At 37.4% G+C, this 72,089-nt stretch overlaps 1 protein-coding gene across 1 annotated transcript; it reads right to left on the bottom strand.

Annotated features, from left to right (window-relative positions):
* Window positions 1-23,709: 23,709 nt before the first annotated feature.
* On the bottom strand, window positions 23,710-59,686 carry LOC139743728 (sodium- and chloride-dependent GABA transporter 2-like). Its single transcript, XM_071654179.1, has 14 exons — window positions 59,440-59,686; window positions 58,660-58,791; window positions 47,012-47,172; window positions 44,720-44,850; window positions 39,623-39,755; window positions 37,340-37,474; window positions 35,024-35,127; window positions 33,623-33,747; window positions 31,220-31,332; window positions 30,465-30,602; window positions 27,720-27,822; window positions 26,336-26,436; window positions 25,636-25,803; window positions 23,710-23,796 (listed from the first exon to the last, which is right to left on the bottom strand). Exons 1-14 carry the CDS (start codon window positions 59,684-59,686, stop codon window positions 23,710-23,712), a joined length of 1,878 nt encoding a protein of 625 aa, XP_071510280.1.
* Between the last annotated feature and the right edge of the window lie 12,403 nt (window positions 59,687-72,089).

The following is a 72,089-nucleotide window of genomic DNA, read 5'->3' as shown; positions in this document are numbered from 1 at the left end:
TTTATACTCTTTGCATTTCACATATAGTTTCACTTATACCCTATTCTCTATTACCAAAGAAAGTAATATTCTTGTCGAAAGATGAGAAAAATGAATTGAATTGAACTGAATTGAATTGATATACTAGGTAGTAAAATTGATTATTTTGCTGTCAACGCCGGGTGTCAACGCATCTAAGTTAAAGCTTTCGTCATCATTCACGACTTTTTCCAGCCTCGATCTAATTCCACCTGCCTCCCGCTTTCTCCATGCTTTGATCTCATCCTCCGCACAGAGCATCTTCATACCTGGAGGTCGACAAACATAAAACATCTCTCGTTCAGCAGTTTAACGTTTATTTCATTTTCTAACAGAATATCTTAGATTACAAGACGTAGCTGATAATCATTTTGGTCAGCACACTTTACGGAATATAGATATAATGTTCAAACATTTTTTTTCCTGTCTTAGGATATAAAAAGAATGAACATGTTGTTAAAAATAGAGACCCACTTAAAGTCAGTGCTTATACATTATGAACTATTGGTCCCTCATAATAGACCAGAACGCATTTAAATGGGTTTGTTGTGGTTGTTGTTGTTGTTGTTGTTGTTGTTGTTGTTGTTGTTGTTGTTGCTGCTGCTGCTGCTGCTGTTATCGTTGTTGTTTTTATTGATGTCTTTTTCAGTTCTTTCTGCTTTGGAGCATCTTTATCACAAGGTCTTGACGTTCAGTACTCGGTGCAGACCAATATCAGGCGAAAATAGTGAAAATAAATGAGCAGAGAAATGGCGTTGAGTCAGTCTGCTCGTCCTACCTGGTATATCAGCTGGAGACTTAAGTTACTATGTATCAGCGGAAATACGGCAGACTGTTTGGGATCAAGATTATATTCAACAGACCGTCTACCGGGACATGGCTGCTCAATTTTCGATGATAGGTATCAAAGTAGAGTTCTTTCGCATGTCTATATCGACGGATAAAATATGTGTCCTACACAAAATGCACTAGACTGCATTCTATTTCGACATGATTTCATTGAGAGATTTCAAGCGGTGATTATGTAGAAAACAGATCGGGGGGGGGGGCGTGTTTCATAAAGCTGTTCTTAAAGTTACGAACAAGTTACGAGCGACTGGTATAATCAGTTCTTGTGCATATGCTGAATCGTTGAAATTCTGATAAGTATATACTATATAGCACATCACAACTGATCACCAGTCGATCGTAAGTTGTTCGTATAAACACAACTTTATGAAACACCCCCTGCTCCGGTGACACTGTTCAAGGAAAGTGTATATATCCGATTCAGGAAAAGGAAGATGTCATGAACGTGGGCTAATCTTTTACAGAGCTGACCAGAATTGGACCACGACGAGACATGGAAACATTGTTTCGACCCTTTTTTTTTGTAATGTCAGTTTACAATAATAACAAATATGTCATCTCGTGGACAATTACCGTGGGATGGTCTTTGAGAGTCATGCGAACGTGATGTGAGTCATTACTTTCTTCACTTGTCTTGTGTGGTGGGATATAAGGTATAGACGTCTATTGCATCATTGTATACGTCTGATGAGAGTGGGATAAGTAACCCATAAGTTACTAACATTTGATTAATGTGACGTTCTATAAAACGGTACATTAATTCCCTATGTGTATGGGAGGCTGCTTTTTTAACTTGTTGGTGGGAATATGGATAGTTCCGTCGGTAAATACAGCAAACACACGCAATTGTCATGATGCGGTCATTGTTATCTCAGTGCACAAATGATATAATCAAAAGGTAGGGGATTAGGTATGATGGAATTATCTATTAAAGAATACGAATTTCGTTCGATGAATTTGAATTATTGATGTATGAGTTGTTGCTTTCTATCTAACGTTTGTATTTTGTGCGATTAACCAGCAGTAATCATTGATCCTGATCAGGTTGATAAAGTGATCTAAAAAGGCCTCTATGTATTCAACAGCTCTTTATACCTCTTTTTTTTTATAAACATGTATGTGTAGATTTTTTAATATACGTGTACGAATTTATGCCATCCAACTCACAAGTATTCGCTGCAGCATCATTTTCTTTCTTGGAGTTTGGGCTATTTTGCTTGACTTACGCTGATTTTATTAAAACTCTCTGTCTTTTAAGATTCGAAATTCGCCTTTGCATGTCAAAAAACAAACAAACAAACAGACAAAGGAATTCAGTCATAAAATCTTCCAGAACAACAAAAAAGTGAACACAGTCATATCAGATGCAATATCGAACCTATAACCACATATAATATTATATAGTTACATGTATCATGGCAATGTTAGGGCTCTCAAAATTGCTGTATTGGCAACAGGCATTATGGTAAGATATGGTATTGTGTCTCAAAACCACGCCTATAGGTACTTTTCTTTCTGATTTGTAACCTATAAGATACTCAGATATATACCTATGTACATGTTAGAAAGGAACTGTACGATCGTGTCATACTTATAGTGGAGCTCGAAATCTCGACCACGGTATAACATAAACAAGAAGTGTTAAATGGCTTGTTACACTTTCGTTTCTTCGAGGAGTCATTTAAAACAATGGTCTACGTGGTGAAAAGAGTAATGTAAATGAACGATGATTACAGACAATCGTCGTAATTTGCCATGTTATTTTCATCATCACAGTGTTTTGTTATAATCATTATTATTCTCAAGAAGAACTTAAATTGTCACAATGTGTTAAAACTGAATGAAAAGGTTTCATACAAGCACATAATTAAGCACAGGAATTAAAAAATGAAACGACATGTCTGGCTCAAATAATTATGTAGGCCTATGCATTGCAGTGCTGAGAGAACGATGCGTTAGATTATTCTTTATACAGACAGCATTATTATTTACGTGTGTTCATTTTTCTGACCCCTCTTGTGTGGTTTCACGAACCTTTGATGCATGTAGGGCTAATGCACTATGCTATAGCCGTATAGGCATTCCGTGATAAGGTTTCTTTTTTGTTCTCATTAATCTGTTTGTTTCATTTGTGTGTCTCTCTGCGGGTGATTATCCTTCTGGCATGAATTGGAAAATATGACAAACTTGAAAACAAAAAGGTTTCTTCTTTTCTTAATCAAGACTGAGTAATCCAAGTGGACGCTAATTTTGCACGCAAGCGAATGTCACGTCTATTCTGTCATTAGACAAGATCGAGGGATATAATTTTGGTAAGCTGTAGAAACTAGAAAGGCCACCATGCAGCTTTGCAAAATGTAAAGTCAAATAAATACATCGAAATCTACTGAAAACAGCCGATTTGAGGCGTCTGCTTAACGGTCGTATCTCCTTCAAAAACAACCCTGCACGAAAGCCGACTATAAAGACATAACACGACCAACCAGTCAAAGCAATAACACCGATCTCATCAGAACAATATCTACTAAAAATGTTACCGAGAAATTGGCAATTAGACACCACTAACAAAACAAGAAAAAAGAGAAAACAAAAAGAAACTCAGCATGACTGCAACCATGTTACATGTATATGAATAACAATAACACACTCGACCTAAAAGTTTGAAAAGGTTGCGTTTATATAAGGATTTATATCTAACCAGACCAAAGGAATGACAAAGGCTAAAGCAGCAAGCACGCGGTTCTGTAGTTAAAACCCCCAGTGACGCTCACCACTCTGACAAAAAGATTCAAAATATTGTACTAATCTCATACATTTGTTTTTCTTACAAATTTTTCGTTTTATAACACGTACAATTAAGATTCGTCTCTTCTTCTTCTTTTCTATAGAATATATTCACGAAATGTTCCTCTATAGAGACCATTGATTTAACCATGATTCAACATTGGTCGTTTGTTTGAGTATGTGTGTTTTTTGGTTTGTTTGCCTTTTGCTTGTCTGTTTAATCATATAGTTCAACGGAGGTGTCATTAGATTAAATGGAAGAAGACGCGCCATGAACTTGTGTTTGTTACATATTTCAAACTTCTTGCCTGTAATGAATGAATTTCGGTGGGCGGTCTGGTATAAAGCTCAGTCATGAGACCTTGTCCACAGACTGACTTTGACCCATTTATTATGGCGAGGCGTTGAAGCGGGATGAGGATATTATAAACCTATCTGGTGACGTCCGCCCCCCCCCCCCCCACACACACACACAACAGACACACTGCAGCGGACGTTGTCTGTGGTGTGTACGTATTAACTTTTCCCGCCACTAATTGGCACAAAAAAAAAGAAGAATGTATTTTGTTCTCGTCATAACAAATTCGGGACATATCCTTGTTCAGTCGGCTCACACGGTTTATACTGTAACCGGTGGTATTTTTTTACGATTATGTAAACAATCTAACGTCGGAAACTGCAATGCATGTCTAGTCACTAATATTGTGAAGGAGATATTTTGTACATAAAGAAAAAAAGAAAAACATTTCATGAATGCACGTATACGTTCTGACATGGCCAAAAGAAAATTTTCCCAAAGTATAGCATAGTTATTCATTTCATGACTTGTGTGTTAAAACTTATCCAAAAATTTCGCTAATGATTATAGAAATTCAGTTATGTTTGTCGTTATAATGTAATTATAATGAAATTATCTTCTTGCGTTTTCATTGGAAACATTGGAAAAATCATCGAACTGGTTAATTTAAATGCTTGCGAGAACTGTGTCGACACGTCATAACTGTATTAATGATGACATAGAGGTAAGGGATGAATATTAACGTGTTGAAAGAATAAAAATAGCTTCGAAATTACGTTTTGGTAAAAGTATATGGGAAAGTGTAATTGTATTGTGAGCAACATAATGACTGTTTTATAGCTTAGTCATGTTCATAGGATATGTAAGTTCAAGCCAAATTATTTCATCATTCGTAAATATCTAAATAGATATTTATTTAACTTCCACAGAATTACCTCGATTTTGCTTTTAAAAGAAGAAAAAATCACTGTTTTTCTTTCAAGTAATTCATTCAGCAGTGTCTTTACTTTATTCATGTTTTAGTTTTCTTAAATTCTATCTCAATTTATTTTGTTTGCTTTAATTTTGATGTGTCCGAACTGCAACATTTCTTGCTTTTTTGAATCATGCGATGGAGAAGAAACAAAATTAATGTGTATCATATTTTTTCAAAAATGATATAAGTGGACTTATGAGTTTAAAGTTTGCACTAAAACAAATCAATAATAACGTAACAACTTAAAGCAACTTACAGGTATCTGTAAATTTCACTTTGCCATGACGCGTCGTTTTTGCATTCAGAATCACTCTGTGCGTCGCGACGCAGAGAGTGATTCTGAATGCAAAAACGAAGCCAAAGTTTGCTTATTTCATTCAAAGTCTTACTGAAGCCAAGGATGCGCCAGGATATCAAAATGTTTATTTTAGTTTATTTTAGTTTGTTTATTTTAAGTAACTTCTGTCACGTAGTTTTCTTTCATTTTTATAATCATCTTCGTCAGTGAAGGCCGGCTTATTACAAGGTCTTGACCATGGAATGTAATCTGATGCGTATAATGCCAGGACACTGTTGCCTTAAAAAAATGGACATAGCGTAATCCAATGTCTCCCACAAGAGCTGGGTCGCAGCCCTCGTATTCTGCACGCACTGGGTAACCGCACCCGCCCCAAACTTTCCTGACTCTGTATGCGGATGCGTTCAAGCCCTTTTAAGAGTCTTCCTCTGAAACAACCACGATGTAAAATTGCGAAACGTCGCCTTTGTTTTAGTGCCATTATAAACGAAAATATGTGGCTGATCTTCCGAGACGATTTACACAAGAAACTCGCTATATATAAATTACAAAGCTCAGAAACGAAACTAAATTGTATGCTAATAACCTACCAGTGTTTATGACACATTTCACGCGTTGATACAGTCCATCATTATTGAATTTCAGAAAGTTATCATAGTTTATTTTTTGGTCCAATTACTCGTATCCTACACACTAAGTTCGTAGCGAAATCCCCTATATTATATTCAAACAATCCTTCCTGGAAACCCCGTGACATGGATGAGACGTTTCCTTGTTGGTTTGTTTTTACAAGATTTTAAAAAGCTAGACAGCAAGATCAATATAGGCCCGCCTGTTTGTTAATGGCCGTTGCTTTGACGTATACTCAAAGAAAGTTCGTACCATCAGGACCTTGCCTATGTTATTAATATAAAACAAAACAAAAAATGTGGCTTCATTTGCTGCATTTTCAAGATATTTCGCGGATTGATTTTTATATCTTCCGCGAAGGTTATATCACGGCAAATATGAATTGTGGTCACTCTGTTATCGATTCTTTTATCTGTGTGGGTAGAACGCATCCTACACAATTATCAGGTTGTAAGTTCGCTGTAACTTGGAAAATATCTATGCTAATAGGACTAGGTGGAGTTTGGGGGATTTTTCAATGCTCTGTTATTTCGATATTTCGTTTCATTTCTATATACATAAAAAATGAAGATATCTATATTGCTTTATATTACTTACATTTTGGATGTAATTAATTTGTGACAATTGATTTTGTTCAAGTGGGTGGCATAGCCGTGCGCATTTCTAGAGTTTTTTTATTGTGCTTTTGCTTTTGTAATTAATGTTTTTAGTGCAGCGAATGTGGTGAATATTCACAAGTAAACATATCGCAGCATTTTCGAGTCTTTATCTTAGCTTCAAACAGTCACTTTAATGATAAGTGGTTGGTAAGATGATATAAAAAGTATAATGAACATGTTGCTATTTATACTGATAATGGCAGAGTTAAAAAAAAACAAAGCAAAACGTAGTAATATGATTCTTCGTGCTTTCGCAAGAGCCAGAGCCGAAGGGTTTAAACGTGCTTTTCGGATCGATTCCAAAATCATGTTTTCAAGACTAAAGATTGATATAAACAAGAATTTCTCTATAAACATACAGCTATAGCTACAGCCAACTGTGTCAAATTGCAATGCCCAAAGAGTGTGAAAAAAAATATTTTCAGGTTGAAATCTGACATTTCTGAATAATCAATGAACGATATACTTCGCATTCTCTTCTCTGTATTGCATTATGCGTTTACGCTGATTTTGAATTCGCCATCATGTCACAATACTTCTTAAATTCCTTCCTCCAACCTCCCTCTTCCTACAGTACATCTAAAATAGCTAACTTGGGAGTTTTGACATTAAAATCCGAAAGCATCAACATTGCGTTTCGTCCCAGGTGAGAGTTCCGGAACCAAACCCCCTACACTTCTACCCCACCGGGATTTCTTCTCATCTCAATTTTTTTCTGAAGTACGTCCGGTCTCCTCCATAGCATCACTTTGTAGTCTTGTGGGTTCAGTCCTCTTTTCTTCTTCTTTTTTTCCTTCGAGGCTCGTTTGTCCACAGAGATGTTAAGTAATGGCAGTAGTCAAAACAAACACGCCTACGACAACTACCATAGGTTTACAATACGCCGTTCCTGTATCAGGACTGATGTTCACCTGATGCAACAAAACGCCGGAGCCATCCGGAGTGAGAAGAGAATGCGATGGACACTTGGCAATAGAGGGGGTAAATCAAGTTTTTAACCCGGACGCAACAGTGTATTACCAACTCGTACGCAAAGTCCCTGCGCGAAATGTCTTTCTCATGGCTACAAAAACATACTTTCTTTCTTACTTACTTTCTTTCTTTCTTTCTTTCTTTCTTTCTTTCTTTCTTTCTTTCTTTCTTTCTCTATTTCTCTATTTATCTATTTATTACTTATTTATCCATTCATTTATTCATTCATTCATTCATTTTTGTCTTTCTTTCTTCCTTTCTTTCTTCTCCTCTCTGTCAGTTCTTCCTCCTATCATACAGTGTATCTCTATGTGCACGTCAATTTGTGTGGGATATGATTGTGTAGGCCACTTGTTGTGTTTATTTTTTCCTTCTTTGACTCTCTGTTCGTAATCATGAAATACACTCAATCCCTGTTGCACTCAAATCTTCTCTTTGCTCTTTTTTGGGATTTTTGAAAAGACAGAGAAATAACAGGAAAAAATTGAACCGTACGACCCTTTTTCTTTAATCTCTCGTGAATTTTTCTGCATCGTTATCTGATCACGCACGGAATCATAATTAGCCGTTGATAAAGACCATGAACTAGATTACAATACGAGACTGAAAGATGTACTGAATGCTTTATTATACAGGCGTGTACAAGGCTCAACATTAGCGGTGGCCCATGGACCTCAGAGCTACCAAGTCTCACGCATTCTGCGTGAGACCCAAGCATTTAGGGTCCGTCTCACGATCTCATGCAAGGCACCCATTTTTCTCACGCATTGGGTGAAATCTGCAACTTGGGCCTATTAATAATGAGCATAGCTCAAAGGATTAAAGTGAGGGTTGCAATTGAAGGTATAATTCCTTTTTTCTTTCAAAATAAGTAAAAAATAGTCACCTAAGTACGCGCCTGATCGCACCGTTAAGAGCTAAAAATTGAATAAGCTCCTTACTATAACCCCTCCCACACCCTCGTTCGCGCGCACATGTGCGCGCTGAGACGTTGAGTCATGAAAATCTCACTCATAAAAATGTTTCGAACTTGGCATCCCTGGGACCTGCGCCACTAAAAATCGATGTCGAGCCACCAGACGGAAAAGTTAGTGTCGAGCCTCAATGATATACATTATGTACATGAATAATATATGTACATGAATATATATATATATATATATATATATATATATATATATATATATATATGATATCATTATTATCAGCAGCATTATTGTTATCATCATTATGATTTCTGGAGAGTCAAAAGAAGGAAAAGTTATTGTTTGTCTCAGATTAATTCTGAATGTACTTACATCAGTCGCGCCGAGTTGTGGGAGTAGATTGAGAAAAATACATTTAAAGGGTGTGTACAGTTCTGCTTGAGGTGAGGATTTAGCTGCCTTTCTGCCTTTTCCAAATCACACATAACAAAAGAATACACATATTTAGAAATTAACATTACACGACACACAAGCAAGCATACTGTCTTACAAATTAATTCAAAGTACATAATACACACACACACACACTATGAACATGACAGTATTCGATGTATAAGACGTGTAGCATATCATTCACACACACACACACACAAAATGTTCAGAGGCGAATCGTTGAATCAACAGTTGTAGATTATGTAAATAATAATTGATTATTCATTCAGAGTGTATCATGTCGTTCCAATAAACGAATTTCAGATAAAAACATAACAGAGGGGAATTTGAATAAATTGATTTTTTAAAATTAAGCATTTTTGGTTATTAAGCTTTTAACGTTTTGCGAGATATTCAGAAACCACTCTATGAGATGTCCAAAAACAAGGTGAAACAGAGAGATCCTAATAAAAGGCGTGGCCTGTAGTCTTTTATTGTTATCATTTTTTTTTTTGGATATGTCAGCCATTTGAAAACCAATTTTCATCAAATAAACGTTGAATCCTTCTTAGAATTACATGCTCTTTCATATTTCATAAGAGGTTTCTCATTATCTCACTTAGGAATGTTCAAAACATGAATCCCGACCTCAACCAGTACTGTGCAGACCCTTTAACAGGTTAAAGTTGCCATTCTTTGTCACATGATTAGGTAATTCTATGTCTCAAGCATACGGTTTCCGACTCGTTACTATCAAACCACCATGCGAGTAAGTTTGTTTGTTTTTGTTTGTTTTTTACTCATTCTGTGTCCTACGAGATGACTGTAAATTTATCATGTCAAGAAATAGTATCGTCCAGCAACAGTATTTCCATTATATTCCCGCTTGTAGAAGCAAGCACAAAATTATTGCAGTGGCTGAGAGGCGAAACTCAATTTCTGTCCATATAGCGAGTGTTAGATTATTGATGTAATATAGTTATGATATTCGTAAATTGCTTTAGGATACCAGCATCATGAAAGGGAAAGACTTAATTCAGTAACACTTAAAAAAAAAAATTAAATCTCAATGAATTCAATGTCATGATGTACATTTTCAGATAAGAATGACGATAGCTGATACCCTCCTCAGATGATCCCTTATACCTGCATTATTTTTGCTAAAGAAGTGGAGATTCCACAAACAAAGGTGTCATATTAAAGTCATAATATGATTTTGAATCATGCCCATGCAATACAACACCACGGCGGTCGTGAGCATTAAGTATGTCTTTGGTGTGCACGGTAAGGATGCTAATGATACGAAATGACAGGGTGATTAGGCTACACTCAAATAACGGGACCAGTTCGCTAATGATTCTTAATCCATTGAGGAATGGACGGTTGTAAGATAAGATATCCCGTCTTCGGTAAAAATAGAAAGACAGCAGAGAAGAATTACATAGTGAAGGTTTATTTTTGGAGCTATAGGGTGTATTTTAGGAACAGAAGCTGTATTCTATTCAGTGCGTTATCAGTTTAAAAGTCGGAACGAAAACATAGGCTCAAATGCAAGGTATGTATGTTTATCTCACGTTATATTACCTTCTGGTGTGTTTCTCGGATTACGATCTCGGTTTTTGTTTTTGTTTTTATGTAAATCAGAAAGTGATCGATCAAACTGACATTCCGGTTCCGATCAGTCACTATACAATTTTGTAAACACTGACAAAGTATATGTGGTTCCCATGGTAACCGTTCTTGTAACGTTATTGTTTTGCCATAGTTCTCTGTCGGTTTCAGGAAGTTATTCTCTCTCATTGCAGTGAGCCCTATACGATGCAATCTCCGCTGCGGGGGAAGTAGGCTACGAAGAAATAGAATTTCTAAACCTGATGCCGTGAATGTACTTGCTTGATTAGTGCGGCCAAGATGCCATCAGCGGATCGCCGGCTTCGTAATTCCTTGAAGACAGGAAGCAATGAGGGCGAGTATAATCACACTCAAGACGAAACAAGGCGCAAACACACCAAAATCCCAAAAGAGATGTGCAGAAATGGATTTGAGAAGCTTCTACATATGGAAAGAAACACTATTTATGAACAGACTACACACAGGAAATTGGCCCCTGAAATTAGCTGTAAATTATATTCTATTCTTTGATTGAATTTATGCTATCTGACTTCTTTTTTTTAAATACACTTGTTGCTTGACTGCTTTTAACTTTCATTATTGAAAATTTCAAATCGATATCCGTACTTTATTTAGAGACACAATTGATCTCACTTTTTCCTCCGAACAAAATTGGTACACTCACCTAATCATTTTCCTTCAGGTATTGTTTTGATTGAGCTTTTGCGAAGAATCAAAAGCCAAAACAGCACTGACCTCGCAACAGACCTCAGAATATACTTTCCTCTTGTTGCAGTCAACATATTTATGCAATAGGTTTGTTTACTCGTTAGTAAAACTTTGTCATAATGTTCCACAGCTGAAAAAAGGTCATCTTCCCTGACGTTCTTCCCTTAAAAAAAAAGAACCACAAAAAAGAGAGAAAAGACAAAACAAGTAATACTCCCACATATCTTTGACCTTATACTAGCGTCGATGAGCGCGATGGTATAACTTCCGGGTATAAAGAGCGTCACTACAGATGACCACTCTATGTTGTATACCCTCGTTATCAGAGTAACAAACAAACACACCCACACTCGCGTGACGGAAATACCGATTATTTACCTTCATTTGACTTTACGTAAAATGATTTTTACTTTTTCAAAAGGCGTAATGATGGCAAAGAGTAATGTCTAAGTATTCAGCAGATAATGAAGAATGGTTCACACGTGAAAAAGTTTGTTTGTGTTCCTTGCTTCAAGAACACAAATATCTAATATCTATTAAACTATCAAAATTAAATAATTAGCCTTATACACTTGTATATCATTTCACTCAGTTCTTAACTGTTACCTGCCTTTGCCTGCATCCCGGTAAGTAGAAGGCTGTATTCATTCTTTAGAGGACACGTTCACCTTTTTATAGGCCTACATGATTGTGAATTAGGAGAATGCAGCAATATTGATAGAACACATCAATGAAAGTTTGAGGAAAATCGGACAATCTGTTCGAAAGTTATGAATTTTTGAAGTTACAGTGCAGCGCCATCGGTGGATGCAAAGATTACTACAGCTTGTGATGCCACAATCATGTGTAGAACGATATAAAGAAAGTATAAAGAAAACTGAATGTATTTTCACTTTTCTTGCATAATAAAAGAGCACTTGACTTGCCTCTTTTCAGAAAGCAGGGGCAATAATATTACCCTTAAGTTACACCAGTCAGGTCGAGGAAATGTGTACTTTCTAAATTCCACGGATTTGGTCTCTCCAGGAATTAAGGGTACATCGTTGTTGTTGTTGTTTGTTTGTTTGTTGTTGTTGTTGTTTTTTTGTTTCTTTCTTTTAGAAGAACGAAAACGTCTGCTATTCATCAAAAGGCACACGGCCACCGCGTTGTGTTGGTATACAGCATGTCCCCCCCCCCCCCCAAAAAAAAAAAAAAAAAAATTAAAAAAAAAATAAAAAAAAAATAAAAAAATAAATAGATAAATTAAAATAAATAAAAAAATTACAACTGGATTTTTGCATTGCTAACACCCAATATGATTAAACCGTCTAAATGCCACTTCAGTGTCTTAAAATACAACATCCTGCTCTATTTTGCAGAAAATCTCATTCAGCTTGGTTAAGCGGTCACAGAGAAATGTGGATTGTTGTAAAGCATGTCATGAGTCTGATTCTTCTATGTTAAGTTCAGCACTTGGATGCTCTTGGAACTGCATATTAATGTGTAAACACAATAGACAGAACTTGGAGGGAAGGGATTCCTGACATGCGGAGGGTACCGTTGCATCTTTTTTTTTTTTTTTTTTTTTTTGGGGGGGGGGGGGGACATACCGTATACCTACGAAGTCGGTGTCACAACTAGAATAGGGCGCCTATAGTCATGCCATCCCGCTACTACAGAGGTCTATAACATTGGCGGGGTTATTCAAATTCATGAAATTCTTCCGTCGATATGTTTTCATTGCAACTGACTGACAAATTGCCCTACATCGACGTAAAATTATTTACGTCGATGTAGGGCAATTTGTCAATCAGTTGCAATAGCGGGGTTGTCTAAAAGGTGTTCGGGTCCTGGCATGACATGAGTATCGTCTTTGCGGATGAGTCTATAGAGAGCTATCAGCAGGACCACTGACAGACGATCAGAAAAGTTCTCCATACTCAAGTAATATTTGATGTTTTGTTTTGTTGTTTTGTTGGTTTGTTTAATGAGAAATACCTCATATTCAATGATTACCACTTACTTATCATAATTACTCTATAGTTCCGATCAAGGAATCACTAATACGTCCTTAAAGGGAAAAATCTATCCTGAAAAATAGTTTGTGTGAATAGATGCAGAAAATTAGGGGGAACAGATCAATGGCAGTTTCAGGAAATGATGATACACTCTGAGCAAGTTAGGATTTTATCGCCAATATGTGTTTGATATTGATCACAACTAAAAAATAAAACAAAACAAAACAAAGACATCAAATTATACCTATATGGAAGCAGCAGACCTGGGCCCCATTTTATAAAACATGTTAGGATAGCAACTCTTGCTGGAATGGCAACTTCCAATAGCAACAGCCAATCAGGAAGCTGGATTCTTGTCGTTACCATGACAATTGCCGTTCCAGCAAGAGTTGCTATATCATATCAACATTTTTGTGTGTAAAATAAGCCCTTGTTTTTATTAAAAACAAAACAAGACAAAACACGTTGTAACGTAGTTTACATTCTATAATCGTGATCAGTCGTGTTGTCTCAGGAGATTTTTATTTGGAATTTGGCTTAGGGAAAAGGATGCCGTTTTTACTCGAATTAAAGAGGAAATAAGGTTTACTCAGGGCATAACTGAACAGTACAAATATTTACGGAATCATACCTTAAGTACCCCCCTCCCGCCACCATCACCACCATCAACACCACAACTGCCACCATCAACGCAGTTATCTACTGTTTTTGTACTGGTGAAGCAAGGGTATAGTATGCAGACCGGGTATGCAGATCACAGCACATTCCTCTAGATATCGCTCCAATTTCTTGACTTAAACTTTAGGGCGCTGTATTCTTTTTTTTTTAAATCGTAACTCTGAGCCGTTGTTTAAGCGCAATCTGATAAACATTGTGTCATCATCAAGCACCACGTGACAGATTAGCGGAATCGTTCAGATCCACCACTTCGATAAAATCACGAGTTTTCGGTAAACAGTACTTCTTTGGAAGACAGCCTTACGAGCTCAAACCTAGAGAGGGCGTATTGGCAGAAAAATGCCAGTGTATAGTACCAGTTATTATTTCTTAGTGAATCACACACGTGTAATAAATCAGACCATGGACAGTGACCAGACATACCAAGGCTAGTTACGAATAAAGGTGTCGGGAAATCGCCATCAAACCGTGAAAAATGTGATTTAATGTGAAATCTTCAAAACCTATGTTACAATTGAGTATATGAATATAAGAACGACCCAAGTCCATGGAAGACCATTTCGAGTAAACTAAAAAAAACTTTGTATCTTTTTTATTTGTCCAATAATATTCTATTCAACTGTGATGGGTAGGCAACATTGTATATACAAATTAAAACATATATTATTATGACAATTAGAATTTACATCAATTGTGGAGAGGCCATTTTGTGTGGTGGACTTGGGTCGTTTTTTGATTCATATGGACTTGGGTCGTTCTTTGATTCATAGACATGATATTCTGCTATAGAGATGAGAGAAGGATGAGAGAGGGCGCTATTATATGAATGTAAGAATGACCCAAGTCCTTCATTCTTACATTAATATAAGATTTAACTCATTTATTTCAGGCACTTCCGGGGGTAATTAGGATTTATCATTTATACACAAGATGAGTCCATGCATAAGCTACAATTTCCCATGTCAAACTGAATTTGGCCAAAAATTGGACTTGGGTCGTTCTTATATTCAAGTCCACCTCCATTCATATACATTTATGTGGATTGAGTGAATGCAGCAATATTAGTAGAACACATCAGTGAAAGTGTGGGGAAAATCGGACAATCCGTTCGAAAGTTATGGATTTTTAAAGTTTCCGCGCACTCACGGCTGGATGAGAAGACTGTTACAGTGCATGCTGTCACGTGCGTAACATGATATAAGAAAATATGAAGAGAATTTCACATTTTTAAGCCAAAAAAGTGCACGTGTCCTCGACTTGTCACTGGCGTATGTTTGTTTGTTTGTTTGTTTGTTTGTTCGTTTCCATCTGAGAAGATGGCTGGATAACCCATGTTCAGCTATGCTAAGCTGGTCTTCCATGGAGTCCAGTTGGATGTGAGGTGGGACAACTTCACCGGGTTAAACACCCTGCTCTTTGCGATGAATGAATGAATGAATGAAGTGGGATCTTTTACGTGCATGAGTTGTGACTCTCTCATACACGGGACCTCCACTTTATGTCCTATATCCGAGGGACAGATGTTAAGGGTATATCATTTCCCCTGCCTTCTGAAAGAGGCAAGCGTTCTTTTATTATGCGAGAAAAGTGAAAATTTAGAATTTAAAATAGAATTTGCATTCACTCAATCCACATGTGTATGTCCTTTAATGTCCCAACGATGCCATCTGAGAATATAAAGTCTTCAGCAAGAGACACAAACGAGCACATGATGTTATTTTGAAAAGCCCCGGTCACACAGCGCTTTACGGCTTAATCGCGGCCAAAACCCGTCTAAAAGTGGTCTCCCGTGAAGCAGACGATGTTGTTCGCGTTGATGTCGAGTTTAAGACGAGCTACGGTCGATTTATAGACGTGGCAGGACGCGGGGAAAAATCGGAAAGGCGTCGGACGCGGTAAAAAGTTTTGAACTGCTCAAAATTTTATTCCGCGGACAACCACGGGCGGAACACGTGGTAAAGACGTGCAACACACTGGAAACACACGTGATAATCCGTGTTCCGGCAGTGATTAAAACTTGGGGAGACGCGGTAAGACGCGAAAGTTTAGCGGTCTGTCACGGGCAGAGCACGGTTATCTGACTCGTGTTACGCGTTGGTATCACGGGAAATATCGTTTGTTTAGCGGCTTATCACTGACAAATGGATTTTTCCGCTCACATACACGTGGCTGGACGTGGTTAGCCGTGCTTAGGCAGTGCTTCAGCAGTGGAACAGCCGCCAATGGCCATCCACCCCGTACAAAGCACGGCCAAACCAAAATTGACCAAAAAATTACCACTTACGACCACATCCACCAGATTTTCATAACTTTTTGTACGTGATTTAGACGTGGAGTGTTGTGTGACCGGAGCTTAAGATCATGATGTCATTGATAAAGATGTATACAATGATTGACTAAGAACATTAAATCGGTTGATAACAGATGAAGTAAATTTGTCATCCTCCCCCCCCCCCCCCAAAAAAAAAAGAAGAAGAAGAAGAAGAAGAAGAAGAAAAAGAATGAAATTCGCAGGGCTTGATTTATAATACTAATATGACCAAAAAGATGTTAATATCGTATCAATTTCCAACAAGTATGTCAATTATATACTTACAGAGATGAAAACAGGCAATCGTTTAGATCGGCGTGCTTTGTTTTTAGGTGATCCGAGCATCCTCTCGGATCACCTTCTGTATTTGTGCTGATTCTTTTATCTTCTTTCTTTCTTTCTTTAATCTCTATTTCGTTCTCCTCAAATCTTGTGCAGAGGTTAACTAAAAAATAATAATTCGACTATGAATTCCAAACTTATTATGTGTTATGTCGTAAGAACGACAGATCTAGGTGTTTGTTTGTATGTTTGCTTTTTTTCAAACCGATTTCCACTTTGGCTCATGTATATATCCATATTTCGAGGCCCAGCCCCCAGCCGTATCGAGAACAAACATTTCTTTTGGGATTTTTGGTCTACATCGTCTACATCTGACAGAGTCTAGCGGCCAAGCGGTTGAGAAGAAGGGTTATATTTTATGCATGCGCTTCTTCTTCTTACATTCTTATGGCATATTCGTATACATGTATAGTTAGAGCGATAAGTACAGGCTGCCGAGAAGGGCGTGGTCTATAAGTTATTATTTCCCTCGATGTCAACTAGAAAACATCTGGGCTGTCCAGATCATGCACCGGATCCATACAATTTAAACTTTACTTTAAAACTGAGTTGCGTGACAAGTGAGAGTTTATGAGAAGCTCCGACTAATGAACACCATCTGCACTAATTAATGATTTTACTAATAATAATCCCAAAACTCATGAAATCTTAGGATTGTGGATAAAATTAGACATCCTGTTGTCTGGAGTAGCAGTATTTAAAGGTCATTCCAGTAAGGAAGTGGAGCAGTACGCATTTTTATCATATCTTACTTTGGAGTTAACCTTTGAGTGTGCAAGAGTTCGTCTCACCTCCCTGGTCCCACGCAGTGTCGGGGAAAGGAGAGAACGTAGGGTGGACATCTAACATCATATCTATTTCAGTTTGGTAAAAAGGTGTGTATGTATCTCTTTGTCTCTGTGATGAGAAATCAGAGACAAAGAGACTCAGAAATAGGTTCGATTTGCTGTGGCGTTCCACAGGGCTCCCTCTTAGGTCCTCTTTTATTTATTCTTTATATTAATGACTTCCGCAACTCATCCTCTCTGCTGTCTTTTCTTCTGTTTGCAGATGACACAAGTCTTTTTTATTCTCACTCAGATCCTTATGTGTTGCTTGATTCTGTGAATAACGAACTGCAACTGGTATTTGAATGGATACAGGCGAATAAATTATCGCTCAATATAAAGAAGACTAATTATATGGTCTTTAGTAATACAATAAAGTTTCTTCCAGGTTCAGTATTAGTGAATGGTTTGCAGTTAAATCAAATAGATTCAACAAAATTTTTAGGTATTTATATTGATAGTAATCTTTCTTGGAAGGTTCATGTTGACTATTTATGTAAGTTGTTGTGTAAAAACGTTGGAGTTATTCACAAATTGAAGTACCTCTTCCCCAAGCCAATATTGCATTCCCTCTATTCAACTCTATTATTACCTTACCTGAAGGGATAGTACAGTATTGGTTGAGATGAGAATTTGGGCTTTTAAATTTTTGCAAGATACCAGAAAACACTTATGATATAGCACAGAGCAGACCATTTTAAGAGCATTTCAAAGTTTATTTGATGAAAATTGGGTTTGGAATAACTAAAACATCCAAAAACAAAGTAAAACAAAGCGATCGTTACAAAGTGTGGGTCCCACACTTTATTAGAATCGCTCTTTTTTGGATATCTCAGCCATTTCAAAACCAATTTTTATCAAATAAATGTTGAATTCCTCATAGAATTGCATGCTATTTCATATTTCGTATGATATTTCTTAGTATCTCACCTAAAAATGTTAGAAACCTGAAATTAGGTCTCAACCAGTACTGCACAGTCCCTTTAAATTACGGAATATTGGCCTGGGGGAATTGCTCTAAGACTAAAATTGATTCGTTATTTTTGATTCAGAAAAAGGCCTTGCGGATTATAAATCGTGCACATATTTTGGATTATACAGATGAATTGTTTGTTTCCAGTAAATTACTAAAAGTTTCTGATTTGTATTTGTTTCACGTTGGAATTTTTATGTATAAGTTGAGCATTGGCGATCTTCCTAGTTTATTTTCCTCAATGTTTGCTAAAAACAGTGAAATTCATAATTACCCTACAAGACATAGTGGATCATATCACTTTTCTCCCCGTTCGTACAGATTTAGCCCTTAAGACAATTACTTCTACCGGTCCTTCTTTCTGGAATGAGTTAGATTCTGTTAGGCTGCAATCAAGTTCTCTAAGTTCCTTTAAGCAAAGTCTAAAAGCCAATTTTTTTAAATCTTATGTATAGTTACTTGCTGTGACCATTTTGATATATCTGTTCTTATTCGCAATGATGCCTCGCTCGGGTGACTTCATTTGACCACATTTCTTTGACCAATAGTGCAATCTTATGGAGCATTGAATCCCTGAGTTTTAACTTGAACATCATAAACTATTTTGTACATTCCGTAGAGTTTATTATAATCTCGACATACCGATTTTCGCTTGTGTTTCGTCATCTTTCGTAATTAGCATGTATACTAAACGCTTATATTATTTCTTTGGAACCTACATCCTACAAGCATTGCTTTTTAGTAGGTTCCTCATATTTACACATAATTTTATTACATGTCCTTATACATTTGTGAAATTATGTCTAAAATTGAATGTTGTGTTATACATATTTTACTCCGAAATCAAATGGAATATGAAACCTGAATATGGAATGTGGAATATGGAACTTGAATTAAAAAAAAAATAAAAAAAAATAATAATGATTAAGGGGGAAAGGGGGGGCGTTTAGTTCGCGCAATAGAGGAATAAAGTTGCAGAATTTTGACAATATTGATTGACGGAAGGTCAAGTTTCAATTAATGCACAAAGGGTGCAACAGACTCCAAGCTTTGGTTTCGTTGTAAGATATAACCTTGTGTTATTTACATCTTCATCCATGATAGCAGATAGCCGTGTAATTTGTTGTGTTTCGAAAAAAAAATATGTAGATGTCTTTCATAAATGACAAATGCATACTCTTATCAAGTATTACTGTTTTATTGATGGATATTAAGAATTGAATTAAATTGAATTTAATATCATCTTGTCCAAAGATATGCAAACTAATGTGTTGTCAAACACGAGCTAAACTCAAATCTCCTCTGTTCCCCATTATGCACACCTCTCACGCGCCGGCTGTGCTTGAGCTTCACTAACTGCAGTCAAAATAAATAGATAAATAAATAGATAAATAAATAAATAAATAAATAAATAAATAAATAGATAAATAGATAAGCATATAAATAAGATAAATAGATAAAAAATGAATAGATAAATATATACGTATGTGAATAAAATAAATAAATAAAAAATCAAATAAATAAATAAATAAATAAATACATTGATTTTTAATCCTCCAGTTCTCGCAGACAACGCAAACCTTCATAACCTTGACCTTCACATGTCCATTCTGTGCTTCCCTCGCTTTGACCCTGCTCTCCCTTCAGTATTTTCGCTCTGTCCCTTCTCACTTTGACTTTGCTTGGTCTTTCAAAACTCTTGCCTTGCTCTCCTAAGTTCAACTTTGTCTTGACATTCAGAGTCCTTGCCCTTACACTTGGCCCTTAACTCTCACTATCCTTCAGCCCTTTCTGCTTGCTTCTTATATCTTGACTTTCTCCTGCCCTTGTGTCCTCGCTTTCCCGATGACTTTGAGCTCCATATCTATGTGCTCAAAGACGTCCTTCTCCTATATACTCCGCAGCGCAACAAACGTCTTTCTCGTGACCTTCATACCTGGTCCTCTCTATCTATCTCGAACAAGCCGAGCTTGTTTGAAAGCAGTATATAAGACAGACTTTATTCTTATCTTGAGAGAAGTTATCGAGAGGAGATGGAGTGAAGAGTTTGTCAGCTAAGAGTGAAACCCGTGTTTGAACAGCGAGAGAGTAGCCAACGAAAGAGATAGAGAGTCAACCAGTCCAGAAACGGTCTTCAGTCATGTTAGCTTATTGTATCAGCCAGTCATGATTCCTCCACCGTGTGTCACCTCTCATGCCGGGCGAGACATTCTCAAAATCCATTCCTGTAAATGTGTTGGAGTGATTCGTCATAGTAAACTTCTTAACCGTGATTTCTGCCTGATGAATGCAATTTCTCCCTGACTCTTGGCATCCAATGGCAATAAACTTCAACATATAACGGGACTTTATTTGGGGACTTTCACAGAATAGGAAATATATTCTGCCCATTTTCGACCAATACTAGTCGCTGTTACAATACTCTGAAATCGTGTAACAGAATTAGGAGGTCTAGGATTCGAATTCTGGCTGGTGTGTTCATTTGTGGACAGGATATTTTGCCCACAATGTTTTGCCTTTATGCCCTCACCCTTTTTAGTCTTTTATCAAGGCATATACTAGTACATGGGATGATAATGAACGTATTGGACGCTTTGGTGAAGAAGCGTCAAAGCCGAAGATGTAAATAAAACCATATTGTAATTATCATCATCATCATTAAAATAGATTAAAAAGACCTGAAGCAGTTTGAAAGTCTGAAATGGGCTGATGAATGCGTGTCCATGCCGATGGTCCACGTCTAACTTCTCATTACCGAATTTGTCAAGAGAGATGAAGTCAATGCTACTCGTTACATCATTTAACGAATTGCCCCCCCCTCCACACACACACACACACACACACACACACATACACACACACACACACACACACACACACTCACACATGAATAAGCAACGGAACCAGCATCGTTTTTTTTTCCTCCCTTCGAGTATATAAAACTTTTATTTCAACATGAAATCGTTACAGTACAAAAGTAGGACGCAACTGGAGGCCCTATGGCGATATGGAGTTAAGGCAATTTGCGACCCAGAATTTCAGTTTCATGATATCATGACTCGATGCTTGAATGAAGTCAGTAATCGATGGTGTTTTCACATCTACTCTTGATTAAATCAACAAGGCACAAAATGTATTTTGATGGCTTCGAAAGAGTGTTTCTTTGAAGAAGGCAACGTGAAAGACATCAGGCAATCTGATTGCAATCAACTTGTCATGGCTACCTGTGTGGACGGATGATTATATAGAAAAAAAAATAATGAAAATAGGTACACACGAATCTTTTGTGTTTCACACTTTTTGCAATAATAGAACCTTTCTGACATACACAGATTCATACCATGTGAAAGGTTTTTAGAAAGTCTGACAAAAACATAGGCTGTCAGCTGCCAATGCAATGGTAAAAAAACCAGTCATATATATACATATCTATATCTATATCTTTATCTATATCGATATATATATTTCTGGGCTCGACACTAGCGCTTGCTCGCTATATACCAATTTTATGAAGGGTAAGTAAAATCAAATAATAAAATTCACCAATCTTATCGGCAAGCACAATTTAAAGTGAAAAATGAGATGGAAATAGTGAGGGGGGGGGGGGGACTCTTCACGAAAGCGAGCCAATATAATGAGTGCAATTTGTTCACATGAAAAATCAATCATAATCCACAAAAGGTGACGTTCTCGTGAACAAATCCAGGATGCAACGAACACAGCGCGCCATTATTTTAGTTTGTAAGTTTCAGGAACAGTGCTGGGCTGTTGACGGCCCGGAGCTGCGTTATACAGGGTGGCCCAGAAAGAACGGAACACCTAAGATCTTTAATTTCAGCAATATTGTTGCAAATACGTCATCATTTTGCATACTATTGGAAAGGCCATTCTTTTTCCAATAGAATAGTATTTATCAGTGTATACTTAATTGAAAGTACGGGCTTTATTCCTAAGCCACTCATTAACTCACGTCACTGTCAATCATGCTTTTGAATAAACTTCGCTATTTTCTAGCTAAATTTAGCATCTCAATGAGCCCAACAGGTCGTCTCGTTCACAATGGTAACGGACAATGACAATCACACCGTCCGTCCCACATTCCACACATTGTGAATGCTACTGGTTCTATATGGCAAGCCGAATTCTCACTGGTTTCGGTGTCTCTGAGAGAACAAAATGATCACATTTTGAAAATTGCAAGGGTTGACAAAAATGGTCCTAAAATCATAACGCATTAACCAAAATTAAAGAATTTGGTGTCATTCTATTGAAAAAAGAATGACCGTTTCCAATGATATGCAAAATAATGACATATTTGCACAACATTGCTGAAATAAAAGATCTTAGGTGCTCGGTTCTCTCTGGGCCACCCTGTATATAGATACCGGCTCGTACTAGCTTTTGAGGTATCATACAGGTTGTGTGATTATCGAACAAAAACAGACATCTTGTCCAAGGAGCATTGAATAAAGTCATCATCAAAATCACGGACATCAGAACCAGGGCTTCCTCATCTTCTGTATTTCTACTTTGAGGAATCAAAAAGGAAAATGATTAAAGTCGTCTGCTCTGTTCCAATTTGACCCAATGATATTCAAATCCATAAACTTGATCACAGCCCTTGCGACCTCTGATTCACAATGATAAACTTCAAATGCAATAAAACGCCTTATTGGTTGAGATTAATGAGAAATGATTTTTTTTTTAAAATAGTTTTAGGCAAGTAGGTTTCCCTTTCGGGAGGAAAAAAAAGAAAGAAAGAAGAATGAAATATATACAGAAAGGTGTATATATATAATATATATATATATATATATATATATATATATATATATATATATATATATAAAGGGTCTTTTTTGCGATCAAGCAAAAGTCTGGTTACGCACACAACCTGCAAGCGTACACCACCTAATCAGCGACATAAAATGACGTTCTGGAATTCGGAAGATTCGTTTGCACGATGTACTGTGGACGATAAAACAAATATGGCAATGTGGATGCTACTAAGGAAATAGTTTTGCAAGTATATTGTGTCCTCTCATAAGGAAGAACATGAATGATGATACACATATATATCACTTCAACAGAAGCAATCAAAAGGGGAAAAAACACCAATTACTACCAAGTTCAATCTTTATAGATTTAGGCATCCTTGCTTATCATAGTACACTTTAATATCACAATCCCCATGCTATCCCGCATCAACCTTTTTTTATGTCCTTTGTTTACCATATTCATGACAATTTTACACGTTTGCCAAGTTATCACCACCTCTCTCTCTCTCTCTCTCTCATCCCCTCCCCTCTCCCGCCGACTTGGTCATATTCTATTCTTCCATCGCCCAGGAGGGACACATGGCGCTATCTTCACTATATTCGGAATTTTCCAGCCGTCTACTCTTTCGTCATCATCTCCAGATCTTCTTTGCTTGGCTCGTCACGGATCGGTGATACCGCGGGCTTTATCAAAAACGTCAGCCTCTGAAAAGCAAAGGGAAAAACAAACAAACAAACAAATAATAAGACAAACAAATCAGCAAATATTCGTAATCAGTAAATATCATGTTAAATGAATTTGTATCCAGTTGTTTAGTGATTGAGATTGAAATATTTCAGCATAAAAAATAGAAAAAAAAAAAACCAAGGCTAAGAAAAGGTCAACCTATTACAGATAGGTCAGTCCCACAGAATGTAACACTGAGGATTATCGTACCGTTTGGTACAGTAATAGCTGTACATATTCGTACTTTACCCCTTTTACCATCAGCAGACTTTAAGAAAAGAAGCCTTTGGTCCGGATTTTGTGCTGAATAATCAGGAAATCAGCATCCTTATCATAGTATCGAACGATCAGTGTATAAATCATAGGACCTATTAGGTCAATAATAGTAATGTTATACCTACATTTGTATATCCCTCATCGTTGCAAGCAGACATGTTACTTATTTTTGCACTTCTGGCTAGGTATGAAAATAAGGTAGATAAGCCGCATATAAAAAGAAAAAAAATCTTCACAGTCGTTATGAATGTGCTTAGAACCTATGATTAGTATATGTATGGTTTCTCTTTCGTCTTTTTTAAAGCATTTGGCGGAAAAACAAGGGAAATTGTAATAAACAGGAAATCAGCTTACTTTAGTATCGAACGATCAATATCTACGCCTCAGCGCCCATTGGGTCAAATGGACATGTTGTCACCTTCACCTTCGCTATCCTGTGAATTGATCAGTGTCTTTAATAGTAGTAGCCATGACAGAAGAATCCAACAGAGACATACATACTCGGGCAGGTTCTATAGCATGCAGCTGGTAGCTGCTGATTCAAACTGATGGAATTCTAACGTTACAGGGATGGTACAGTATTGGTGGAGATGAGAATTGGGCTTTTAAGTTTTTGCAAGATACCAAGAAAACACTTATGAAATAGTACAGAGCCTACCATTTTAAGAGGAATCTAAAGTTTATTTGATGAAAATCGGGTTTGCAATGACTGAAACATCCAAAAACAAAGTAAAACAAAGCGATCGTAATAAAGTGTGGGTCCCACACTTTATTAGAATCGCTCTGTTTTGGATATCTCAACCATTTCAAAACCAATTTTCATCGAATGAATGTTGAATTCCTCATGGAATTACATGCTCTTTCATATTTCATGAGAGGTTTCTCATTATCTCACCAAAAAATGTCAGAAACCTGAAATTAGGTCTCAACCAAGACTAAACAATCCCTTTAAGTTGTCTCTATTGAAACAGCTTGACAAGCTGTCCTACTAGTACATCGCCGTAAATAAGCACTTTATTTACGTCGAGGTAGGACTGTCGGGCGGAAGCGCGGTGGTCTCGTGGATAAGTCGTCTGTCCGGTGATCACGAGATCGTATGTTTGAATCCTGCTCGAGTAAGTATGTCCAGGGATCTTTTATCAGGACTACTACTGAAACACTGATCAATGCAGCGCGTATTTACGTCGATGTACGACAATCTGTCAGTCAATTGCAATTATCATTATTAAAAACATCCTTGTCCTTTTCACGATGCACAACTTATTCTCGACACACTCCTGCAAGTCGTTATTTCTGTTGTACTACTCATCTCTTCTATTGTCCTGTTGTAGCAGCAGTCATGTCTATTTAGTGGGCTTCAGAACGAATGTTTGGACTGATGTATACCGAGCCCTCCATTCGGTTTGTGCTACCAAACTTCATATTTCTCCTTCTTTGATTTGTTCTATTTTGTTGTGTGTGGGTGTGTTTGTTTGTTTTTTTTTTGTTACTGTTTTAAAGACAAAGTTACATTACAAGTTACATTAACAGAGAACATGTACCTCTTTTATTGTCCCATCAGCACGGAGTATTTTGTACAGCATGACGATCGGTATCCCAAGCATCGAGGAGAGGGCGAGGCAGAAGCCGAAAGCTTCGGCGTACGGCGGGTACTCGTAGTCGTCATATGTCATAGGGCTCCATGTCGTAATGCTGAAGATCCAAATGGCCTGATGAGGAGGAAAAATAATCGTTATAATAAGACTAGCTACCATAAAGGTAACAATTAAGACGATAATGGAGCTTAAGATGATGATAACTGGGCTTCCAAACTCTGTAGATGAAATGAAAAGAACACAAACGTAGGCACAGCAAAAACATATTTTGACAACAAGACCCTGTTTTGATTAAAATAATAATTATGGGGAAAAATGCCACACTCCGCGTTTTAAATCTAATTTAGATAACAAAAACAAACATATCTTTAGTTAAAAAAACACAACATTTTTCTTACTCTTATGAGAATCTACATTATTTGTTGTAAAATATATCAGTTGGCAGGACACTGATGATGAAAATGGTTATTTATATCAATTCATTTCGTGGTTATTCGATTATGTTGTTACATTACTGTTACCGTTACAGTTACTCTTCTTTGAATCTTATTTTTGCCATGCATGCTGTCGTTCTTAAACAGAGTTCATCCTCCTTGAACGCACACCTATCCACCCCCACACACAAAGTGCCGACAATATTGCCTACCAATGAGAGTCCAGGCAACGTGAACATCCAGCAGTACTTGAACCATGGTATAGGGCGAAACTGGACCATCTCTGTGATGTTGCGGTAAAACCTGTCTGCACCTGAATGTTATCAGAAAGAGATAGCATGTATAATTACTATTATTTTTTTTTTCAATTTCAATTTGATAAAACAACCTGTAAATGTTTTATTCTTTTCCCCCTGCGATAAAGACTGGGAAAAATATAAGTAGGCCCCATCTTGAAATCTGCATAGAATTAGAATTGGACTACAAGTATTTGCCTAAAGAGCAGCACATTCTCAGACCTTTAAGAGATAGTGTCAACATTACGTAAGAACATTTCCAAAGTAGTAGCTTATTCTTCACTAACAGAATATTCGACAACAATAATAGAACTGATTTTTCTCCTTTCGATATGCCAAACTCAACACCGTGTCAGATGGTTTTAATGGTGCGCAGAGTAAAATTTATATCGACAAAAAAAAGCTAAAAGTTTCCATAGTATCGGACAAGATATAAGATAGGTGTACATGTATAAAGTTTCATGTGTTTTCAAGACACAATGACACAGATCGCAACTATACTATCTCGAAAAACAAGAGATATTAATCAGGGATGCCAGTTAGAATGAAAGAGAAGGCCTGAAATACATCTACATGAAGCTCCTTTGTACACGAAAAAGCCTGAACTTTGAAAATGCCAGGGCCTGAATTCAGGCTTTTGCCTGAAAACTGGCATCCTTGATTAATGTCATCACCTTACAAGTTTCCCAATGACGAGCACGCAAATTTTTGTTTCCTATCGTGTACACACACACACACACACGAAACAGTGTTCTTAGCTCATTTTTTTTTTTAATAACTATAAGCAATTATGACTTTACTTATGGGACAGGGCTTGTTTAAATAAGCTTTTAGCGCAAGCATGTTTTACATTAGCTATAATATTCATATTTTTACCCTTAATACAAACCAATACCAAGTTCAGAGGCAATGACATAATCACCTTAGCTGATTTGCTTCTGTGGTTGCGACAAATATGACTGCCTAGAATTCTATTACTGACTGAATCTGTGTCTTATCTTTGAAATCACTTTGACGCCAAATGGATGCATAGCTTTGTATTAAGGATTTTTCTCCCGGTGCATGTGTTTCCATAATTCTGTTCCCACGTCTATTCACCATAGAACAGTACCCAAACAACAATAACGCGGATAAGGTGCAGATAGCCCACAATTTTCACTTTCAGCTGGTTTATACGACACATACACACACACACACACACACACACACACACACACACACACACACACACACACACACATACAGAGAGAGAGAGAGAGAGGGAGAGAGGGAGAGAAGGGAAGTAGCAATGGTATCTTACCATAGGTCCATCCTATTGCGACGGCTTCGAACAGAGCCAACCAAAGAAGCGCCATGCCACTAACGGCATAGGTATCAAATATCTGAAAGACGTACATCCCACCCTGTCAAGGAAAAAAAAAATCACAGACATGATGAGAGTGGGGATGAGATTGATTCTACGGTCCATAAATCCTAGAAGCATAGCAGTGACCTTACCATAACGATACCGGTTATGGTGACAATTATCATGATAGAATGATTATCATTTCTATAATATAAGTTTTCCCACCCAATTTCACCAGATTTGCAATCCAATTATTGAGCAGACTTTCAAATTCAAGCGATTTCCGTCAATGATGCATTCGAACGCTTCATTTCAATTCTTTGAGCATTTTTGTATTTCGTTTAATATCGTTCCTTTTATTTTAAATTTTATCTAATTTATAGAGAAATTTATCTGATTTAATGATTCAAAGTTGGCATTCAATTTCACGTCAGCTTGATAGGCGTTTTATTTCATCCCAAGTACCAATTTCAATTTCATTCATAAGCACACAACTTCACACTTATAACGTTCGAATTCAATCAGCATATATGTAACAAGTTTCATTATTCTATGTAATTCATATCGCATTTTACACGTTTAATCCACATTTTTTCCACTGTTACATAATCAGATTGTATAGTTTCATTTTCAATTAAAAGTTTCATCTAATCAGTTAATTTCAGTCGTATTTCATATTTATCTAATCTTTCCTCCTTATAACTTTAATCCCTGTAACAGTATGGTTATAACACCCACGGAATGGTCATTTCTCATAATTTCTAGGATAATGCCAACATCTATATTTACATTTTGGGCCCCGTCCCTTTATAGTCTTTGGACCTTCCCAGTGTCCATATTATATGCTACAACAATAAGTCAGTTCGTAATTAGCTCATGTACACATTGGTACAAATGACCTTTCTTTGTTCTCAGTTGGTTAGGCACTTCACTCGTTTTCAAAGCGGCATAATGCATAAGCTTGCCCGATGTAACAATTTATGAAATTCATGTTCGAACAAAAAAATTTCAAACACGGCGAGATCCCTACAGTCTGGTTTGAGCAAAATTCATGTGGTTCATTAGTTCATTCCTTATGTTGATTTTTGTACTGATATAATTTTAGTTGGTCAAAATAAACATATCCGTTCTCCGTATAATTTCATGCCTATGAATTCGGGAACCTACAGTTTTACAAGCGTTATAGCTTTTATATAGGCCCCATCATATTTCTGATATTTACTTGTGACATCTTTATGTGATATGACCATATATATTTGTGTTCAATATGTTTTTGGTGGGTTTTTTTTTTCAATCAAAAGACATGTTTTTGTTTTTTTAATGTCAATCATTTTGTAATCTCATCATTAAGAAAGTGGAAATACGAAGTAAATTTGAACTGAACTGAACTGAATTCGTCAATCGCTACTCAATTTTTTGAATGGTAATTCACAAACTTGCATTTGATTTCAAATTTGAAATACTGTTGTTTCTAGCGGGCATTTAATATTGAATAATACGCAATAAATGGTGGAAATCAATTTCAATTAAACACACTGGTCGCTAGACCTAAAAGATGTAAATCTCCTGAAACCCAGCAGAGTTCAATATAAAGCTGGATGTAAACAGGATCTTTATTGTCAAAGGTATCTTTCTTCCTTTGTCCTAATCTGTGATTCGCCTGTAAAGAACGCATCGTTCTACCGTTTTAATCGAGGTGGCTTAATGTGTGACGATTACAAAGCCCTAATGTGCCTCTTTATTACATATGATTAAAAGAACTTATGATAACATTAAGCTACTACATATCACTATGCCCTAGTCTTAGTTCGAATACACTTATTCAAAAACGACGCTCGCATATATATTTTATGTACGAAGAGACCCAACTCAGTAGCGGGGAAAATTGCAGCAGATCCATAGAAAGCGAACAGGTTGCAACCAGCTTGTTGTGAGCATTTTCGTGGTAGCTTAGTTATAGCTTTACCATGCACACTGCTGGAATTGCTAGTAGTGCAACAGGAGTGTCCATGTTTTTTTTTGTTTTTTTTTTTAAGAAATGTTGGTGTTGTTTGTTTGTTGTTGTTGTTGTTTTTTGCCTGAAAAAAATAATGTCGATCCTGCCATGTGTGTAAATGTGTTGCATACCAAAGTGCAAACCGAAAGTGTGAATCATCTTCGGGGTCCATGGGGTTTTTACTGGAGGGCCCGAGAAGCTCTTGGATTCTAAGATGCTCTCTGGTGCTATCTCAGACTTATTAGAAGTTTTGACCACTGAGGTTAATATGAATGTTATTAATGAGCTGTAACCCGAGCACGAGTCCATGGTATTCCTTTTTGGCATAGTGCTTAAAATGCTACATGTTTTGGAAGGATGTTGGGCGAAATGTTTGGCTTTGGCTTGTTGCTGTGATTACTGAAACCCACATAGGACCGGGTCACCCCAGTACGACTTTACTCGCAAAACGTCCTAATGGACAACATTCTCGTCTGCGTATTCATGTAGAACGTTCTTTTTTTCTTCTTCTTCTTTTTTTTTTTTTTTTGGGGGGGGGCCATTTTTTTTCCTTCGTAGTATGAGCATTTTCGTAAGTGGAAAATATAATGATTCTGGGGTGTAACAGAACTTCTAAATCATGGCAAGCGATCTTAATAGAAGTATGATATGAAAAATGAAAAAAAGAACCGGTAGAAAGGCTGAAGATTGCATTGACTTTGTACCCTTGTCACCATGCTCAAGGCTAAGAGGTATGACGTCATGCACACGGCGATAACGAATAGCTCTCTGCGATAAGGCCGTCGTATCCAGTGAGGAAACAAATCGCTGATCGCTGTCACGAAACCCTCTGTGGTGACGAACTGACGAAAATGGAAAACAAAGAAACAAACATTCACAAAAGCTCTGACAAAACACATTCCGTTCATCTACAATAGTAGAAAGATTCTTTGCACTCATACACTATGTAATTGAATACCAACAAGACGTTTTCACTTGTGAATTAAATTTATGGATACCTACGGATAACGAGCTATCCAGCGCCTTTGTTCCTACCAGGCACTTCCGTCTTACACCGATTGAAGGTGAACAGCTGGAAAACTCTCTTGGGTAGTCCGATGTCTTTGACCACGCTGCTCAAGTTTCGGTCTTCATTTTGTTTTTCTTTGATGATGGTGTGACAATTTCAGAAACGTTCTCACAAGATAGTTGTGTTTCATGATACTAGGAAAAAAAAGGAAGTTGAATGATTGCCAGTGACTTCTCCCCTCTGACGCTGCAATCTGATGGTGAAGACTCATGCAGCAGAACTGCACGATTTTTGGTTTTCTGTTTTGTTTTGTTTTTGTTTTTTTAAGGGGAGAGTGAGGGTGTTTCGGTAACAAAGTAACGTTCTCCTTTGCTAAAAAACACAGTTCTAATAGCTTGTGCCAGCTTAAAGCTTCTAGCATCTCAAGTAGTTTAAGGGATCTTGACTTACTTGACTATCTAGTCCTACCATGAGGATCATGATAAAGAAGACCACTGCCCAGAAGGGAGCCAGGGGCATCAAGGCTATGGCACGAGGATATGCGATGAAGGCAAGGCCTGGTCCTGGAAGAAAAAAAAAATAGAAATGTCGCTACTGGTATGCCTCCGCCAGAATGTATGGTTCTCGTAATAAGTCTGTAGTGTCTTGACAATGTGTGATGAGTTTCACATAATTGGTAAAATATTAAAATGTCAAGTTTGTCACAAATGTGTTGAATGGTCACTTTCCTTGAACTAGGTTCAATTAGATGGATGGTTATACCGCCTAGGGGTGCAGGCATTTGGGGATTTGAGGACTTTTACCTGACTTTTGATCCTTTTTTTTTGTAAGTCTATGCATTGAGTAACTTTCAAGGTATGTGAGAAAAAGTGTTTTACTATCACATAGTAAAATGTTTGCATTTTAACTAGGCCTTTGATCCTGGACCTTTGACCCTATAGTGTCTAAAAGTCCCAAGAGAAGCACTGTCGGGTAGAACATGCATAGATATGTACTAAGTTTAATGATGATACCTTGAGTCACTTTCAAGATATGGAGGAAGAAATTAGGTTCAGCACTTTCACTTGACCTTTGACCTTTGACCTTTGGGCAAGAAACTTCCCAGAGAATATTTATTGGGTTATACACATGTATATATATCAAGTTTCAAGCAAAATACGGCAAGCATTGCATAATTGTGAGGGAAAAGTGAAATTATGAGGAGTTGACCTTTACCTTTGGCCATGACCTTTGATCCATGACCCCCACATTCCCTATAATCACTGCTAGTCAGTACATGTATATGTACTAAGATACATGAAGATACCTTGAACCATTTCCAAGATATGGAGAAAAAAATAAATTTTAACATTTTCACTTGACCTCTGACCTTTGACCTTCGACCTTATGACTCGAAACTCTCTCTGGAGAATATCTATATGGTATATTTTACATGTATATACCAAGTTTCGAGAAAAAAAAAACGCTCCAGGCATTGCATAGATATGGGGGAAACAGTGACATTTTGAGCATTTGACCTTGACCTTTTGACCTTGAGCATGTGCTCCCAAAAGTTGATAGGCACAACTTCGTCCACTCATGATGATATGAATACATAATTACACATACCAAATCTCATTAGGATACCTTAAACAGCTTTTTAGTTACGCTGTCCACAAAATTCATTACGGACGGACGGACGGACAACCAGAAAACATAATGGTACCATTAGATCACCTGGTCTTATTTTCTATCCGTTCTCCGTTTCTTTTTCACAAACACTGATTACTCGGGGCTTACAGCCGAACAAGCTAGCTTTTATGTAGGTCCCATCATACTTCTCTTTGTTCAACCCTATTTCGATTTTGACCAGTTATCATTACAATTACTGTGTGTATATTGTTTGTTTTCTGCACATTGTTTACAAGGTAAAAGAACTTGTATTATTATTTCTGTTGTAATGTTCATAAATGAGAAGTATGAAAATAAATGAATTGAATTGAATAATGCCTCCGGCGACTCTTCGTGTAAAGTATGGAGGCATAAAAAAAGGAGGGGGGTGGACGCACTATGCAAATCACATTCAAGTTCTCATCGGGCCATTAATTCCATATCCCCGTTTTCTGGTCATCAGAAGTAAACAGCACCATGTCCATTAAGTGTTCTTTATTCAACACACCTGGAATGTTTGTATGTATATATATTTAAAAAAAAATCGATTCCGCAAGGTCCCGTCACTATAGCGTATAAGCTAGCCAAAAGCCTATGTATTCGTATGTTTTTCTGTTCATCAAAATATTCAACAATTTCTGTACAAAATTTCCTCCAATGTTCACCAGTCTTTTAGTAGTGTTATCAAAAACGAAATCGATTTTCAGTACGTTTGAGTGTTTCCTAAAATATCAAATTAGTGCTTGTTTGCTAGAATTTTTAAAGAGCGGACACCGGAACAAGGAAAGAAATTCACCACCAATAATTAAATGAATCAATGTACAGCAACCAATGCTATCAGTACAATGTTAAACAAATTGAAAGGACAAATCATCAAGTATACATATAATATATGCACGAATGATAAGGTAGAGAAAAAAAAAGAGAACTAAGCACACTATGCAATTGCAAACAAAATACAAACAAATATGGCGATGGAAAGAGGTGATCCACTAAAACAGCAACCAGATATCACAACGAGTTATACATATTTTTTTTTTTATTCCACTTTATCAAGAGTGTACATTTTAGGTTTCCACATTTATGTTAATACGATGATTATAATACTGTTAAATAATCGTGACAATCGTTACTACTGTAGCATAAAAACCGACATGCTGGTAAAGGATCGTATTTCGCCTTGCACTCCTTATACGCGCTCACCTTTAGACGCCACTTGGTCTATGGGAACCCCTTGCTCGTGCGACATGTACCCCAAGACAGAGAAAATGGCGACTCCACCCAACAGGCTGGTGAAGGAGTTGGTTGCAGCAAGGATCATGCTATCCCTGTTGAATGTCGACAGAGACTAAAATGAAAGTGCGCCATCTTATTAATGTCTTACCTTCTCTCGGCATTTGACATATTGCTGCTGTTTTGCTTGATTATTCCTGTTAACTGTTGATTATGATATTCCTAATTTCCAGTATATAAGGAGAGTCTTGAATTCCGTTTTATCATTGCTACGCAATTCATGCATTATCATGCGGCTTCTGACTGGAAGATTAGGAAAATAACCCATGAGCACAACATAAATACATGTCCCGTGATTGATTAGAACAGATATGTCGAAGCAGGGAGGTGGGAAGAGAATTCCTCCCTGGTCGAAGTCATACACACGGCTAATTTCTGTTGCCCTGCCTGTAACAATGCTGCGTAAACTGTTTGCGAGTTTCTCACACAAAGCGCACGAGATTTAATCGGTCTCATTCTTTAGCTGAAAGAAGAAGATTGTGTAAAATGCAGATCAGATATTTTTGTATTATGGCTCCTCAAACTGATATGTGTCAATAACCCTTATATTGTAAAACATATACGAGTGTTATACACTGCAAAAAGTCCGGTGTTAAATAGTGAACACCGAGCTGGTGTTAAATTTTCGGTGCTCATTTATGGTGTTAAATTAACACCTCCGGGTGTCATTTCCAAATTTTAAACTGTTTTTTGAAGAGTTTCTTAGTAACTGAACTTCTTGTTGATTTTTAATTTAAACAAGACGATCAAGAATTTTACATTAAAATACTAGATTTTTGAAAAAATGTGAAAATGAATTTACACCAAAGTAACACCAGCTGGTGTGGTCTCTTATTGAAGCTGGACGGGTGTTAAACCATTGATATTAACACCAACAAATATCAAATCAACACCATGTGGTATCATTTTTTAATTAACACCAGTACAGTGTCAAAATAACACCAGGTACAGTGTCAAATTAACACCACGAAGTGTCAGGTGAACACTTTTCAACACCATCACAGTACATTTTTAACACCTGTGGGTGTGGTCCTTTATTGAAGTTTGATCGGTGCTAGATTTAACACCCGTGGTGTTAAATCTAACACCGATGTTTTTACAGTGTACAAATGTGTATGCGAAGAGTCACGATATCCCTGTGTTTATACCATGCATAAAATTATTATCAAAACACGGGTTTCGTGGCGTTACCGAATTCGAATCTTCTACATAAAGTGTCGTGCAGAAATGCATATCAATGCATATATGCATCATTTCTTGTGCAGTGGCGAAATGTGATCAAAGTGAATAGAATGATATACAAGAAAGTACCTGTAAACGTTGTGGTGATATTTGTTGTAGCTTCCGAGTGAAATGCAAGCTCCAAGACCAATGGCATATGAGTAGAATATCTGTGTGCCGCCATCCATCCACACCTATATAGTGGGCCACAGCCAGGTTTTGGGTTGGGTGGGGTGGGGGGGGGGGGAGCAAAAAGAAAAGAGAGAGAGAGAGAGAGTACCGAAGGCCGAGTAAAGAACATGAATATCATGATTTAGAATCAGAAGCAGATGACTGGTGATAAATGCATGTCTTGCTTTGAATAATGATCCGAAAGGTTTCAAATGCACTGCTGTTTACGTATAGGGAGCGGCGACATTTATTATGTATTCCAGGATAGTTTAATCTATGTTGCAAGTTTACTAGGCCATCTACCTAACTATGCTCTACTTACAAAGACGGTCCCCTGCGTTCCCAATTACTATCACCTTTTTTAACTGCGTTGGAAGGGTTTCCTCTGCTAAGTGTACCTTCCATTTGACAAAGCTTTGTCATTTTCTTTCTACATTTACCTATGATTGTTCACTGCATAACGTATATTGGTGCAGAAAAATGATTCATGCAATCATGCTGACACTTTGTTCAATTTTGTCATAACTAATTGACTGGCTGATTAATTGGTTGATTGACCAATATTGATCGATTGATTGATTGAGAGAGTGAGTGAATGAGTGATTGTTGATTGTTGGTTAACTGGTCGTTGATTGATTTAATTGATTGATTGATTGGTTGATTGTTGGTTGATTGATTGATTGATTGATTGATTGATTGATTGATTGATTGATTGATTGGTTGATTGATTGGTTGATTGATTGATTGATTGGTTGGTTGACTGATAAGTTGATTAATTGATTGGTGGACTGATTGACTGATTGATTGATTGATGGATGGATTGATTGAGGTTAATATAACACTTCCGCAGAACAGACAACAAAAACAGACAGCAATACAAGTAACATGCACGCATATTATAGATAAAAGAAAGAATTACAACAACCGTTTTACATTCATAAAAATACGGATTGTTTTCCCCATTGGATGATCATCTGGTACCCTGCATGGAGCAAACTGCCATGGACAGGATTGCGAGTAGCTATTTGTTGGATACACAAATCCTGTTTTTAGTGGGATCACGTTCGTTATTCTTTCTCGACCTTGCAATGGGTGAACAAAGATCATCTCTTATCAGACGAGTTGAAGCATATATAAATGCATGACCCTGTTACATAACCTCGCTTTTGTTGACATAGACGTCAAGACATATTATGAACGTGATTTTAAGACTGAGTAACTGAAGGAGCACTTCAGGTGATTAATTGCAAGTGACTGAACTACAAAAAGAAATTTTAAACCAAATTTCCTATATAAACCCCAATGATAATCGTATTCCTTTTTTGTGAGTTCTTTTTTTTTGGTAAAAGAAATCACTTATGTAAATGTTTGGGTGTGGGTGCTACAAGCCCCCCCCCCCCCCTCTCCAACTGTCCCCCTCCAATTTGTTATAAGTACTCGACATCAGTTTCTTACAATGGATGACCGTAGTTTTAGAAGTTCGAAACACTAGACAAGATGGCGCCTTGGTAATGATGGAATATCAGCTCAATTTTGTGTTAAAGGTTTTCGTTCTCGAAAAGAGACTTAATAACTGTCATAGAGGAAAGTCACATCCTAGAGAGCTGGAAAGAAACTATATCTGCATGTTATTGTTTAAACAAAGGCGATGAAATAAAAAGAAGTACATCTACCGTTCTCGTGGCACTAGAATACTTTTCAAGTAGTAAGACTCGAATGACTAAAAAATCGACTGATTACTCCTTTGACATCGACAAATCTTCAATTTAATTCATTTAATTCAAGTGATTTTATTTCCACATAAAGTAATACAAAATGATAAACATAACGCTTACGTGAGTACATATCTTAAGTTTCAGCAAAACATGGATATAATTATAATAATATCACTTCGTTTTTAGATAGATTAAGAAGTAAGCAATACAATTTAATTTTGTAACTCTATATGGAAAAGAAGAACTCACAAGAGAAGCACAGCTTGTAAATTTTGTGAATTACTCTAGAATATCAGGGCATCTCAAGATCCGTCAAAGAATCCATGTAAGAAAATGTTGATATCATGACGTCAGGCCAAACACACAAACAAACAAAATCTTGACGTTATATAAAATGCTTTCGATTTAAAAAAAAAAAATCCAAAAAGCAACTGTCATGTTTACATGCAGTGTCGATATCGAACATAAAAAAAAAGATAAACATATTTTCGTTGGGAAAAGTAAAATCCTTTCGCTTTACCTTTCCGTCTGTCAAGCGACGTAGGTCGGGTTTCACGTAGTACAATAAACCGTTCGCTGCTCCCGGCAGAGTGACCCCGCGAATTAACAAGGCAATGAGAACGATGTAGGGGAAGGTGGCAGTGAAATAGACCACCTTTGATGTGATGGAAATCAAAATGCAGAGATAATAATGATTAGAGACGCGTCAAGGGAATAAGTACATGTAAAACACCCTGAAAAGAGAAGAGTGTCTCAAATCCTTGCTTTTTTGTTAGCCTGAGACTAAGAGAAAGGGGGGGGGGAATCCCTAATCATGGTCCAGTTCCACGTTGTTACTTTGCATATCTCAAGCAGGAACATATGCCTTTGTGGGACAACAAAGAGTTTCTGTTCGTAAAGTCCACTGTTTTGTTTGGAAAATATTATAAGCTGCAAGGTCTCAAACGTGCTACAGTATCTACGATATTATGTAAATGTGAATTGATGACAACAACAACAACAATTTTGTATTAAATTGAATTGAATTGAACATCAGCAAACATCACTAACAATAACAACAATTTAAGATTGAATACAAAATACTCAATGACTCAAAACAGAATTAATCAGAGCATTACTATATTTGCCGTACTCAATAACTCCCAGAGACTTTTAAAAGAATGAATGATTCAGTAAAAGTTTTATGTAAGCATGGTGTTTTGTTCATGATCTCGACAGCAACAGTGTGACTTTAAGAAAGAAGTTGTGTGTACGTGTGCGTGCGTGTGTGCGTGTGTGTGTGCATGTGCATGTGCTTGAGTAATAGCGAAGTGTTTTCTAAAATCACTAAATGTCCAAAAGCATGTGAAACTTAGAAATGTCATAACTTTCTCATCTTTACCCTATAATAATGAAACCTGATCCGTTTGTTAGATTTTACACTTTTTTTTAAGGTCAAAGTTAAATACTCACTTCGAGAAACAATTAAAAAATGCACACACAAACAAAAACACAACAATGTGAGTTGCATTTGGAAAGGATTTTACCGACTTTTTTTTTCAGGTTTCTTTGTCTTTAGTATACTGCGACTCAACTGATTTCAATTCCTGGAAGATGCAGGACATGTTTTTACGGAGGATAATGATTGATTTTACCAGATAATCGTGATTTTGTTTTTGCTGTTATTCTTATTATGACTGCTCTTGGTTGCCAAGAAACACAGAATATTGATTAATATTCAGTTTTGTTTGCGACCCAGTTATATTTTTGTCTCTGGGTTTCAGATCCTATGTGTAAGACATATATCATTTACTGATTAGTAATTTCATGTTTGTTGTTGTTGGGGTTTTTTTTCTGGATTGTCACACCTTAATTCATGCTTCACATTACTTAATTCTATTCATGAATTTTGGCGCCTGATATGAGGTACATTGCACAGTTGTGTATGTAATACCACACACGGACTTCTCAGAGAAAGCGCTGGGTCATGGAGTCTCAGGGTAATGATGAAGTTAAAGTTTTGAAATTATTTTTATTTTTACTGCGTATCGAAGTTGGTTTGGGGTATGTTGATGATACCTGCTGGCATCATACACTTAATGTCTGACAGTGATTTCTCTCTTTTTTTTTGGGGGGGGGGGGCGGAGGTTTTGGGCCATGGGATTGGGTTTGGGTGCAAAGAATACATTATCAATTAGTAGTGCAGTTAGAGGGGATATTTGTTGTTGTGAAGATGTACTCTGATAACACTTTTTTGTGCACTGGATTTTTTTTTTTTTTGGGGGGGGGGGGTGGAATGAATACCTATTTGCCACAATGATGTTTCTAGTTTGTATGTACAATAATCCACCTGGTGTACACGCTCAATTTGAAATTGCACTATTTCTTTTCTTTTATGTTCAACTACTCCCTGATGTGCTTCCCTAAGCTGGTTGGAGAGGCCCAAGGGTCAAAGTGATTTTGATTGCTTTTTTCCAACCCGGCTCCTTAAGGAAGCTCAACAGGGAAAGCCTGACACTTTTTGTTTCTTGTGTTTTACTTGTTTTAAGTTTGTTTCTCTGTTATCACTTGTATTGTTTTGCAAGTGCCGAATAAAGGATAATAATGATAATAATAATAATAATGATAACAATAATAATAATTACATTCATTATATAGTGTAGCATTGTACAGAAGCGGAGGTGGTTTTATTATTAACTAGGAGAGGTGTGCAAATCAAAACGTTGCAACATACAGTACATATATATATCAATATATATATCTTCACAACTTCACAGACGCACTCCCATTGTAGTACCTATACATAGAAGGTGTAAACACCAACCTTTCCTGTCCATTTGACCCCTTTCCAGATACAGAAGTAACAAAGAGTCCAAACCAGGAAAAGCGACAAGGCCAGGTGTGGGACGACACCTCCCATTTCATGCAGACCACTTGATATCTGAATGACTTTATTCCTGTGGGAGGAATGGATGAAGGATAATCGGTGTAATTTATGGTTGGACGGAAACACTTAAATAGCACGGAGACACACAAAACAAACACGCACACACACACACACACACACACAAACGAACGGTAAGCAGATGAGCATTGACATACATTAAGTAATATTATGTGACCGTGCATCAAAAAGCCAACAACAAGGCAAGTGCCAAATTGTGTCTCTCCCATTCGCGTACAAAAAATTAATATTTTTCTAACTTCCAGAAGTTCATTGACCCGCCTATGACCTTTGACCTTGTGATGACCTTTAATTCCCCAAGGGACATCTCCCGTCCAAGTTTGGTCACAAACAGACTTAGGGATCAAAAGTTATGAGCCACAATCGAAACGTGCCATAAAAACATAACATTGGGCCCTAAAAGTTTGTTGACCCTTTTCTGTGACCTTTGACCTTGTGATGACCTTCACCTCCCCAGGGACATCTACCATCTAAGTTTGGTCACAAACGGACAAAGAGATCAAAAGTTATGAACCATAATAAAAACGTGCTATAAAAACTTAACATTGGGCCCTAAAAGTTTGTTGACCCATTTCTGTGACCTTTGACCTTGTGATGACCTTCACCTCCCCAGGGACATCTACCATCCAAGTTTGGTCACAAACGGACAAAGAGATCAAAAGTTATGAACCATAATCAAAACGTGCTATAAAAACTTAACATTGGGCCCTAAAAGTTTGTTGACCCATTTCTGTGACCTTTGACCTTGTGATGACCTTCACCTCCCCAGGGACATCTACCATCCAAGTTTGGTCACAAACGGACAAAGAGATCAAAAGTTATGAACCATAATCAAAACGTGCTATAAAAACTTAACATTGGGCCCTAAAAGTTTGTTGACCCATTTCTGTGACCTTTGACCTTGTGATGACCTTCACCTCCCCAGGGACATCTACCATCCAAGTTTGGTCACAAACGGACAAAGAGATCAAAAGTTATGAACCATAATCAAAACGTGCTATAAAAACTTAACATTGGGCCCTAAAAGTTTGTTGACCCATTTCTGTGACCTTTGACCTTGTGATGACCTTCACCTCCCCAAGGGACATCTACCATCCAAGTTTGGTTACAAACGGACAAAGGGATCAAAAGTTATGAGCCATAATCAAAATGCGCCATAAAAGTTTGCTGACCCCTGTCTGTGACCTTTGACCTTGTGGTAACCTTCGACTTCCCAAGGGACATCTACCATCTAAGTTTGGTTACAAACAGACAGATACATCAAAAGTTACGAGCCATAAACAAAACGCGCCCTAAAAACTTAACATTGGGCCCTAAAGTTCATTGACCTCTGCCTGTGACCTTTGACCTTGAGGTGCCCTTCATGTTTGGTAAAATGTGTAACTTTTCATAACCACTCTTCCCTCCAAGTTTGATTGAAATTGAAATCCTCTGTAGAGAGTTATTCAAGTTTTTGTAGCGTTACGGACAGACGACGGACGGACGGACGGACGACGGACGGACAGACGCCGCCCACACCTCCGGTGGGCTCGACAAAAAGCAGCATGACCCAATTTTTACGTGAGAACTCTATGAGAAATGGGTAAACCTAGTCAATCTTAAGTTTTATATCTTCTGAAAAAACACTTCTTCCTCGACGTTAGTGCTAAAGTTTGGCATCATAAAGTTGGATTTTTCCCCCCAAATAGAGATGACTTAGGCTGCGTTTATCAACTTTCCCCTGCTTGAACGGCTTTCGATAGCCCTTTCGATAGCTCTTTCCATAGCCTTTTCCATAGCCCTTTCCAGAGCCCTTTCCAAAGCCCTAAATGCCTGTACTATTAATGTGCCGCTTGTTTTCTAAGAAGGGACGGCGAAAAGCAATTACCATCATAAAGACATATCTTCCTTTGAGAGTGACGAGTCATGATGCAATGCCGCATGAATCAATTGTCTTCCTATCTGTGAGGCAGCTCCAGTTTAGCACATACTTCAAATATTTCTGAGTGGCGGCATGAGACTTTGGCTGCGTTTATCAACTTTCCCCTGTCTAAACGGCTTTCGATAGCCCTTTCCAAAGCCCTTTAGAAACGGCTTTCAAAATAGTTGCGTTTATCAACTCTCTTCGCGAACACGATTTTTTAACTGGCCTGTCACTGCACAGCTGCATTGCGCTATTCGACCCGAGGAGAAGTACAAGTACTGAAGTACCAGACTACAAAGCCGTTTCAAAACAGCTTTGCGTTTATCAACTTCCAAAAGGCTTTTTACAAACAGGTTTCTGAAAACCTGTTTATGGAACCTGTTTGGATAGCCACAAATTTTGGGGCTTTCGAAAAGGCTTTCCTAAAGGGCTTTCAAAACAGCTTTGCGTTTATCAACTCGTAAAAATTCCTTGAAAGCTGTTTGGATAACCTGTTTCTGCCGAGAAAAGGAGTTGATAAACGCACCCTTAGAGGTCTTTTGTCATATCTCAAAAACTCTTTATATAAATTCCCACTTTTAAATATAATTTTTAACAGATAATGTTACTGCATTCAAAGTTGGTATCTGTGATAAATACTATGTCCTTTATTAGTGTGATGATTTCCGATTAATCTGTAAATTCCTGCATTGTGGATATTATGCCGTTCCCAATCCATATTTTTTTCCCATTCGGTCATTGCACAGAGTACCGCTTGGTGAGATAAAGCCACTGAATAGACCCTGTGCCTCCACTCTCAGCAAACACTTTTGCAGAGGGTGCACTTAATATAATTTTTCATCATTAAGATGGGTTAGGAAAGTTCATTTGTATAGATTTACGTGTCATTCTAAAGATTTGAGTCTGTTCTGAAAGGATCTGCCTTTAACTATTAAAAAAAAAATACGTCTGGCTGCTTTTTGTTGATTTTGTGATGGAGGGTCACATAATTAGGTCTACTTTCAGGAAAGCATCATGATTTTCGCTACGTACAAGAGCGGATGATTGGTCAAAACATGGGATATCGCCCAATCACATAGGACGAAATTCCTGAAAATACAGAAAGACGCAGTAGCATGCAAAAGATTTAACTCGTCTGTTCACACTATACAGTTGAAAACATAATAATTTAGTGGAGAATGCACGTATAGATTCAATTCAAGTGCATTATAGTTGGTTGCAGCCTCAAACACACATATGGAAAACAAACACACAGAATTGGCAATTCGCCATTGATGTCCACAAAACCCTCAAAGGGGAAACAAATGGGAGAGGAAGAAAAGAAGCTATATCCCCCCCCCCTCTTCCCCAGGGGGGAAAAAAATCAGAGTTTAAACTGGTCATTGTATTATTTTATCTAATGTGTTTAGCAAATTCAATCGAGCAATAGCATGTAGGCCTATCCAGGGGATAAAGTGTTGTTTTACTCATTAATTTATCTTACCTCACATAGATTGTTGATCGATGATTTGGGGAAAGTGTTACAAAACAGACCTTCTCAAACTACAACAAACTCAGAACAGATATGCAAGACTGGTTCTAAATGTAGATTACTCAACTACCAAAGAAACTCTACAATTTATAGTCTTGGGCGGTAAAGTGCCGACAGTAGAATAAGCTTTTATCTCCCTTTTTTCCCTTTTTTTTCCTCTCTTTTTTTTTCCTCTTTTTTTTTCCTTTCCTTTTCTCTGTTTTTCCTCTTCCCAATCATTTTGATGTCAGTTGACATCGGTTCGTTTATTGTGTTTTATATTGATGTTTTGTGTATTTTCTGAGGGTCCCATATCGTACAAGCTTTGCTTCTTAGTGGGACCCTCCACTTCCATCCTCATCCTTAGTTGACTTGCATTATACGCTTTATGTATTTAACAAATATGTAATCGCATCTACTTTTCATTTTCATAATTATCTTATGTACCTTTTCAAATTTTGTTCTGTATCACAAATATCCCGTGTATATGCAATGTACATAATTTCTTTGTTCATTTTGATGGAGGTGAAAATAAAGTTGAAAGTTGAAAAAGTTTATACCTTCTTGTATTGATACCAAAAGACTTACATGTGTAGCACCATTGTACTTGAATGATCTTGCCACAAAAAAAAAAAATCGTCCCAAATATTACGTCAACCGTCATTCTACTCTAAGTCTGTTTATTCTGTTTATTCCGAAGCTCAACACCGAATTAGAAAAAAAAAGACGATCATTTTCTTTCATAGCACCCAGTATTTACAACAAACTCCCAACCTATATATTCGAACAGCGACAACTCTCATCTCCTGTAGACCCAAATACAATCGATTAACTTCTCAATGCAGATAGATTTATCGGAAATTCTATGGTTTATTATTTTATAATCTATACACCAACTGAAGGCAGAGCTGTTGAGTGTCACGTTGGTTACCTTTTCTTGTTATGTAATCCTGTTATGGGTTTAGTTTAATTGTTTCTGTTTGCTTAATTGTTTCTGTTTGTTTCTTTGTTTGTTTGGTTTTTTTTTTTGTTTAGTTGGTTCTGTGTTTGATTTGGTATATTTTGGTTTTGTTGTAATTATGTTATCATATGTTATGTTACTATATCTCTATGCACTGTGCAAATAATAAGTTCCGATTTGTATATTGGATATACTATGTTAACAGGGCTTTTTCTTTTTTAAGCAGACCTTTGGCTCTGAAAAGACTACCCTGTTTTTAAATAAGACTGAACAAACAAATGAATAAACAAAAAACAAAACATCATTAAACGTGCCAATCATTGCTGTTCCCCATACCGTTAACTCGAGAACTCTGTCGCTAATAATCAGAACACTTGATTATACGCTCTTGGCATAAGCAATTCTCGAAAGTTGTGCTGGCTTTTTACTAACCAAAGTTCAGTACATGTAGAACCTATTTACTACATGGCCATCAGTTAACATTCCCTTTTTATGTTCACGAGTATAATGTCGATATACCCTTCGCCTCTTGCTTGGATACTATAAAACAATGTTATATATTCCGATCCACGATTAACTTACTCCCAGAACTCTTCCACCGGACTTTGGGCTTGGAATTCTTCGCAGGTGAAGTTCGTTCCGCTCATCATCTCCTGAACCACGATGATGCTGTCGTTGCTGAACAGCGTCTCGTTTACGCAAGTGATATTGGCCTAGAAATTAAAAAGTTATCACAGAGAAGAGAAAAGAAGACATTGTCAATTCCAGATACGGTTTGTGATTGACTGAACAGTAACGATTGGCTGAACGAAATAGCAATTTCAAACTGAAGGGGTGGGACTCTTATCACAATGCTCATACCAAAATCGCGAAATTCAAATCAAATGACTTTTTGCTTTGAAATCAGCCAACACGCCGAAATCTGGGGATGGTATACTGACCAAGCCAAACAGCTGTTTAGATGCAAGTTTTAAGAAGGGCCTCGACTTTGACTGGACTATTTGGAATGGCGTTTCAAACTGGTCTCGTATGCTTGATACATTGATGTGAATTATGTTACCATCTAAACCTTTCTGCTCCCCTTCCGTTTTTAACAACTACCGAGTACATGATGCCACTTGCAAAACTGAACCACGAGATCATACAAGTTCTCGCGGAAAGTTTGCAGCGGCTATAATGAACAACAGTTCAATGATCTCAGAATAACAATTTTTTTTTCAAAAAAGACATCCCTTATCGAGCAATTACGTTGTTAATTTGGAATGGGTGCCGTTTTGCCCTGTGCATAATACTTTCAAAAAAAGAAAGGATGTGGTGAAGTGGCGCCAAGTGAGGAAATACAAGAGCAGTTATGCCTTAATTTAGTCCATGGGCCAGGCCAGATGTTGGTACCACCTGAGGTGGCAAAACCTTTTTGGTGTCATTTTGTTTGTCTGGCATAGATATGCTTATCAAGCTATGATAGCATTTCCAAATGAGTAGCTTAGTCATAATAAATGAATTTTGAACCAATTTGGTCTCGTTGATATATCCCTATACTTCTGAATCGAAACTAACCGCTATACAAAGAAGAGCACTGTCTTCTATGTTCACAGGTGTTCTGTTGTAAACGCGGTGCACTCAGTCTTTATTCAAGGCAGCGAAGCGAATATCCAAAGGTTATGATGTCCACAGCGCTTAGTCTAATATTCAAGACGGCGAAGGGAATATCCAAAGCTTATAATACAGTGTATATCCCTTTCTCTAAAAACAACAACAACAAACAAGCAATTCCTAGTGAACTTTACCGTATTTTTCAATTATTTGTCATTTTCCGGTGAAAACGCGACGGTGAAAACGCTAATACCACGCCAATGTCGCTTTATTTCCATCCAACAATGAAAGATAATGCAAAAACAATGTACCGGTACACTACAATGCATTATGATAAATAATGTTGTAAATGGACAGAGGGGTTTTTGTTTAAAACTGATGTATTTGTTGAGAGGATAGTATAAAAACAGTACAGATAATCCCTTTTATTAGGAACTTTAGATATGATAACGGTACATTGTTCTGGATAAAGACTAAGCGCACCGCGTGACAGCTGTGGACATCATAACCTTTTGGATATTCCCTTCGCTGCCTTGAATAAAGACTAAGCGCACCGCGTTTACAACAGAACACCTGTGGACATACAGAAGACAGTGCTCTTCTTTGTTTAGCGGTTAGTTTCGATTCAGAAGTATAGGGATATAAAAACGAGACCAAATTGGTTAAAAATTCATTTATTATGACTAAGCTACTCATTTGGAAATGCTATCATAGCTTGATAAGCATATCTATGTCCGACAAACAAAATGACACCAAAAAGGTTTTGCCACCTCAGGTGGTACCAATAACCCATTTTTCGGGTCTTGGCCCATGGACTAATTTGGAATGGGTGCCGTTATGCCCTGTGCGTTTTTTTTTTCAAAAGACAAAAAAGAAAAAAAAAAAGATGTGATGAAATGGCGCCAAGTGAGAAAATACAAACAAGAGTCCCATGACTACGACTGACCTTGAAAAGAAGGCATCTCACTGAGCGGGGGACGTGGAGTATTTTTGGCTTCGTCAGGGTTCGTAAACAATTGCAATTACATTCGCATACAGTTTTCATTGTCGCATTAAACAGTTTTTTTTTTGTTTTTTTTTTTTTGTTTCGTGCTGCAAAGGCATTGTAAACATTATATTCAAAATGTCTTTCCGACAAGAAAAAACTGTTTGCAATAATGAAAACCGCTTACGAACTTGATTACAAATGGTTACGAACCCTGGCAAAACCTATAATTCGCTACGTCGGCAAACATTCGCCGCTCAGTGATAAGGCAGCCATCAGGGTTAACCAATGCTCACGTCATAATCAACGCAGAACTCCGTATTCCAGCTGTGTCCACAGTGCGCCCACGGTAGCACTCTGGTGAACGAGCTGTACAGGTAGTAAAGCGCCCACGCCAATATGACGATGTAGTAGGTGTTACACCAAAGAGCAATCATGGTGGTAGAAAGACCGATGCCTGCAGCAACCAATTGGTCGGATGGTGGATGGGAGAAGGAGGAAAGACATTGAAAACATACCCAAATATATATATAAACACAAAAATTGGCATCACATGGTAAGATGAACAGTGTTGTGAACATTCTTATATACTCTGTAATATATGGTGTTTGTTTGTTTGTTTGTTTGTTCATTTCCATCTGAGAAGATGGCTGGATAGCCCATATTCAGCTACGTTAAGCTGGTCTTCCGTGGGGTCCAGTTGGATGTGAGGTGGGACCACTTCACCGGGTTAACCATCCTGCTCTTTGCGATGAATGAATGAAGCGGGATCTTTTACGTGCATGAGTTGCGTACTACTCTCTCATACACGGGACCTCCATTTTATGTCCTATCCGAGGGACAGAGTGTTTTGCCTCTTGCTGGAGGGGACGGTAAGATTACACACAACATCGCTCATATCAGTCCAGACTCGGGTTCGAACCCGGACCCTTAGGATCTTGAGGCAGACGCGCTACCAACTGAACCAACTCACCGCCCTCTGTCAGGTCGCTCGCTCAGTGAAATCACCGTTTCACGGCGAATAAAGCATGAAATCTGGAGAGATTTATCCTCATGACCAATCAACTCATTGATCTCAGAGTAAGAGCCCTCTGAATTTTTCATTTTATTTTATTTTCATGATATAAATGCTGGATTTCATTTGCAGAAAATTTCGCATGCATACTGCCAGAATGCATCTGGTAGTATGAAAGGCAATTTACAAGTGGGGATTCATCAAGCGGAAGGAAAAGATGAGCGCTGGGATATCATATTCAAAAGTATACATACAGTACTTTTCACACCGCCGTTCCACAATATTCATGAAAAAAGACACGGCAGGTGTACTTATAACCATCTAAATAAGGTGTTTGGAAGAATTTTCTTAAAAGGGAAATTTCGTTCTGATTCTATGTTGCTTTGTATGAAAACAAACAAATCCGATAAGTAGATAAGTAATCGCATAGTATATATATTGTAAGCTTTCTTGGGAAAAGCCATTTAGAAACCATCGACCTTTATGAAACCACCCTGTTTTCTCCAAAAAACAGATTTGAATATGTTTTAACCTTTGTTTATCTTCTCAGTAATTCCATCTGTACTATTTTCTTTAATTTTTGTTTGTGTTTATCAAACAAATATGAAATACATAGGAACTTGAACATACAGTAAGTGAACAGTTTGGAAGAAACTCAGACGCACAAAGAAAATTACGAACTGTTCGATTTTAGAGAGTAAAGCAAGTTGGCAACTTTTCGTGACCTAACATGGTTGAAACAGTGTGTACAAAGAAATTCACCAATTTTCTCTTTGTCCTTTGAAAATGTTTCTTCAGACCCGTGTTTTGGTACAAGAGAATATACGTCTTTGCATGTTCTTTCCAACGGGTACTGAAATTTGATGCCCCCATGCACTCAGATAGCGCATGTCAGCTTGTCAAATGTTAGGTTTGTTGTATAAAGCAGGGGCCGCGGAAGCGGGGGGGGGGGGGGGGCTGGGGGGCTACAGCCCCCCACATTTTTTGATCGTGAAAAAAAAGATAAGAAATAAAAAGAAAGAAAGGGGGAAAATCGGGGGAATAGTCACACTACCCGAAATTCTCACAAAAAGTGTGCTTCAGATCACTTTATCTTGATTTCAAAAACGCAAAAGCTCCGTAGAGTGGGAGGGGGCATCCCCCTCCCACACCCTCCCCTTCTACCTCTAGACTTTGTACATACACACACATGATGAACACGCGGAATAAGAGCTAAATGTCGTGATTTTGCCATTAACACTTTCCTGAAAAAAGTCCAAATTATTTCCATAAATATTTTTTTTTTGGGGGGGGGGGTGGGGGAGCTAGAAAAATATCAAAGTATTGCACCAAAAGTTTGCACCAGATCGCTGAATGTCAGGTCTGAAAATGTAAAATCACCTTCGTGTGGGAGGAGAAATATCCCTTTTGTATCCTATATACACCCTCGTGAGCATTCCTTTTCTGTTTGATTGCTTAATAGACAACGTTCACGAAATTAATTGTAACAATAAATCAATACAAGAGGTTTATGCTACCACTTTATAGGCAAATTGTTCAATAATAATCCCCGTCAAAATATCCTGCTACCTTAAACAAGTGTGGCCGTTTCAAGTCGATAAAAGACGGAAAAACATGCAGCAAATTGCACCATTTACAACATCAAAATGCAAAAAGTTCTCCCCGTGGGAGGGGGGAACATCCCCCTCCCCCTCGCATCGTAACCACCGCCCTCCCATCCTCCCAAGATCACAAGATCATTATCCAGGCTACGCCAGTGCGTATAAGCGGGGGGGGGGGGGGGGGGTTGGGTTAACCTTGATACCCCCCCCCCCCCCCCGGCTGCGCAGCCCCCCCCCCCCCCCCACTGAAAAACGTTCCGCGGCCCCTGCATAGGGTGAAGAGAAACTAAAACAATGCAACCAGACTGCTGAAGTTTCTACCAGAGGAAACAAGAAGTGCGATAATAATGGCTCTATTCCTTCCGCTGATGAGCTGTGTTCTATACAAGTCTGCAATCTGCGATCATGCCAAAGACGGTTCCATGACATTTGCTCCAGAGACAATTACTCCAGTGAAATATCTGCACGCTAAGCCAAACATAAATTCTACCCACGAGCATGACCCTAACCATTCCTTAATTTAATCCTTACATTAAACTAAACCCAAAACCTTATCACAACCATAACCCTAACCCGAAGTCCTTGGAGAAAATAAGACGGAGAAATTGTCGCAGGAGTAATGTTGAGTTATTGTCTTCAACGTGTGGAAGACAATCACTTGATGTATACATACATTACCCCAAGTCACCTTATATTTCACAAGGACGCGAGGTTAGTTGTTTCTCAGTTCAATCTGAGATACATCTTTGAACTGATCTTGTAAAAGCGGTTTTTGTTTATCAGGGAACTAAATTAGGGATATACTAAGGGAACATCATAATCATCGATATCGTTATTGTTTATGGTGGTTGTAGTCAATTTGGGTCATTAGGAATCAAGTGAGGGAATTGAGTAGTCTCTATTATCATATTTGAACACGTGGAAGATAACATCGAACAAGAAACAGTACTAATTTCTTAGATTTCGTTTTTGGAGTCTTTTTGGTCAAAACTGTGGTGTGCACATAATTTAAAAGAAATATCAATGGACATGACTGTATTAGTTAATTTACGGTAAAAATCTAGCATTTTGCTGGAACTTCATTGGAGACATGACTTACTAGATTAACAAGGAAAAGTAGAATTTACGCGGTGCGTAATATATGTCCCCGCCGGAAGTAGCATTTTGTAGCAAAATGTACAATACAGGTCACAAATCAAGGTCAAAGGTCAAAGAAATCAAAGGTCAAAATTCTGTGAAGAAGGTTTGAAGCCCTCACCTGCTGCCATCACATAAAGCAAACGGAATCGAAATCGGGTTAGAAATGACGAAGGAGTAGCATTTTGTAGCCATTGTACAATATAGGTCAAAAATCAAGGTCAAAGGTCAAAGAAGTCAAAGGTCAAAATTCCGTGTAGAAATTTTGAAGCCCTCACCTAGTGCCATCACATAAAACAAACGGAATCGAAATCGGGTTAGAAATGGCGAAGGAGTAGCATTTTGTAGCAAAATGTACAATACAGGTCAAAAATCAAGGTCAAAGGTCAAAGAAATCAAAGGTCGAAATTCTGTGAAGAAGTTTTGAAGCCCTTACCTATTGCCATCACATAAAGCAAACAGAATCAAAATCGGGTTAGAAATGGTGAAGGAGTAGCATTTTGTAGCCATTGTACAATATAGGTCAAAAATCAAGGTCAAAGGTCAAAGAAGTCAAAGGTCAAAATTCTGTGTAGAAGTTTTGAAGCCCTCACCAAGTGCCATCACATAAAGCAAACGGAATCGAAATCGGGTTAGAAATGGCGAAGGAGTAGCATTTTGTAGCAAAATGTACAATATAGGTCAAAGGTCAAGGTCAAAGGTCACAACTGAAATTCTGTGTAGAAGTTTCAAAGCTCCCACATAGTGCTATCATATAAAGCAAACATAATCAAAATTGGCTCATAAATGACAGAGAAGTAGCGAATTGAAGATTTTGATCACACACGGACGCACACACGGACGGACACACGGACGGACACACACACGGACACACACACGTACGGAGCCCGTTTCATAGTCCCCTGCTCGAACTCGTTCGGCGGGGACAACAAGTGTAATACATCCTTGGGGAACTTTCAGGTGTTCATATTGTGCAGTTTTGATCTCAGGAACAAAAAGACCCCCGAAGTGTCAATTCGCCTTTTTTTTATATATATTAGTCAACATTCTACGTTTCGTTGACGTACAGGGCATACTATATTTCTGTAATGCACTATGTGAATAAACTTTCCATTCTACCGATATTGCTCAATTTCATGTAAATAAAATGTATACCAACAAGAATATGATTATACATACATGTATATATATATATATATATATATATATATATATATATATATATATTATACTGAATGCTATATTGTATATGCTATATATCATATACTTTATACTATACTATATTACTATATACTATTAATATGAAGGATAATTATCTCGAGTTCAAAAGTCAAATGGCTTCAGGTGGGTCTTATCCTTGTGCATACCTCACGTAACGGAAGAAAGCTATAACAATGGCTACAATAATAAAATGAATTGGCAATAATGTTGAAAATGCCGCACATTGCGTGGAATTTATCGAGGAAATCATGTACGCAGTCATGATCTCGTGATATAAGAGCTCGTAAAAACTGAGTAGTAATGATAAAATATTATAATAAAGATATCTCACAATTCCTTTATCAAAATTTATGGAACAATGAGTCAACGAACTGTGTTCCGTCAATAAGCCAATGGTGTTTACCTCTGCAGACCCATAATCAAACACAAAGTAAAAGAACACTCGGAGAGCAATAAACCTGAATAGTCCATAGGGTGCCTATCGAACGCCATGAATGTGTACGGACCTGCCTTTAAAGATGCAAAATTAAAATCGGTTCAAGATATGGATGACCACCATAATCTGTTCACTTGTTAGTCTTTTAATACCACAACGGACTAATCCCCTAACAATGTCAAAAATTTGTTCATAGTATAGACACAATTCCACATGCGGATAGCCTCCTTGGCAGAGGTAACAAATCATCTGAGGAAAAGATTTCACAGTATATAGCTGATGCTATAAACTACAGATTTATTTGGATGCAGAATACTCATACAAATTCCGAAGGAAATTCCGTACAACAGAAGCTTAACCTGTTGAACCCGAATACCACCATATATAGAGCCTACATGCACTAATGGAAATTTCCCTGATTCTGGTATTGTTCGTAGGGATGTATCTTATAATGTTATGCTATTTATATGTGCTCTTAATTCTTTTAATTTAAAGACAAAAGAAAATACAAAATTCTGAATGAAACCTAAATTCTCAACTGAAAATATGAGTGCACATTACGAGTTCGACACCAACGAATCATACAGCTCACGAGTCATACAGCAAACAAGGCCCATGAGACCGACACTAAGTCCTGTGTTGTAATGTCGAACTCGTGGGCTATTTTTACCTGTTGTCGAACTCATGGGCCTTATATGCCTAGTGTCGAACTCATGAGCTGTATGACTCATGGACTTTTTCCAATGTCAAACTCGCGGGCTGCATGACTCCTGGGTGTCGGTCTTGTGGGCTAACCCCGAAAATATAGCCCGGTTCACGTGTCCGTATAATGGAAATTCATTCACTGGTCTGAAATATAATCCTGCAATGTATAAACGTATGAATTACTAGTAATAGATGAAATTGTCACTGCGTTTAATACTTATATTCCATTAGTCAGAATAAAGTCGCACATTATAGACGAAATCCAAAACTCCGGTGGGTTTCAAATTTTTCATAAATACGTTTATAAAGATTTACAAATGAAACGACCACATTAAAAAGCACAACATGATATGAAAATACTTTCACTAAAATAATTTATGTGCGGAGAAAAATAATTATCTAAAAAGAATCACTTTATCTAAAATGGTATGCGTAATGCTTGGAGATCGAAATATACAATAAGCATCCGTAAAGAAATGTACATTTGTTAAATCAAGCATAACACTTCTGAAAAAAAAAATACGTAAGATAGTAGAAATTTTTGATTCACGTTTTTCCACTATTGGTCAAAAATTTTCTCACACGATCTCTTTGTGTCTTCAAAAATTTAATGATTACTCCTAGATGACCGTAACCAGCAATAATCTTGTTTTTCTCCCCTGTATGAGATCCTCAATATTGTTTACACTTTACCTTCTAAAAAAAAAAAAAACAGTTTGTGCCATGATGCTATTGACGGGTACCATAATATGAACATACCATGAATATCCAAAAATAATTCAAATCTAAAACAAAAAGCATAACAAGAGTTTCATGATTATAGACCCGTTTCACTTTTGCATACCATGTCTGAAATAAGAAAAAAAAATAACGAGTAATATTTTCTTTTAAAGAATGATATTTTGTCGAAGAATCAATTGTGTTTTTGCGAAAACATAGTACATCACATTCAATTATCTTTGACTGAAAGAGTATCTCTTGCCATCGATAAGTTCCAACATACTGCCGGTGTCTTCCTAAGGGTCTCCAATGCCTTCTAGACACGACATTTTTCTTTATAAGCTGAACTATATGTGGGAAGGCCTTGAAGAGGTTGAAAAAATATCTTTAATGGGAGGAAAATAATTTGGTTCTTTTTGTTTTTTAAACGATGAAGAATCTTCTTTGAGGCCAGTTGATTGTGGAGTGCCACAGCCAGGGAAGTATAAACATAGACTGGTACGTCTATCACATGATTTTCCCCATTCCTAAAATGTTGCAATCTCCTCAATGTAATTTACTGACGATTATAATATCTTTTTCTCTCATTCAATCCCAATACATTAGTTAAATGCCCTGGATGTAAACTAAAGAACTGCAAAGTTAAAGGCAAACAGATTATAGTGTTTAATGCACAGAAAATAGATGTGATCTCGATAAATGGCCACTTGTTATAGCTCTTGAAAATGAAATTCTAAAACAAGTTTAGGCCCCCTATTCATTCGAATTTTTCAGTTTAACAGTAGATAATTCGATTAAGTTCTCTTGGAAACAACACACAACTTGTATATGTCGTATAATTTCTAGAAAATGATAGGCGAATGGGCGTAATCAATGAAGTTTTGTTATCCTGTGTAATAAGTTATTGATGCTACTGTCAACATTAACTTTTCCGTACAAAAGTTTGCCGTATTGTGTAGGGTAGTTAACTTGCTTAAATAGAATATTTCTCTCCATTGAAAAAGGCATTTCGCAAAATAATATATGCAGCTCCTAATATTCTCAAGTTGTATGATGAGTTATTTTCAGAATATATATATATATATAATATATACATATATTTTTTTTTCTTTAAGTCGTGGATTTGCATTGTAATCACTTGGGTCAATTCATCTAAGCTAACATGATAATACGCTTTCTTCAATTTTCTTTTTTGAATAATCATTTATGTTAAGCAAATCTTTTAGCAAAACGTTTATCAAAGTATTCATAGATAACCCTCTCGTCAAACAGATCAAAATCAACATTCATTGTCGTCTTGAATTATTCAATTCAATTCAATTCAATTCAATTTATTTCACATCTTTAAGAAAAAAACACACACAATGATAGACATACATATATGTATAAAATGTACAGAACAGAACACAGAAATATACACAAAACAAAGCATAAGCAGTACAAGGACAGTTACAATGAAGTATAAACGTAGTAAAAACAGTAAGATCTGCAGCAGATGTGTGGGAATGACAAAAGGCCATTGGCCTGTCAAAGGTCAAACCCTTGATGGACTGCATCTTACAAGTTTGCATTTTAAAAATTGTGTTTAAATCACAGAACATAAACGGAGACAAAAAGAAAGACAGTAGAGAACATTGCAAGAATAAGATAGAGAGAAGCAATGACAAGATTTACATGAACTAAACTCAAAAGACAAATACAAACAAGCTAATGAGCTACAACAACAATAACAAACAATATATGAACAAACAACAGGCAATCAATAAAACATAAAGATACCTCATAATATATTACGTATTATTTTTTCTCTAATAAATAAAATTTATACTTCCTTTTAAAATCACTTAAAGTGGAACACTGTTTGAACTTATCTAACATATTATTCCATAGTACAGGACCTTTATAAGAAATCACTGTTCTTGAGAATTTATATCTATAAAAAGGAATATACATTTTATGGGAATTTCTAGTAACATACATATTCACATCAAAATTATAAATGAAATAATCATTAAAGGCAGAAGGTAATAACTCTTTGGTGAAGGAATACATAAAAGAAGCAGTCTGAAATTCATTAATACTATAAATATCCAATAATTGCAACTTTAAAAATAACTCTTTAGTGTGTGCCAAATAATGTGTTTTAGTTATTGTACGTATTGCACGTTTTTGGAGTTTCAAAAGTTTCTGCGTTAAATACGTTGCACAATTACCCCATACAATATTACAATATGATAAATGTGATAAAATCATACTATTATATATATTCACTAAAATTTTCAGAGGCAATATATGCTTCAAATTATGCAGTACTCCAATTACTCTTGATATTTTAAAAGAAATATGATTAATATGATCTTTCCAACTTAAGCATTCATCAATGATAACACCCAAAAATTTAATACTTTTGACTCTCTCAATCTCAACATTATTAATCATAATATTGATTGAATTCGCATCAACATTTACATTCCGAGATTTAAAAATCATATAATTTGTCTTTGTATAATTAATCTGTAGTTTGTTGGCTAAAAACCATGATTGCACTTTTTGCATTTCAGTATTGATAAGCTCATTAATCGTTACAACATCTTTTCCAGGTATTATAAAATCATGTTGACAAAATAACAGTAAAAAAAAACCGTTTTCTCAGTTTCTTGTTTTGCATACAGATATGAAAACATTTTTCATCATCTTAAATATAACCCACCAATAATCTGACTCGGATATGATCGTATTTTGCCCTTGGGTACCGAGAATGTACTGACCTCCCTTAAGATTGCACCTGTTCTATTCCTCCTCCGCCCCCCCCCCCCCCCCCCTCTCTCTCTCTCTCTCCCTCTCTCTCTCTTTCTCTCACTTTCTATTCGCTTCTACACTCTTTACTCTTCTTTACCGGGTGACCGCGCACATTGTGTCTTTCTTTTGTTGTCATTGTTCCGCGCTTGTATGTGTTTGTGCGTGTGTGTGCGTGTGTGCGTGAGTTATTTTGTTACAAGAGGAATGTCCAGTGGTTAGCACAAAAAAAAAAACAGAAAGAAAGAAAGAAAGAAAAGAGAAAGAAAAAAAATGGGATAGCCAAAAATTTTTGAGACCCCAGTCATTCATTGAAAGATTAGAAAGTATTCATCTTTGGCGGGGGATACATACAGCTGAAGACAATGCATGGAAGTGGGCATATGATTATTGCGATCCATTGTTCGGGGCCTCAGTTCCGAAAAAGGCATGACCAAAAGATCTTTCCTGGCTCAGCCCAAACACATTCTTCCGATAATCCATCCGTCTTGCTACAGCTATTAACATCCTACTTTCACCCTTAGAAGCTGTCATACAATGATTACACTGGGCAACGTACAAAGGGCCTGTCAGGTTTGGCATGTTACTATAATAACTCATGTATGATATACAATGTACCATTTTCCTCACCCCCTTCCTTCTTTTTCATTTTCTTTCTTTCTTTCTTACTGGGGCAGAGACGTGAAAAAGATGCTCACATCCGGCGGAGAGTATGAAATTTTTGCACAATTATGATAGAGGTATTTCGGGGCGCTGATTTAAAAAAAAATTACCGGATCCAAGAGTTCTGACCACTCGGTCGGCCGCCATCACAAAACATTTCACTTCAGTTCTGAATGATTTAGGTCACTGAAATTTGATACATGAATGCATGGTAATAATGAATTGAATAACAAATTAATCAAAGTTTCCTACTCTGCCGAATTATTAATGAATTGGAAATCCATCTTTTAAAGTGTTGGATTCACCATTTCAAAGAAGGTTGGAGGAGTGACAACGCTTAAAATGTTGTTTCGCCATTTTATTTTCATACATACATATATATATATATATGAATTATAGGCATATAACTATCATTTGAAGATGTCATAAAACGGTTACATATCGTTATTCCGAAGGTTTTTTTAGTCCGAAGGTTCATTATTCCTAAGGTTCGTTAATCCGAAAATGAAACAAAGCTCGTTATTACCAAGGTTCTTTACGGACCCTATTTCATTGAAGGATCAACGAACCTTCGGAATAACGAACCCTATTTTATTTTCGTATAAACGAGCCGAATGTACATACTACATGAATCTTTTGCAAATGTTTGAACAATATTATTTCATGACATGTATACTTTGTACTATGTCTTGATTTTTGTTGATTGGAAATAAACTATGATTGAATTGAATTGAAAAAACAAATTCGTATAAACCAGCCTTTATAATAGCGAACCCTATTTCATTTTCCGATTATCGAACCTTCGGAAAAACGCCTCAAATGTTAGGATTAACGAACCCTTTTTTTATTTTCGAATTAACGAACATCTAGGTATAGGGAATTTGTGTGTTTCGGATTAACGAACTTTCGAAATAACGAACCTTCGGATTAATGAACAGCGCCCTCGTAAAACAATGCTCTTTCGTTTTACCTTCACAATCAAGCAGACAATGCAAGAGATTCTTGACTGTATGCCCTTCGCCTTTCAAAGGCAATTATCGCTTGCTCAGGTGGTTGCTTCACAAAGTGTATTTTTAGAGTGCACAGAACAGATCAAGAAAACTAGTTATAGCATCATGATGTTCCGCCATTTGCAAATGGAAAGCAGCTAGCAAGTATATCGTATCACTTTTGAATGATATCACTATAGTTCCTCAAGGCAGACATTAAAGGGATCGTATAGTTTTGCTTGAGACTTAATTTCAGATTTCTAACATTTCTTTTTTTTTGGTGAGATAATGAGAAACATCTTATGAAATATGAAAGAGCATGTAATTCCATGAGGAATTCAACGTCATTGATGAAAATTGGTTTTGAAATGGATGAAAATTTAATATCTAAAACAGAGCGATTATAACAAAGTGTGGGACCCACCTTTTATTACAATCGCTTTGTTTTACTTTGTGTGTGGATGTTTCAGTCATTCCAACCCGATTTTATCAAATAAACTTTGAATTCCTCTTAAAATGGTATGCTCTTTACTATTTCATAGGTATTTTCTTGGTATCTCGCAAAAAGTTAAAAGCCCAATTCTTATCTCCACCAATACTGTACCATCCCTTTAATTTTCGATTGATGCGGAATCGTTGATCATGCATATTGACCTCTTACCTTGAAAGAGAGGGCAGATTTTCCACGCTTTGATGCCACCGAGTGAGGTGTACTGTCCCAATGATGCCTCGAGGAAGAAGAGAGGTACTCCACCAAAGATCGCACAGATGAAGTACGGGATGAGAAAAGCTCCTGCGGGGGTGGGGGGTTGGGCGTGGCCGAGCAGGGGTGGTTGGGCGAACAAGGGATGTTACAAAAATGCAGAAATTTTATCTCAGTATTACGCATCTACATCGCTTCATTAAGCAGGTGCTATGGGGCAAATGACTATACGACAGCCTCACCATGTTTTGTAGGCCTAGATATCTGGGCGGCTACCTTACCTCGAGTCTTTCTGTAACATGAAAGTGTCGTGTAATTTGTAGAACATGACCTTTTCAGTACATTAGGGACGGTAAAATAAGCTTTTGTAAGGAAAACTTAATTAGAAGCGAATATCTCGCATAACCAAAATAGGGAAGGCCTTTAGAAATCACACATTAATCTTACTATGCAGTGAAATTCATGCGTATATATACACTATAAAGAGAAATGACGACAACTTTACTTTCGAGTCTTGTTTGGCTTTTTTCCCTTTTCTTTTACGAGAGTGAGGGTATACTCTGATATTATTGTACCATAATAATACATTCAAGCTAACACCAGAAAATATTGATTCTGGTCCCTTATTCAATTTTATTTTTACAAAACTGCCAAAATTGCACTGTCAAAATTTGAATATGTTGATAAGCTGATCTACTGGATGTTTTCATAACATTATCTTTAGAAAGCGTAACTTACCTCCACCATTTTTGTAGCACAGGTAGGGAAAGCGCCACACGTTCCCCAACCCAACAGCAAAGCCGATGCACGATAGAAGGAAATCCAGTCGCCCGCTCCACCGTTCCCGATTCACGGCTGCACGGTCGGGCTGGCAGTCGCTGTCCGACGTGAAGCCAGCCTTCGTCGTCCCGTTAAATTCCGACTTCAGTGGCTCTAAGACCGATGCACCTCTTTCACCATCCATTTCTTGTTCTTTAGACGTCATCTTTTAGCGCCACCTCTAATATTTCTGTCCTCAAACTCTGTTCCGTATATCCGTTTGCCAAGATTCTCGCGTATCCTACCTTGGTTGAATTATGTCTGTGCACCCTTTGGATAGTCTACTATACTTGTTACAGATGTATCATCACGTGCAGTTTAATTATATGGACCTATCTATCATCTCTACCGATTATGGAGTGCTATTGTTTGCACTTTGTCTAGAGCACACTGCAGAGATTGCACTGTCCAGTTTTGTGAAGTTTAATTGTCGTTTGTTTGAGAATGGCGCACTTGCCTTCTGCGTCCACCGACAATAAGCGTCCTCAGAGTATAGATAGAGCATACAGCAAGGATTTCCAATCAGGCTGTGATGGAGTCTGAACACAGCACTAAAGTGAAGATGAAACAAATAATTGCACACAGCAAGGTTATCGCACTGGGGGGGGGGGGGGGGGGGGGTGTTCAGCCGCTTTATGCACTGACACATGAAAAGGAAGAAAGGTCGGGGGGGGGGGAACAGAATGGGGCGGAAGTCTCAGTGCGCGTAATAATATGTCAGGGGAACACATTATTTGCAACAATAATGTGCCGCTCAAACACTCCAAATCAATGCATTTTGATACTGGGATTTGGAGCAACACGAGCGGTGCGGACACGCTCACAGTGTCATACATGTACGAAAAATCGTCAGTTATCGCTATCTGTAAACAAACCTTGGTCACTGTTGATTTATTTTTTAGTCTTTTTCCCCAACATGGCGATGAATGTCCTGTGCAGCGTGTGTGAACATTGGTAAATGAGATTAAATATTATTAGTGCCATTCACACCATCTGAAGTAATGCATTATAAAAGTCGAGTTTTGCAACGTGATCAAAAACCAATACTATTACAATAGTAACTCTTGTGCATACGTCTAACATGGAGTAGATCTGATAGATCAATCATGTTGAGTAGACCGAGCTTCGATTCATTATGTAGCATATGGTCACTCACGGAAAAGCCAGCATTTTGCTCGTAACTAAAATGTGAAATAAAAGAGAACTGATACCTTTAATTATAGATATCAAATCCTGATTACAATTCTGTTCATAAAAGTTACCGGCAGTGAGGGACTTTGTTTGCTTTTTTTTTCTATATTTGCAGATACACCACTCATAAACATCACAATTTATATCAGATTTCTTCGTATGTCTAAAGCTTGTAGTTGTAACGATTCCATAAATTTTAAAGGGCGTCTGGAAACATATTACAATCCTTTGCCGGATTGACTCTCTATAACGGCATATCACTCGCTGCAACGGATTTAACGTATTAAGATTGCTCGTAAAGATGGAATAGGATATTTAGTTTCAGTTTCAGGTTCTTTTTTTTTCAGTTTGATTTTATTTGTCCACATTTATAAATATACAAAACTACAACACAAATACACAATGAAAATGACAAAATCGGGAACCTCTAATCTTACTCGTAACATAGACATGCAAGTCCACAAAATGATATAACATACGCGTGAAGATACAATACACTGTACTTCGCGGTACAACAAGTGGAGAAGACCGTCATCAATGATAATTATGTGCTTGGTCGGGATGGATAATACTGTATGTGTGTTGTGTACATTATGCGTGTTTGTGTATCATATTATGGGATGAAATGAAAACATGATGTTGTGCAGCTGGTATCGTTCTGCTAACATTAAGGGGAAAAAAATCGCAGAACAAAAAGGAATGTGAAGTGCGGCTTTCTAATCGGAGTTTTGTATAGAGCGGTTTTTGTCGTCTTCTTGCTCGGGAAGACCCAAATAGCAGCACAGAACGCCGTTATAATGACGGTCGGGCACTTCTATATACCCCTTTGCATAGATGTCAATACCGATGCGGTATAGTGACAATGTATAGAGGTTGAACGAGGTACAGCGTTTACCAGACTGCCGTGTACCGAATGCATGGTTGCCATATGGAAAAGGAATGCAGTGTTTGTTTGCGGGGTTTTTTTTCAGCTGGCATGAAAAGGGGAATACAAAATGATTATGTGAGTTGATTTTGTCTACTCTTTGAATGAGTCTTTGTACCTCCCACCAACCTCCACCTTTAGGCAACCCTTGTAGTTGAGAGCATAAAGTTTCCCTCCTCACTGTCATGCCCGTAACTCCCACAACCATAACGGTCGCATACACCATTATTATGCTTGCACCACGTTCCCATTAGAGATACCCTCTTTTATACGGAGGGAGGAAGAGTCATGATTTTGACCCCCCATATCACGAGCTTTTAGAAGGGGAGTCACCAAAAATTATCCCCTATTTAAGGGTTTTGGAAGGGAGGATACCAAACTTACCCCCATCACACGTTTTTGGAAGAGAACCTTAACAAAATTAACCCCCTAAATGACAGATTAAGAGTGTTGACGTGATGAGTGTCCACTATTTCAGCACCTGCATGGACAGGAATATATTTAGAGACGTTCTCATGCTGAAAGTACCAGAGAAGATGCTTCCTGCAGCGCTATCCTTCACTCGGGGTCCAGATTGAGATTTAACAGATCGACATGTCTGATAAAGAAAACAAGAGCTATCACACACATGCACTGAAATTAGTCATGTGTGTAATGATGATTTAATATGTACTTCAGAAAGAATTTGATCTGTTTTGTCTTGTCTTCTAGTATATTTACAAATATCTGATAATTTTCATAACAAAATTTTTGACTTTCTTCCAGACTAAAATGCTGAACAACCGTCCAAAGATCCTTTGTAGGTATGTACTGAGGAAGCTGCAAATACCCCTATACACAACCACAATTCAATTCCATTCATTTTAATTATTTTCATACTTCTCATTTATGAATATTACATCAGAAATAATAATACAAGTTCTTATACTTTGTAAACAATGTGCAAAAACAAGCAATATAAATGGTAATAAAACAGCAACTGTAATGATAACTGGTCGAAATCGAAATGGGGTTGAACAAAGAGAAGTATGACCGGACCTACATGAAAGCAAGCTTGTTTGGCTGCAAGCCCCAAGTAATCAGTGTTTGTGAAAAAGAAACGGAGAACGGATAGAGGATAAGACCAGACGATTTAATGGTACCAAATAAGAAAGCGGGGTATGCCTATTGATATGTGATAAAAAAGTATTATTGTAGGTGGTCATTAATATGCATAATGACTGCAATGTATAGCCCATGCACATAGAGAATCATGCATAATGGACCACATACCTGTACACAGATCGTATAAGACAGTATCAGTCACACATGGTTCATATTCGGTCAATATACTGTGCAAAGACGTTGTCATCATTTTTGTACCTGCCGTAATAGACTATAGATTGTGTTTAAAGGGATGTTATAGTATTGGTGGAGATGAGGATTAGGCTTTAAGAAACCACTCATGAAATAATACAGAGAATAACATTCTACGAGGAAATCAATGTTTATTAGATGAAAATCGGCTTTTGATTGGCTGAGACATCAAAAAACAAAGTAAAAACAAAGTAAAACAAAGCGATCCTAAAAAGTGGATCAACCTTTTGTAATGATTTTTTTCTTTTTTTTTTAAATTGGATATCTCATCCTTTTCAAAAACCGATTTCCATCAACTAAACGTTGAATTCCTCTTGGAACTACATGCTCTTTCATATTTCATAAGAGGTTTCTCTCTCACAAGAAAAAAAAATGTTAGAAATCTGAAGTTAGGTCTCAACCAAACTACTGTATATGATCCCTTTTAACTGTCACGTATGGAAACAGGACAGTGACGTAGGACAGATTTTGTCCAACAACGTGACAAGGAACCCTCTGACCAAGACTTATCTTCAAATATTCATTTTCTATGTATTGGTTTTTATTAACATTATGAGCAACAGGAGACACACACACACACACACACACACACACACACACGTGTGAGACTAAGTTCTACTGGCGTACGAAAATAAGTTAGAAATTCTGATTCACATTGCTTGATTTAAAAAAAAAAAACTAAACAAGCTACTCACCTGAATATATACCACCATGAGAAATTCCACTATCACAACTAGTCTTTATTCATTCTGAAATGTGATGGTGTATGCAAGCATATGAAAACATGTGCTTATTTTTTTCATGTGTATGCATTTTACCCTTTGCCATGAATTCAGACTAGCAGTGCTCAGGTCAATCCATCACGAATTATTAATAAAGCATTCATGGGCCTGGGAGCGACAGAAGCCTATAGTCAGCAGAGCTCTGAAAAGGTATTCATGACATTCATGCTTGTTCAGGGTCATTAATAGTAAGCACAGTATATCTCTCTTTGAGATAGACTTTTCTCTTCCTGTCGCCCACAAACTACCTTGTAGATAGGAAATACATATCACGATGCTTTTAACGTTATGGAATTTTCATGTAACACCTCACCTTTTGCCCGCGAATGGATGAATTACCAGCAACTTTTCAACACCGTGTGTACATGTTTAAAAGAACCCATTTGGTACATACGAATTATTTTACTCGGTTCATACTCATTTTACTCGGCAAAATGTTTTATCACCTTCCACGTGCAGTTTTCGCAAACATACGATTATGTTCATAGGAGACTGCAAACAGCAGAAAGATTTGTCCCCTGAAACAACTTTGACTACATCCCTTCTAAGGTCTTTAGACGTAAATCAAAGTGTTTCTTATCAAATGATTGATCTTTTGTAGGCCTATAACATGGCTCGACACTAACTTTTTTGTTTGGTGGCCCGATGGGGCCACCAAAATCCTAAATTTCAAATTTTTGGTGGCCCGAGAGAAAATTTGGTGTCCCGAAAAAAGAAACAATAAAAAACATTAAAAGTCCTTTTTTTTAGTGAGTCAAATATTTAAGTTTTATGATAGTAAGAATGAAGTTGGACATATCTACTTAAAAATAAACCTCAACAAACTCGCAACACTCACTCTCGGGCACTCAATCAGTCCTTTTCATCCATCCTTCAAAAACAAATTTAACTGCTAATTTCCGGCGCAAAAAGTGACGAATTTATTGACATACTTTTCAAAAAAATTTTGTGGCCCGAGGCGGGCCACCAAATTTGCCCTTTTTTGAAATTTTGTGGCCCGACTTTCATTTTTGGTGGCCCCGGGCCACCGTTAGTGTCAAGCCCTGCCTATAATTATGTAGAGATCCATTCTGACTTAATGATAATCACTCAAGAGACGTGTATTGTGAGGATAATTTAGTTATGCCTGATATTTGCTGAAGTTTACTGAAGCTAAGATGCTTATTCATGCTTTGATTTCTTCTCAGTTGGATTTTTTCGAATTCCTGGTGTAATCTTCCAAAAATAGTTGTCACAAAACTTCAACAATTGTGAAATTCTGCCGCTTTGTTGTTAACTTTAGCAAATAAGTTTGATTTCATATCACCAATTCTCCGTTCTTTACATTGACTGCCTGTAGAAAAAAAAAAAACGGATTTTAGGATTCTATTATTAGTATACATCATTTCCTTCATTCTTTTTTCCCAAAATACAATCTGACAGGAAGTTCACCATCAGATGCATTGTTACTCCTAACACCCAGAGCAAAACATGGATGGGGTGATCGTACTTTCTCCGTTATGGGACAACATTTGTGGAAATACTTTCCTATTCAGTTAAGGCAACTATTTTCTACAGAAACAGTCAAATCCAAACTTATAACGTATCTTTTCCTCTCACACTGAGGACTATAACTGCAGTCTATAGTGTTCGGAATATTGTGTTCTTTATCTGGTATGTGTTTCTTGTTTACAATATTTTCTTTTTCTTTATTTTTTTGTCATGTGTGAACATGTAAATTAATGTATCTTTTCCTTTTTTGAAGCGTCATGAGCACCGAAAAGTGCATCTGCATGTGCATGCCCTATACAAGTAGCCACTATTATCATCATCGTTATCATTTTCATTGCTGGTTGCCATGGCAACTGTAAACTGACAACGATGTCAGTCACATTTTACATGTTTTCCTGTTTCAGTTTACAATGATAGTGGTTGAAATAAGGGTTTCTTGGCTGTAATATGCCAAAGAACCAAAATATGAAGTAATCATACGTGTAGTTGTTAAATACCCTCGAGAGTGGTGTTCTTATTATTTCCTTCATTTTTTTCATATTGTGACATTGGCACACAATAGAATAGTGCTGAGTAAAAACTTGTATTTTCCAAAGATTGCCCTACTATTTTGTGTCATTCTAAACCTTTCACATTTTATTTTTCCTGACGTATCGCTTGTTCATAATAATCAATCTGCAGATTTCATGTACCTATCCCAGGCAATAGGTATTGCATTTCTTTTGAGGCAAACATGAAAATTATTGATCTAAAACAAACACATAAATACCGGGGATAAAGAATTGTAACACGTTACTGAGAGAATCATGACTTAAGCATAACATCATAGGAAATGTACATGTACCATATTTCCGGTGTTTTTCTTTATATTTTGGCAAATAGTGCCTTTTGTGGATGACATTAAGAAATTTCAAAGCTGGGGTCATGTAAAGTTTGAGTTGTTCAACTCATGTACCAAATATGACCGTGATACATGCATAGGGGCGCAATGTGCCCCCCTCCCCCCCCCCCCCCCCCCCCCCCGGCCGCCGGGCCTATCAGGGTCCAAAATAGCTTGGGCTTAATTAGATCTATATAGGGTTGAGAGGCGTCTAGCTTCTTTGCAGAGATTCCAACTCTCCCGTTTTCGACTGGAGATCTCCCGCCGAAAGCCCATTTCTGCTATTCCGCACAATCTCCTGTTCTCCCGCTTGAGATTCAATTTCTCCCGCTTGAAATGATTTCTTATTTAGTGTCATCGTATTTTGAAAAATAAGCCTTAGATAGCATGAGATAACATCTAGAACACTAGAGCTGGACCCCGGCCGCAAGGGACTTCGCGCTTCACGCACATCAAGTTGGAGTCTCCCGTTTGCTAGGGGTTTCAGGCGGGAGAATCTCCTGATCAGAAGGTGCTTGGGGTTGGAGTCTCTGTCTTTGCGAAACGCCCCTGATGCAAAATCCCAATGTCATTCTGCTTACCTGTTATAGGTAATATAGGCCATTTAACCTACAGGCCTACGGTAGTCAGTAATCCGCACCTGGACTCAGCAACGCTTTGTAGAATCCATTCCGACGTACAATGTACATTTGCCATAGCCCGGTGAACCACTGGGATTTTAGGCTGCTCTTTGGCCGGCCGTATTCACTAAAGCTCACCACCCCATGCATCCAGGGTTGTTGGCACTACTACTACTAATCCTAGGCTGCTGTATACAGCTCCCGGATCTATCGGATTTTAGAAGCAGACCACGTCGACGTCCCTGATTCAACGACCGCCCGTCAGCATGCAAGAGATAGGGTGGATGCCCTTGCATCTTTTTTGTCTTTCATGAAAACTTTGCCTATTTCCAGCCAACTATTATAAAGCTCTGTATACGCAGTCACGTTCGTGGGACCCTGTTGTATTGATTTGTGTGCTTAGCAATCGTTTGTTTCGTCGGAACTGCGTCATAACTAAAAAGGCGCATACTACTTTTACCAGTGCGCTTTGAATTACTGCGCGCGTAGCTACATTTTGGCTACTTACTATACATGTGGATATAATACTAGTACTTGATACGTAGGAAACGCTGGAGAGGGGAAATTTGCGCATCTCTACCTCCGCCAAAGGAGGAGGTTATGTTTTCATTTTTACAGTTGGTTTGTTTGTCCGTGTGCAAAATAACTCAAAAAGTAGTCAACGGATTTGAATGAAACTTACAGGAAAGGTTGAGAATGACACAAGTAACAAATTATTAAATTTTGGTAGTGATCCAAGATTTTGGGGGGAATTTATGAAAGATTATTGATATTTTAACAGGTAGAGTCAATGAACTTGGGAGTTCAAGCTGCGCATTTTGGTGGTTTTTAAACGCGCACTAAAGTGCGTGCTCTAGTTTCTGCTAGGGCGAGGCGCGCCGCGCAGATGAGGGTTTATGACATAACAAAGGCTTCGATGTTGGGGAATCAGGCGATTTTTCATCATATAGACCTATGCTATGGGTGGAATTCACTGATCTCTCTGGGTAAGAGGTGGGTAAGAGCCCAAAGAGCTTTTCCCCAGTGGTGGAGAGGAGAAATACTGTATCTCTTTGGGAAGAGCAAGATCATCGGTGGAAAGTAGCTGCTTGGCGGAGGTCTGCGCTCTCAGAGTGCTTTTCTAGTTTGTATTTACTGTTCCTCGATAGAAACATCTCTCCAGTATAATTATACCTACGAAAAGGGAGGAGTTTATGTTTTCATTGCCGTTGGTTTGCTAGTTTGTTTGTTTGTCTGTCCGTGTGCAAAATAAAAAGATGAGAATGTATTGAATGAAACTTACAGGAAAGGCTTAGAATGACGCAAGGAGCAAATGATTAAATTTTGGTAGTGATCCGAGTTTTATGGATTTTATGAAGGATTTTGATATTTTGGATGAATATACATACACATAATATATATATATCGGAAAAATTGGACAATCCATCCAAAAGTTATGAATATGTAAAGTTTCTGCGCAGTCACTTCTCGATCAGAAGACTATACGACAGTGTATGATTTCGCATGCGTAGAACGACGTAAGGAAAACGTGTATTGTGAAGAAATGTTTTTACAAGATTTCATTTTTACTTTAAAGGGCTTTTATAGTTTTGGTTCAGACCTTACTTCAGGTTTCTAACTTTGTTTTGGTGAGATAATGACAAATCTCATATGAAATGTAATTCCAAAAGGAATTCAAAGTTTGTTTGAGGAATATGGGTTTTGAAATGGCCAAAATATCTAAAAAGAGCGACCATAATGAAAGGTGGGACCCACCTTTTATCACGATAACTGCGTTTGTCTTAGCCTTTCCAGAACCGACTTTCATCAAAATAGACTTCGAATCCCTCCTAGCACGGGCCTAGAATGGTATGATCTGTACTATTCTAAAAGTGGTTCCTTGATATCTAGGAAAACGTTAAAAGCCCAAACCTCATCTCCACCAAAAACCATCCCTTTAAAGTACACGTTCCCTCTACTTGTCACTGACGTGTGTTATGGCTGATATGATTCCCCTGCCTTCTGAAGGAGAATGTCAGGTGTTTTTTTTTTATCATGCAAGAAAAGTGAAATATTGTTTAGATTATATACTTTGTTTATGACTCTCAGTCAAATTTCTCTCATAAAGTTGTGTAGATTTTCGTTCTTGGAATCACAAAATGCCTATAACAAATATCGTAAAAGGAAGGTTCATATGACCATTGAGTGACAGAAACGGTTGTGTAACTCTGTATAACCTGCATGTCATACACACTCTATGAGCCCAATTAATGGATCATGGCTGCGACGCTGGTTTCAGCGTCATAATTCTTCGGATACTTCATCACTTAATTCTAGATTGTTTGTTCCGTCAAAGGTTCCTTCTCGAAGACTTATATTGTTAACGCAAACGCACAGATTTAATTGTTTTCTCGAGGGCTCGTTAATCCGTGGATGAAAAAGAGTTTATTCATCCGAATATCTGTTGCATAAGTCTAAAGGTTAAATCGAACATCCGAATGTTCACATTCTTACTGTGGTGGAATTAAAGTTCTTTTCTCCGGAAAGGACAATCGTTTCTTATCGTTAATCCAAAAGTTTTGTTGATGCCGTGAATTAATCATTGTTCTCTTCTTTTTTTATGAAACATAATCTTCGCTTATCAGAAATAACCTAACCTGTGTGTGGGGGTGGGGGTGGGGACAGTGTCGCTCTGGAGTTGTCATTAGGAGTAAGAGGGGTTAAATGTTATAAGTCATATCGTGTTCCAAACAGTCATCAGCAAAGGAAGGAAGTGACAGAGAGGAGTTTGGACTTTTGGAAGTTTTACCTAATGAATACTGCTTTTCCACACCGGATGGTATGGTCAGTCACTACTTGATAAAATGAATGTCGGCGGGCATAATCTCATGGTTGCAGTGTGGTCATTGCAAATTTCCCGTGAACCCTGTCCAGGGTCCGGTCCGGATCGATTTTACTTCAAACACAATCGCACACAGACGTATATAGCCCGACCAGACGCTGTTACTACGCTATGCGAAAACAGCCCTGTACAGCGACTGGGCTGTGTATAGTTAACACAGACGCAGACCCAGGTCCGAACCCCCGACAAGATTTTCAGGATACAGTGCACTTAGAAGCTGTGGTATGGTTATTCACCTTAAAAAAAATGAAAACTGTAGGTGAATGATAGTCAAATTTGTTGAAAACAAACAAACAAACAAACAAACAAACACTTGAAACCATACAATAAATCAAGCCTTCCGCGGATTTAAGATAATATGGCACAATGCATTTCCCAGCATATAAAAGTGATATTTTCTTTGATGATCATATGGATAGATCGTCTTTCCAAACAACATGCACAGATATTTCATACTTTTCAGTTATCAATAGGCAAGTGTATATCAGCTATAGGGTCCAGGGTCCGCTCCCCTGTATATACTCTAAACTAATTGGTTATAGTGTGATCATGAGATTTCAGGGATTCGTGTGAATATTTTGTGTCGTTTTTCGCACCGTTGGTTCAGTTGATAATAAACTCCTCAAATAAAGTTCTGCAATTAAAGTTTGATGTACCATATTTCTCTCATACCCGGATTATCTCCATTAAATATGGCATTATAAGAAAGCCTGATAAATTACCTTTAAAATGACACCTCACTTGCTATGATTGGGTGTTCCTGGAATGCACAGTATTATATGAGTAGACTGAGAAGATGAGGAAAGGTCAGTGAAATGTTGCAAAATAGAGCAAACGTGTTATGTCAAACAGTATAATTCCCATTTGCTTTGTCGTTTCAGGGTAGGAATGTGCTTGAAAAGAATGCATTGTGAGATTATCATTAAATTCCAGGCTTTATCCATGAATTAAAAACTGCAGTATATGTGCAGATTAAAATCAAACATAAAGGTTGACCAAACAGTCATCTTACGTCTAGGAAATGGGAGTTTTTGAAAGTTCTGTCATGTCAGCAGTGCTTATTACAGTGGCCTTTTTTTCATCAAAACTGTATAGTACATTATCAATAGCAGAATTTTTGCGACTTTTTACTTTTGATCTGCCCCCATACTCAGCTGTTTTGCACTTTACAAGAGCTCCCAGTCATAGGAAGTGAGGTGTAATTCTAAAAATGATTAATCAGGCTTTACGATGTCGTAATTAATGAAGATAATGCGGGCATAAGAGAAATATGATATACTAAACTTCAAGTGCGAAACTTATTTCAAGGAGTTTAGATATATCATACTTAGCATATTAGATATAATTCATGTTGAAATGTGTGTGTCTGTATCTTTTGTTTGTTTGTTTGTTTGTTTGTTGTTTTGCGCTTTTGCTGTTGGTACTCTTTTTGCCTTAGAATGAGCTCTTTGAATCTTGTCTGCGTCATGCATGCGTGCATGATGGGGCTAAGGAGAACCTGGTAAGGCGATAAAAGGGGCAAGGGGAAAAAGAGTGAAGGGTGGAGGATAAACCACTTCTAATCATACTGATTTATTTATATTCTGCGTACTTCGTGGGAGTACGTCAAAAACTTATCAAATTTCTTCATGTTTGTTAGTTTGTTCGTTCGTTCGTTTGTTTGTTTGTTGTTTTTTTTTACAGCCATATCTAACTGTCCTCACCAAACGGTAAAACGTGTACATATTCTGAAATCAGTCGGGGATCGTTTGACTTTCCCCATCTCTTTCGTCCGGTTTTCCAAAAGACCATTGATTCTAGAATTTCTGGCAGAGGAAGGTCGCATTTTTCTTCCAAACACTGACGGCGCGAAATGCGATGCGTTCTTTCCGAGTGGGCATTGTACTGCGAATCAAAACATTTACACGGGACGCTGCCTACTTGGCTGTGGAATCAATTCCCATAGTCCAATGTTTAAACGTTCGCACCTGTTTTGTTTTTTGTATTCCCTGGGTAGCACGTCTGGCTTTATTGATAACACGATAAAACTGGTTCAGCTGAAAACAAAAGCAGACACTCAAGAAATAGAAGCAGTCTATTCATCTCAAGAGACTGTATCAAAATGGGGACCATCAAAATGTTTACTATTAAAGCAACATAGTCAGTTACTGTGAGATGAGCCTCTGTATCGTTCACTGGCTTTACCTGAATAGGTGCAATATTTTCATTCTAGTCGCTTTGCATTCGCTGGAAAAGAAACGTCTTGCATTTGAGCATGCAGAAGTAAATTCTACTGGCTCCTTTTTGATACATTTCTTTTAATACATGTATACTTTTTAAATACTGAAACGTACATCATCAATCAAATCACAACCACCCGTGGGGATAAAAAAAAACAAAAAACATGGCGGCTGCAAAACAACTGAGCTCATCACCACAGTGGGACAAGCTCATTGGACGCCAC

The sequence above is a fragment of the Diadema antillarum genome, unplaced genomic scaffold (assembly GCF_040938485.1).
Source record: "Diadema antillarum isolate AM-2024a unplaced genomic scaffold, OU_Dant_1.0 seq00001104_RagTag, whole genome shotgun sequence".
In the NCBI taxonomy this organism is placed as follows: domain Eukaryota; kingdom Metazoa; phylum Echinodermata; class Echinoidea; order Diadematoida; family Diadematidae; genus Diadema; species Diadema antillarum.
This window is presented reverse-complemented; position numbering and strand designations above follow the sequence as displayed.

Coding starts and splice junctions, on each gene's coding strand:
- LOC139743728 (XM_071654179.1), bottom strand. CDS start 59,686: ATGACGTCTAAAGAACAAGAAATGGATGGTGAAAGAGGTGCATCGGTC. Junction 37,475..39,622: donor GGGTCAAATGGACAGGAAAG/GTTGGTGTTTAC, acceptor ATCACATCAAAG/GTGGTCTATTTCACTGCCAC. Junction 33,748..35,023: donor TATCACCACAACGTTTACAG/GTACTTTCTTGT, acceptor GACATTCAACAG/GGATAGCATGATCCTTGCTG.